The sequence below is a fragment of the Hipposideros armiger genome, unplaced genomic scaffold (genome assembly GCF_001890085.2).
Source record: "Hipposideros armiger isolate ML-2016 unplaced genomic scaffold, ASM189008v1 scaffold_1368, whole genome shotgun sequence".
Taxonomy (NCBI): domain Eukaryota; kingdom Metazoa; phylum Chordata; class Mammalia; order Chiroptera; family Hipposideridae; genus Hipposideros; species Hipposideros armiger.
In genome coordinates, this window is record NW_017732718.1 from 129,580 (window position 1) to 193,864 (window position 64,285).

The 64,285-nt window shown below is 54.1% G+C and overlaps 5 protein-coding genes across 14 annotated transcripts; 1 reads left to right on the plus strand and 4 right to left on the minus strand.

Moving 5' to 3' along the window:
- Positions 1-1,189: 1,189 nt before the first annotated feature.
- UBL4A (ubiquitin like 4A) lies at positions 1,190-4,035 on the minus strand. The gene is made up of 4 exons (XM_019633654.1): positions 3,885-4,035; positions 3,598-3,703; positions 3,178-3,392; positions 1,190-3,069 (listed from the first exon to the last, which is right to left on the minus strand). The coding sequence occupies exons 1-4, from the start codon at positions 3,930-3,932 to the stop codon at positions 2,959-2,961; spliced, it is 480 nt and encodes a 159-aa protein (XP_019489199.1). The 5' UTR covers positions 3,933-4,035; the 3' UTR covers positions 1,190-2,958.
- A 609-nt stretch (positions 4,036-4,644) lies between these two features.
- Positions 4,645-8,676, minus strand: SLC10A3 (solute carrier family 10 member 3). Of its 3 annotated transcripts, none has more exons than XM_019633659.1 (3): positions 8,658-8,676; positions 7,768-7,801; positions 4,645-6,442 (listed from the first exon to the last, which is right to left on the minus strand). In XM_019633659.1, exon 3 carries the CDS (start codon positions 6,302-6,304, stop codon positions 4,877-4,879), a length of 1,428 nt encoding a protein of 475 aa, XP_019489204.1. In that variant the 5' UTR covers positions 6,305-6,442; positions 7,768-7,801; positions 8,658-8,676; the 3' UTR covers positions 4,645-4,876. The 3 variants fall into 3 exon arrangements, with proteins under 3 accessions (XP_019489204.1, XP_019489203.1, XP_019489205.1); XM_019633658.1 differs by lacking the exon at positions 8,658-8,676 and adding an exon at positions 8,485-8,548; XM_019633660.1 differs by lacking the exons at positions 7,768-7,801; positions 8,658-8,676 and adding an exon at positions 8,485-8,522.
- A 4,247-nt stretch (positions 8,677-12,923) lies between these two features.
- On the minus strand, positions 12,924-21,109 carry FAM3A (FAM3 metabolism regulating signaling molecule A). 4 transcript variants are annotated; one of them, XM_019633684.1, is made up of 9 exons: positions 20,461-21,109; positions 18,770-18,883; positions 18,159-18,182; positions 15,730-15,853; positions 15,548-15,606; positions 15,015-15,065; positions 14,597-14,681; positions 14,394-14,520; positions 12,924-13,460 (listed from the first exon to the last, which is right to left on the minus strand). In XM_019633684.1, the coding sequence occupies exons 1-9, from the start codon at positions 20,471-20,473 to the stop codon at positions 13,365-13,367; spliced, it is 693 nt and encodes a 230-aa protein (XP_019489229.1). In that variant the 5' UTR covers positions 20,474-21,109; the 3' UTR covers positions 12,924-13,364. The 4 variants fall into 4 exon arrangements, with proteins under 4 accessions (XP_019489229.1, XP_019489228.1, XP_019489227.1 ...); XM_019633683.1 differs by having other exon boundaries at positions 14,597-14,699; XM_019633682.1 differs by having other exon boundaries at positions 15,015-15,089.
- A 7,367-nt stretch (positions 21,110-28,476) lies between these two features.
- G6PD (glucose-6-phosphate dehydrogenase) lies at positions 28,477-42,575 on the minus strand. Of its 2 annotated transcripts, none has more exons than XM_019633670.1 (13): positions 42,059-42,575; positions 41,117-41,244; positions 33,247-33,284; positions 33,053-33,161; positions 32,112-32,329; positions 31,303-31,461; positions 31,053-31,178; positions 30,634-30,727; positions 30,125-30,311; positions 29,591-29,826; positions 29,437-29,513; positions 29,219-29,311; positions 28,477-29,128 (listed from the first exon to the last, which is right to left on the minus strand). In XM_019633670.1, exons 1-13 carry the CDS (start codon positions 42,477-42,479, stop codon positions 29,038-29,040), a joined length of 1,977 nt encoding a protein of 658 aa, XP_019489215.1. In that variant the 5' UTR covers positions 42,480-42,575; the 3' UTR covers positions 28,477-29,037. The 2 variants fall into 2 exon arrangements, with proteins under 2 accessions (XP_019489215.1, XP_019489216.1); XM_019633671.1 differs by lacking the exon at positions 42,059-42,575 and adding an exon at positions 41,806-42,035 and having other exon boundaries at positions 28,917-29,128.
- Positions 42,576-42,615: 40 nt separating this feature from the next.
- IKBKG (inhibitor of nuclear factor kappa B kinase regulatory subunit gamma) lies at positions 42,616-60,246 on the plus strand. Of its 4 annotated transcripts, none has more exons than XM_019633674.1 (10): positions 42,616-42,759; positions 45,970-46,171; positions 49,251-49,462; positions 50,276-50,394; positions 52,938-53,090; positions 53,835-53,931; positions 55,049-55,192; positions 55,471-55,613; positions 55,819-55,880; positions 56,130-60,246. In XM_019633674.1, exons 2-10 carry the CDS (start codon positions 45,985-45,987, stop codon positions 56,270-56,272), a joined length of 1,260 nt encoding a protein of 419 aa, XP_019489219.1. In that variant the 5' UTR covers positions 42,616-42,759; positions 45,970-45,984; the 3' UTR covers positions 56,273-60,246. The 4 variants fall into 4 exon arrangements, with proteins under 4 accessions (XP_019489219.1, XP_019489220.1, XP_019489218.1 ...); XM_019633675.1 differs by having other exon boundaries at positions 42,635-42,759; positions 50,273-50,394; positions 53,835-53,910; XM_019633673.1 differs by having other exon boundaries at positions 42,636-42,759; positions 50,273-50,394.
- The last annotated feature ends 4,039 nt before the right edge of the window (positions 60,247-64,285 follow it).

Below are 64,285 nucleotides of genomic sequence, written 5' to 3' on the forward strand. Positions count from 1 at the left end.
TGGGGGTCGAGGACTGCTCAAGGCCCCTCCTCGAGGTGATGGGTCTCAGGGCCTCACAGTAGGCAGGGGACAGGGAGGCACCCACCTCCTGGGTGGACAGTTGGCTACGAGGGGCTTGCAGTAAAACATTCTGCTGCCTGTTGAAGGATGTCAGCATGTGGGGCCTGCAGGTGGACATGGGGCCATCCCCAGACTCCAGGGGCCAAGGCAGAGTGCAGCCTGTGGCTGCTCCATCCTCACGTGAAGTCGCTAGTCTTCAGGACACACAGGGCCTAGACCAGAGCCTCCTGGCCCCTAAACACCCGGGACTCATCCCATCTCTCACACCTGCTACATTTCCTCCCTCTCCCACCTTCTGTTCCCCACCTGCCTATCCCTGCTGTGCCATGCACAAGCTTCAGAATTGATGGTTCCCCGGTCACTATCACTGCCTCCTCCCCTCCCCCTTGCAACTGCTTCTTGCCCACAACATCACCGACAACCTTCTTGTTACTAACACAGAGGAGGCTCCATCCTGCTCTCTCACTTTGCCTCTCAGCAGCACTGGACAACCAACCTCCCCTGTGTGAAGGGCATTCTTGACTTCTGACTGAGCCCTCCCTGTGGCCTTTCATCTGGAGATGCTCCTGGCCTCTACATCTCCAGTTGATCCTCAAGACCTAGTCCTCCCTCCTTCATGCCGCACTCTCTGGGAAGCCACCTTATCTGCCGTCACAGTGTCTAGGATGTCCTGTCTACAGATAACTCCCAACCATCGTTGTAGAAGGCTGCAGATGGCTCTGGAATCAGACTGGGCCCGAGTCCCGGTCAGCACTTCCTTCAGCAGTGCTCCCATAATACACCCTGAAGACTCCACTTGTGTCTCCCTGCTGAGTTCCTGACCCCATTTCCAACTGCCCAGCAGATGGCTCCTAAATACCAGGTGACTCTGCTACCCCCAAGCTGGGAGTCACTGGCAACAAGAGACTCAACAATGACCACCTCTAGGGTCTGTCTGAAATATGCATGTGCCACTCCCCTGCAGTGGACAGCTGCTGTTTGGGGCCACCGTTCAGCCTTCCCTGAGGACCTGACTTTTGTTGAGACTGTCCCTCTCCCTCCCACAGCCCATGGGTATCCAGGGGGCTGGCGTCCCACCACCCAGCTCGCCCCACACCCGGCCAAAATGATTGGAGGCACGACCCAGTTCTGACCAATGAGAGGACAGCGTTTATTTGCTGGAGGTGGGAAAGAAGTGTGAGAAAGAAGCTACACTACAGGGTGTGAAGGTGCTCCTTGCTGGAAGGTGCTCCTTGCTGGCTGTGAATGAGGGATTCAGTGGGAGCAGCAGGCAGCCATCTTTTGATCCTGAGGCGGCGGCCTGGGATGAAGCAGACACTGCAGAGTGCAGAGGGGAGGTAGGAAGAAACTGGGTATTTGGTAAAAGTGTTCATCTGTTGCCAATACCCCTGGACTTCTCAGTTTTGTAAACCAGTAAGTTTCCTCTATTGTTTAAACCAATTTCCTTTATGGTTAAACCAATTATTGGAAACCGAAAGCAGCCTAGCTAGTATAGTCCTTTTTGGATCAAAGTCTCACATTCACCTTTAGTGCTATTTAGAATTTCAACATAAACTTCCTGACTCAAAATAAATGAGAGCACTGGCAAGTCTATCACGAGCTGTCAGACCACACAGGCTCCTAAGCTGGCCCTGCCATTTGCTCCCAGCTCTCAGGTGGGGCCAGGAGCTTCTGTCTGCTCTTCAAAGCCTTCGCCCATTGGGCCTCAGTCTGTCTTCCCAGCCCAGGGACCCATGAGGCCCAGGCAGGAGGGCCTCACGCAGCGAGGTTGGCGGGGCTGGAGTGTCCTCCTATGCACATGGCTTACTTCCAGCCTCGACTGCCCTGGGTACCCTCCTCCAAGGAGCAGGTGTCTGGATGACATCTAGGGCCCACACACCAGGCAGGGTGGAAGGACCAGTGTCACCAGCCTCTGCTTCTGCCCCCTCCCTGGTATCCCAAGGTTTCCTCTCAGGCAGTGAGGGGTGTGCAAGGTCAAAAGTTCCTGTGCACACGTGGCGGGGGAGGGTCCGCTTCCACACCAGAGGAGAGTGCATGGTGTAGGGGTCTGGCTCTGGCACTGCATTGATCAGTGACCTCAAGCCAGCCACCCATCATCCCTAAGGAGCAAGAACGGCCTGTGTCCAGAGGGACAGAAGCAGAGGGGGTGCCCAAAAAAGAGCTGTGACAGGAAGGGCCAGGGCACCCCATCTCTGGGCCACGGTGGCCATTGCTTGCCTTTTGGCCTCAGTTTGTTTATGGAACACAAAGGGGAGGACTGCTGCAGACCCCCTCCCCCCGGGGCTAGGGTAAGGATGAAGGAAATTGAATGAGGTTTAAGGAGTGGCCCTCAGTGGGCAGAGTCAATGGCTGGGGACCAACATGGCACAGGGACTTGCCTGAGGTCACACCACAGAGCTGGGCGACGTTCATCCCCGACTCCCCAACCTGCTTTTCCCACGTCGAGTGCACACTGGCTGCAGCAGCTGAGGGGCCCAGGGCTGGCTGTCACTTGGCTTCCTGCCAATGCTGGACCTGCCAGAGGTCTGGAAAGGAGTCACTTGAGGGTTTATTCTCAGTGGGCTAAACACGAAATGCCAAAGCCCATCCCTCGGAACCTTCCGAACAGCCCCTCTCTCCTTCTCATCCTGAGGCACTTCTAGAAGCTGGCTGGACTTGGATTCTGGCTCCCCCACTTGACTGCTAGGAGCCTCGGCTGTCTCACCTTTTGTGCGAGGTGCGGGAGCAAACCCAGGTTCAAGTGCTTTGAATGGTGCCTGGCACCTAGCAAGAGCTGGGTACAGGTACCTGGGTACCTGCCAGCTATTATTATTATGAGCCAAATTGCAACATGAGAACACATTTAATGCTACATGCAGCTTGCAGCCTGGCCGGGCTCATCCCCACACTCCATGAATCCTATTTGGAGAACCCCTTCTCCATAGCTTCAGTGACTTCGGGGTGCAGGAAGCGGCTAGCTAATCGTTCGATGTCATCCAGGGTCAGGCGGCTCAGGGACCTCTCATAATCCTGAGGAGAGAAAGCCAGGAGGACTCAGAGATTGCCAGTGGGGGCACACAAGGGCAGGGGCTGGGAGCAGCTGGGGCAGGAGGGGTCTGCCCAGGCTAGCCTTCTCACCCTCTGTAGCTGATCCAGGACTCTGCTGGCATCTGCAGCACTGAAGTGGCGGGCCAAAACTTTGGCAATCAGCTGCCAGGCCGGTGGACGTGGGGGTGGGGCCTCAGCCAGTCTGCGGGCGGCACTTTCTTCCAGTAACACCTTTTCCAGAGGTTTGACCACTAGGTTGAGCTTGGAATTGGGCCCAATGCTGTAATCGGAGAGTCTTTTCCCATCTGTCAAAAAGAGATGGATGTAGTCTACCCACAGCGGTGGGGGGTGGACTCAAAGAGCTCTGGCATCTGGCTCAGGAGGTTCTGCCACCGACCCGAGGGTCAAGTGGCTGCCACCCCATCCATCACACTGCTACCCTGGCTCGGCCTGGACACCCGGTCCCCCGACTTCCTGCGGGGCTACCTGGGCGTCTCCTGTCCCAGTTACCTGCCAGGGCCTTGCCCTTGAACAGCAGCCGCTGCTGGCGCACGGGGACGTTCAGCTTCTCCGAGACCACATGTTTCAGCGTGGACACCAGCTCGTCTTCCGACACCTGGCCGGGCCGAAGGTGGGAGCGAGGGTTGAGCCCGCGGTCCCTGCTGAGGGCAGCTCTCCGGGCCTCCCGGGTGCGGCTGGCCCGCCCGCCCATCCCCGCCCTCGGCCCTGCCCAGCGCCTGGTGGGGGGAGGGGGTTGTGCGCTAGCCGGCCCAGCGGCGGGGACCCGGCGACGCTACCTGCAGGCTGCACTCGCGGCCCTGGAGCGCCTTCACCGTTAGCTGCATGTCGGCCGCGGCGGCGTCTAGTCCCGCGGGCGTGCACCCCAACCGCCCCCGCCGCCGCCCCGGGCGCGCGCCGGAACCGCCCGCCGCCGCCGGAAGCAGTGAGAGGGGCGCGCCCAACGCCCTGGCCCCTCCTCCGGTCCGCCCCGTCCCTGTCACCCCCGCGGAGGAGGAGTCCCCTCGTGGTCCCGCCTCACACACGCACCGGGACAGCCCAGGCTAACAGGTCCCCCACGGCGACGGTGCAGAATGGGTAGGAGGACCGAGTTGGGCCAAGTGGGCTTGATCTGGGAGCTTGCTCGCCCGCCTATGGCCTCACCCACCCTGAGTTCCCTGCCGGTTGGTGGAGCAGGTCTGTGCAGTCGCCAACTCACTGTCTCTCTGGAGTCCACAAAGGGCCCCGCCCTGCCACGCTTGCCCCACTGCCAAGGGGCCTTCTGCCCCCTCCTTTCTAGTCTGGGGGTGGAAAGCCAACTTAGTTTAGGAGCAGGCAGGGGAGCCAGACCTCCGCCCTCATTCTGCCGCCGCTCATTCTCTGACACAGAGGCCCACCTCTCACAGAGAGGGGATGAAAGGGAAGGAGGGCTGAGAGAGAAAGTCTGTGCATAGGTCACCATGTCACCGAAGCCGGTCCTCCACCCTGGCCCGCATCTACCCAGTCACACCCTTCCTACCCCCACACCCAGGCCCCAAAGGGCAAAGATCGGAAGGGACCGAAGCTTGCTTCTCTTTTATTGAAATATATTTTCTGGGCAGTGCCCACCTACCTAACTCAGCATGGCCTCTTTGGCACTGAAAGCTGGAGAATAAAAAACCAGTAAAAAAAATAAGCCTGGATTTTCTGACTGCATAGTGCATGAGAACTAAAGGCCTTTGGTACACAAGAACTGTGGGGACAGTGGGTGGAGGGTGGGGGCTAAGGGTGGCAAAAGCTTGACCCAGGGGCCTCAGGGAACTGGGCACAGGCTGCTATAGATGAAGTGGCCAATGACCAAGGCCAGCATCTCTGAGGTGCCACTCAGTGCTACAATAAAGGGGGCCTGGGAGGCGTAGTCAGCTTGAAGGCGGCGGAGGGACAGCTGCAGCATGGCCAAGGCCAGTAGGCTGTTCTGCACCCCTACCTCAATGCTGACTGTCCGCCGTTGGGCCACTGGCAGCTTTAGGCATATGGCCAGGCAGTAGCCTACCAGGAGGCCAACCAGGGGCACGGTGAGGCCCACCAGCACGATGGGCAGCCTGACATCTGCCAGGATGAAGACCCCCATGCGGTAGGCGAGGAAGAGGCCGCCCAGGAGCAGCACGAAGCTGAAGGGCTTGATGACTTGCAGCAACAGCTGGGAGAGCTTGGGGAGCTTGGACTTGATCAGCACGCCTGCTGCGATGGGGATGGCGACAAACAGCAGGCTCCCCAGGATCTTGGAGATGGGCACGTGGAGTGTTTCGTGGATGCTCAGCAGGTGGCTGTAGACAGCTGAGGACAGTGGCAGTAAGCAAGTGGCAGCCACTGTGGAGATGAAAGTCATAGAGATGGCCAGGGTGACATCCCCTCCCAGGAGGAGGCTGAAGAGGTAGCTTCCCCCGCCGCCAGGCGACGAGCAGGTGATAATGAGGCCCAGAGCAAGGACCTTGGGCAGCATGAAGACTTTGGCCATCAGGAAAGCATAGAAGGGCATGACTAGAAACTGGCCCAGGAGGCCCAGCAGCATGGGCTGAGGTCTCTGCAGGAGCCCCTTTAGAACCTCAAGCTCCACTTTGCACCCGAACGAACACTTGTTGACAAAGATAAGAGGCAGGAGCAGGTACAGTATTGGGTTCTCTGAGAAGTGGACCTGGTCAGCGCCACGGGTGGCAGGGGCCTCTTCGGCCGGCAAGACCTTGATGCAGAAATCTCTCCGCTCCTCGATCAGCACAGGTGGGGTCTCATGAGGATCCATGAGCTGGATGTGGAGTGGGGCTTGCCCGGGCAGGCCTGAGTGGATGCTCACCACAAAGCCGCCCCTGTTGCCCCAGGTTATGGCACTCACATTCTTGATGGTCAGCACCTCTGTGTCCAGGGAGGTGACTCTCAGCATGGGGTTGGCCCCTGACCCATTGCTCTGGCCCGGGTACTGGCTTGAGATCACAATGATGCCCTCGCTCTTCTCTGGGAATTCGAACTCCACCACAGAACCGTCCCCAATGCTCAAGTAGCGGCCCCCTGGCAGTGGCCCACGATGGCCCAGGGCCATGCTGACGTTGGCACAGGCTGCTCCCTGGGCCCCCCACGGTAGGCTGACAAGCAGCACGGCAGCCCTGAGCATGCCTAGGGAGGCTGTATAACCACTGCCACCTCCCAGGCCAGGCCATGACTGGGAGCTGCCCCTCCTAAACACCATGGCTCTTCCCAGAGGATGGTGTTCCTAGGCCCTCTGCAGCTTAGGAGAGCAGCCCTGCTGGTGCTTTTGGGTTGTCTTGAGAGGGGTCCATGGATGTGGCCTGTCCCTGTGCCGCCCTCCTTGATGGCAGAGCTCTTCCTGAGGAGAGAAGGGACACAGAGAGGTGGCTGGTAAGGGTGAGCAGTGGTGAGCCCAGGACCGTGGGGACCTGAAAGCTCACTGCTGAGAGACTCAGCAGGGCCCCCTGCCCCAAGCCTGGAAACAAAAAGGCAATACCTAGTGCTGGCCCTTGAGCGCCATTTGGCTGTCCCCTCCCCCAGCACAGCTGCCGTAAGCTTGCCATCCCTCACCCACAGGGGCCACCCACCAATAGGAGTTCTTGGTCAGCCTGCTTATACCTGCTGACCTCCCTGGGCTTGCCCCCAGCATGGTGACCCTCTGGAGATGTCCTGACATCAAGGGATTTGGGAGAGTCACTCCCAATCTTGTCACCACTAGCCTGCTCCCCACCAGCTTCAAGACACACTACAGTGGAGCCACATCGAGCAGTGCCACAACCAGAATGAAATCTCTGAAAGGCTGCCCAGCGATGACAAGGAGACTAGCCCGAGGAGAGCAAAGGGCGCTGATGGGAAAGATGGGCTCAGGCCAGATTGAGAGGCCGTCAGAGAGCAGGTGAGGGTGTTTAAGTGTCATCCATCAGGCAGAAAACAACTGGCAAAGTGGCGTGGGCAGTGGGTGACCATCAGGCCAAAGGCTGTTGTCCACAACTGACAAGCAGTTGTGAACAGTGCAGCTGTGGCTACCTGGCCTACCCTACCTGCTGACAGCAGTGTTGATTGGGGTCCTGGGAAGGGGAGCAGGTCCCCTCTCCCCAGGGAAGTTGCTGGAAAGGGCAGCAGGAGGGGGTCTGATAGGGCCACATGTCTGCTGGGGGGGGGCTTCTCCTCCTTTTCTCAGAGCTCCCACACCTCTTGTAGTCTGGGAATTTGAGCTCCTACAGCCGCTGTGTCACATCTGAGAGGCTTTGCTTGGAGTCCAGGGACTCCGCCCCATGCCCACATGCAATCCTGCCAGAGCCTGGAACTCCCAGTGGGACCTGGAATGTTTCTAGGGGGGTGGGCAGCCTCAGGGTGGAAAGAGGAGGTTCACCTACTTCTCAATTTGGGCGGCTACCACCCTATTGTCACATCACCTGAGGTTACCAGGGCAACTAGGATGGGGTCACAGTGGTTTTTCATCACTACTGTTGGTTGCCTCATGTCCTGCAGTGTCCCAGTCCTGGAAGAGGCCCCTGTCTCTCTAGAGCCTATCAGTCTTTGGCCCTGGTCTCCCTCATCTGAAACGGGGGAGCAGGAGTAGTAGGTGGACAGGGTAAGCAAAAGGCTCATCTGTGGGAAAGTCTCCCCTCTACCCCCCTGGGATGCCATGGCCTCTGCTGGTTTGGAGTTTGGGTCACTTACCCTGGAGGCTTTGATCCAGCCTTGGGTCCCACCGCTGAAGAGGAAGGCAGGAAAACCAGAGGGAGTATGAGGAACAAAGTGGAGGGGAGTCACAGGGAAAAGACGAAGGCGCACGGGACTTAAGCCACCGGGGTGGCGTGAATCAGTTCAGAAGGGAGAGGAGACTAAAGGCCATTCACCCTGTCCTTCCAGTACAGCTGGTGGCTTTGAGTCACGGCAAGAGGGGTCTGGCCCAGATCCCACACCATTTCTGCTTGAAGGGTTGGAACAGTTTGAACAGATATACCCCAAGGCAGGGAAGAGAACCCTGGGCCGGCCGCTTTCTCCACACCAGCTGACTGTTCGGTGTTAGAGCAGGTGTCAGTGCTGACCCGGGGCTCCTCCCTACCTGGGAGTCGGGAAGTTCTCGGATTGGTCACTAGCAGAGCTCGCTGCGAACCCGGGAGGGAGGGAGGGAGGGAAGGGGAGGCGCGCCTCTGCCGGGCTCGCGCCGCTGCTGGGCTCGCGCTGCCGCCCCGCAACTGACAGACCAGAGACCCGCCTGGCGGTCCCGGACTTGCGGCGCGGGAGCCCTCACGTCATTCACAGGCCCCGCGGCCGCCCCAGGCCTCACCAACACCTTCCACACCGGGCCTCGCCGCCCGCCCGGGCGAGCACGGAGCCGGGCCGGGGCCAGAGGCCGCTTTCCGCCCGCCCTTTCCGGCCCGAGGCCCTCACCTGCCGCTACAGCCCCGGAGCTCGGCGCTGGCGCCAGCGCCTGCCGGGCCGGCGGACGCTTGCGAGCTCGGCCCGCCGGGGCCCCGCCCCACTAGCCTTCGGCCCCGCCTTCGGCTCCGCCTTCAGTCCCGCCTCACGCGCTCGCTCCACCTCCACCACCGCGGCCGGCTAACCTCTCGCGGCTGTGGCAGGTTTCAACCGGATGTGACGTATCCGGGAGCGAAAAGCCGGCGCAGGCGCGCGACACTGGCCAGCTTCCGGGTCGCAGTTGGTCGTCGCTGGGCGTGGCTCCCAGCGGTGATCGAGCTTTGGTTCGGAGTCGTCTGTGATCACCGCTGCTGGGGTGACCGGCTTCTGGTAGGGGCCCCAGTCATTCCCAAACATTCTGCGACCTCTGGGGGCAGTGGGACATAGGCTTAGCCGTTAGCAGAGCTGGGATGCCCGGACTCAGGGGACCCGAGGGCTGAGTCTGACCAACCCAGACTCTGGGTCCCAGGCTCGGTCTAGTTCCACTTTTCTTCGTTCAAGAATTGGCCGAGCGTCCGTTTGCACACTGTGGAACATCAGTGGACTTGTTCACCTTTCAAAACTATTTGGCGCCACCAGCAAGGTCCGGAGGCTTCACAGAAAAGGAGCGCAAATACCTGGCATCAGGATGGGCAAAAAGGTGGTGAGGGAAGACAGTGAGCAAGTGGAGAGTCGAAGGGCATTTGCATTCAGTCTGCCAGTGGGTCAGTGGCTACCCACTGCTCGGGAAGAACCTCCTACGGCTGTGATGGAGGCCACTGGTCCCTAAAGTTGCAGGTACTTGCCCCCGTGAGGTGCGCAAGACACATCGTTGAGAATGTTTTAAAAAAAAAATCCAAAACTCTACTTTTAACTTTTTAAATAAATAGTAATTTTAGTAATTTTAATAAAAATCTATTAACTTAAACTTATTTAAATACATTTTATTTTAAAATTTATATGTGTGTTTTATAAAGTTCAGATTAGTACATGCTTATGATACATAAGCAGATATACACATGGTGGCGATGCATACTCAAGAGGGTTTGATTTATGTCGGTGATCAAAAACCTTCAGAGGCCATAGCTCTAGGCTGTTCTTTAGCCTCAAACGACCAGTAAGGCATAAACCATTTGTGTTTGTGGACCTGGTGTCCTGGAACTTTGGCACTGTCCCTCTCAAATGGCGTTGAGGGGTCCTGATGGGAGCAGGCTGGCACAAATGAGACGGCTGGCCTTGGCACATGCTGCATTGAAGACTGCAGTCTGCAAAAGGGTGGTGGGGGTGGGGCTGTCCCAGGACAGGGTAAAGCTGGCCCGGGGGAGGAGGGGAATGTGTCCAGGGGAAGAACCAGGGAAGGGAAACCTAAAAGATGTGCCCCCTGGAGGAAACCTGCGTTTTTATATAACAGCTGAATGGGAATTGGTATCGGGGGTCAAGGAGAGCAAATGCAGTCAGAAGGCTGCTCCCCATTATCATCAATCACTACAGCCTTCCCTGAAAAGCCAGAGTGGGCTGCTGGGGTGTCTGACATGAGGGAATTTGGAGGCCTTCTTTGCAGGGAAAAGGGATAGCTAAATTAAAGGCAAGAGAATGTTCGTAGTTTATTTAAGGAATTAATAATTTACCCCAGAAGAGGAGGAAGGACTCAACAGAAAAGTCAAGGATACCTAGTTTCAAAAGAAAAGTCATCTAGATTGAGACAACAGACTGAACATGATAGTCACAGCCAAAACAACATAAATGCCCTTCATATGGGAGACCTGCCACCGTATTATGTAATAGGGTCACAGTGGTGAGCATGAGAGGAATGCTTACCCTCTGCTGTCCAGGCAGATGCCTCCAGGAATACTATGTGGTAAATAAGGAGGCAGGGAAGGCATATTCTATGCAAGCACAGGATGGGATGCATTTGGTATTTACAGGAAAGTATAGTGCCTGCCCAGCATCAGGTTACAGCACCTCTTTCCTTTGGAGAACCATCTCTCGTCCACTCTTGGTACACAAAGTTTGCACGTGGATGACCCCGAACTGTGGCCTCTGGGGAGGGCACATGCCCAGGTGTAGCCAGTCAGAGCCACACAGACTGATGCAAAGATAAACCCATAATCCAGTCTGGACCAATGGGAGTTAGTCCCCAGGGACTTGTACTGGCACTATTGGGAAGGTGGGACCTTTTTTTTGGCTGAGGGGACCTAAATTGGGATCTCTACTATTATTGCCCATACATGGGGGAGACAGCATATTTGAAAAGGAATCATACAGAGAAAAGCAGATCCAAGAGACGGAGAAAGCCCCTGTCCTAATGACATTATTGGAGCTAGAATCACTGGGAGCTTTGGGGTGCCTCACAGGAACAATAAGTCTCCCTCCTGTCATGACTTACTTATGTTTGCTTATGCTACTTTGAGTCGGGATTCTGGCACTTGTAACCGAGGAGTCGTAACACCTAAAGGGCAGGGTGGGGGTGGGGGTGTTGGGGGACATCCTGGCAGAGGACTGCAGGATAAAGCTTGACCTTCACTTTGGGACGTCAGGCAGACTGCTCCACGCCACCATCAGCTTCCGAACGTGTGTGAGGCCATGGGGGATAAATCTGGCTCGCTGTTTCCATCCGTGTGACTCTGGCGATCCCCAGTGAGGGCACAGCCTCGTGAGGAGTTAGGGGCCATCACTGGGGCTCACTCCCACATTGCCAGCACGTAACGGTGCCTGGCCCAGGGTGGGCACTTGGGGGTCAGGCAGTCACAGCAGTTGAGAGGTACAGTGGGGCCTACATGCCTCCCAGTCTTGTAATACAGACCTTCAATGAGGTTCTGTTGCATTTGATCACTGTGGTAGCCTAATGGATACACTGGGGTTCACTTATACTATTCTACTTTGAAGAATGCTTGAAATTTTCTATAAGAAAAGGTTTAAAAAACGAACATATGTATGATTCTATAATGGTAGATACACATCATTATACTACATTGGTCATACCCACAGACTGTCCGACACAAGAGGGAACCCTAATGTCAACTTTGGGCTTTGGGTGATATAAGTGGGGGTTGGGTATGTATGTGGGAACTCTCTGTACTTTCTGCTCACATGTAAAGTGCTTGGCACAGGGTCAGGCTGGGTGTCAGCTTCCATGATCACCATCTCCCGGGCAAGCAGCCTGGGCCCTCCTTGTGTCTCCGCTTCCCTGACCCTTCCCGGTCTTGGCATCACAACCAAAGCCTCTCCCTCCTGGGCTATCCCCAGGGCCTCCCATCCCTCTTCTGCCTGCTCCTTAAATCTTTTGTTTCTCGACACTGTGCTTCTACTCTGGCAGCACTGAACTCCTAGAAGGCAGAGGCTCAGGAAGCCCGCCTCCAGAGCAGGACTCGTACGTACGTCTATCATCACCCTGGCCACGGCCCTCTCGAGGCTGCCGGGCTGGCACCCCGATTCTTCACATCTAGGAAGTCCAAAATGCCTTCTCTCCTTTTTCTGACCCCAGACCACTTCTGCGCCCCCCGGATGTGGTATTCTAGCAAAACTCCTAACAGTTTCTTGCTGGTTCTTGATCAATGAAGGGAAGTATAACTGTTATCTGTGAGAAATGTCAAATAGCCCCTGTACTTGGCCCTTCACAGACCTGAGTTCAAAGGCATCCAAAGTTGAGTGCTGCAGAAAGACACACTAGCTCTCCAGGGAGGCTGGGTGTAGTGGGGAGGCACTCGGACTGGTTTTAATCCTCACCGGTGTCCTTACAGGCCTGTGCTGTATCCCAGGGAGTCGGTGGGTTTCCTGTGACCCCATTGAACAGGACTCTTCCAGGCAAGGGATCCGGCTGCCAGCTGGGGAGCTGCTCCACTCACCCATGAGTCACAGCTCAGCCCAGTGGCAGGAGCCCTGGAGACAAAGGCTGTCTGCTAAGGCCACAGCCTTAGGGGGACAGTTCGGCTGAGTCTCTGGGACATGTCCCCCTCCCCCCCAGGACAATGCTACCCCTGACTCCGCACTGAATGCACTTCATTCCACTGGGGGTACCAATTTATTAAGAATTCATCTAGGAGGCGGATCATCTGACAAACAGGACCACCACCCACTGCACTAGGGACCTTGATCATGCTTGCTACCTTACCGCCCAGGCCAGCCAGACTCCAAGGCCGTCCCTTCCTGCAGAGAGCAGGGCAGGAGGCCGCCAGGTCCCCTGCTTCAGCTGGCATGGGGACACCATGGCTTTCACAGGTGTGGCTCACCAAAAGGAATCACACTGGAAACAGGACTAGCCTGCAGAGCAGTAAGCAGCTCTGGGATGAAAAGGTTCTAGAACAGTGGTTCTCAACCTGTGGGTCGCGACTCCTTTGGGGGTTGAACGACCCTTTCCCAGGGGTCGCCGGGTACTCGTCTGTGGGCGTATCTGCATGTGGGCCTGGAGACGGATAGAGGAGCGGTGTCTCGGTTCCTAAGACCATCGAAAATATGTGTTTTCCGATGGTCTTAGGCGACCCCTGTGAAAGGTTGAGAACCACTGTTCTAGTAGGTGCCTCAACCAGCTGGCTATGCAGTGAGGGGGCGAGCACCCAGGGCCCTGTGGCTGGAGGTGCTTGGGAATTGTGTGGGGGGCTGACCAGGGAAGGAGGCTTTAGGAAAAGAAGATGGGCTCCTGGGCTCCCCTGACAGAGCACGATGGGGCTGGCCCTTGTAGCCACTCCCTCCCCCCCCTCCCCCACCAGTCACGCCCCAGTCACCAGTCACCACCTTGGAGCCCTGATGTGTTGGGGCAAGAGTGCACCCCTGGCCGGGTGTGGTGTCGGGCCTCGGCCCTGTGCTGGTGCCGCTGCCGCCACCTCCAGGGTCAGGCACACACAGCCTTCCTCAGCCTGGTCCTCATGCTCGGCCGGCTAGCTGGCCGTGGTCTTCCTCGGGATACAGCCTTCCATCTCCAGCGCCTCGGGCCAGCCTTCGTACTTATTGGTGTGCTTACTGTTCTTCACGTGCTGCGGGGTTGGGGGGGCAGGAAGTCACAGCTTCAGCCCTCAGGCACAGGGGACAGACAGAGCTTTCAGTTGCCTTGTGCTGGTCAACCAGCTGTGCACTCTCATGGCACTCGCCCCCTCTGTCTGTTCCAGCGCCTGGATTTTCTCATCTAAAAATGGCAATAGCTGCACTGGCCTGCCCCCCATCACAGGTGGAGTGTGTGTGTGTTGGGAGGTCAACTTCTCTGCACTTCTGTGGGCCTGGCACATACCAGGAAGGTAAGGAGGGAGTATGTGTGTGTCTCCGCCTTTACCCACCCAGCCCACACGGAGCTGCTGGAAGAGCAAGGTCAGAGGGAGTGCTTCTTCTTTGCGGGCTAAGCTGCTCTGTTGGTAGCCAGAGCCTTCTAGAAACCACTGTAACAGCCTGTTTGTCTTGTCCTGCAGTGCGAAGCAGGGCTTGGGGACACCATGGTTTTCACAGGGCTAGGAGCCTCCCAAAGATAAGGATGGCATCTGGGGCTTGCCAGCCTCTCCCACAGGGCCTGACACATGTGGCCCCAGAGGAGCAGCCAGCCAATGGCAGCTAGGGCTGGTGGGAGAAGGGCATGCAGTGTGAATTGGGGTGCTGGGTTATGGGAGGATGGGACAGGACCAAGCATCCTGAAGATGTCTGGGAGAAAAGTTTTTTAGTTGTGAGTCTTGCCAATGTGAAAGCTTTGCACTTTAAAGACACTTTAGGGTGAAATCCATACAGGACAGGGAAGGTCAAAGTTACTGCCTCGCCCTAGGCAGACCAGGAGGGGATGAGGGCTGCCCCTCCTGTAGGGGTGCCGGAGCAGGATTTAGGGAAGCTGCAGCATGAACAGAAGGGGATCTCACGGGATGCAGGCAGAAGGGGCAGGACAGCTGCCCTGGGCTGGGAAGCAGAGGTGCCAAGCTCTCCACCCATACCTGCTCAAAGGGGCTCTTGTTCTGCACACCCTTGGCCCCCACAAACACCCAGCTGTCCCGGAAGGCCAGTTCCTTGACGTTCTTGCTGCCCAGATCACTGAAAAGCTTCCTGGTCTCTTCATTCATCCTGCCGTACAGAAGGAAGAGATGTGAGCCATCACCATCAGAGAGCGAGGCTGAGGCTGGCCTTGGCAATCACTTACTTGGTGGCTGGGTCATCGTAGGATGCCACGAACACCAGGGTGCCTTCGTGCAGTGGCCGGATAAACTTCAGCAGCTCGTTGACATCTGGGGGTACAGGTCCCACTAAACACAGAGCATCAGGCACCACTGAGCACCCCCTACACCAACCCCTGTCCTCCAAACCAGGACACATAAAGTAGGGATCCGGCCAGGGACACACCTCACCAAGGGTCAGCAAGTGAGTACAGGGACAAACGGGTTTAAGAAGCCAGGGCCATCCCCATGACCTGTCCCTCCCCCTGCCTTTTCTAAACCCACCGAAGTGCTTGAGAAGCCCCCAGTGAATGGACAGAGAGAGAGAGAGAAGCCTTTCATAGGAAGGACACCCAGTTGCGATGCTGCACAGTCAAAAATTGGGAGGCCATGGCATCCACTCACCTCCTGCCCACATGTCGAAGGCCCGGGCCTCGATGAGCTCACCGCTGACCCCTAGGTCAAGTGGGAGATGGAATCCTGCTGGGCAAGTTGCCAGGGAGCTCCACCCTACCACCTGGGTTCCCCCAGACTAGGTTCACCACATGGCATGGTCACGGGGTGCAGCCCTTCTGGAAGCTTTTCAAAAAACCCCCCATATCCATGCCAACTGTGCCCCTTGTTTAGATAGCTGCATCCCACCCAAGGCTGCAGAGCTTCTGTCTTGCATTTGAGGCCCTGCAGGAACTCCCCACGAAGCACCCTTCAACTTCCAGGAGGCTTCTATTTCTTTACTGCTACCATGCTTTCGTTCATTCGGTCACTTATGTGGAGCCTTCAGCTAGCACAGACCCCTGACCCACCTTCCTGCGAATTTCTGAGGGGCGGGGAGAGCCAAACAAACACCCGAATGAGAAGCAGGTCACGGAGGAAGGCAGCAGGTCACAGCAGGGCTCTAGTTTCCTGGCCCGAACTGACCCCCCATCACCGGGACTCACCGTTCACCAGGGCAATGTTCAGTCCACGGCCCACGTTGTCCTTGACACTGCTCATGAGCCTGCAGGGGGACAAAGCCCTCAAGTGGCACATCTGCTCTGCTCTCCCTCCCTTGGCCCTTGCAGACCCAGCTTCCAACCCCCATTCCCTCCCCCACCTTCCCCTGTGCACCCCAGGGGCTCACATCTTGTCCTCAAGGCAGATCTTAGGTCCGATGACATTGGCAGCGCCGCTGACCATGCGGAAGGCCAGGTGCTCTTCAGGACATGGCTGGGGCAGGCCGCACTTGTACTTCCTGGCCCGTGGCTCTGGGCGGGGACAGCGGGGGTCACCCAAGGTCTGAGAGGGGAGGTCAGGACCAGCCCACAGGGAGGAATGAGTGACCACATAGCAGGGGACCAGTGTGGGGAGGGTCCATGGCTCAGGCCAAGGACAGGGACATTTGCACAGACACTCTATCTGCTGGGGCTGGCCTCAGGGCAAGATGACAGGGACCTCAGGGAGGCTTCTCTGCCACTGGTGGGAGAAGAGAAAGAAGGAGCAGCTGGGAGGGCAACTACATAGATTAGGGCACAGCCAGACAGATTGCTGAACTGAGCAACTGATTCTCACAGGGCGGAGGTGGGAGGACAGGAGGAGGATGGCCTCTGTCACAGGTTGAATTGTGTCCCCACAAAAGATTTGTTGAAGTTCTAAATCCCAGTACCTCATAATGTCACCCTATTTGGAAATAGGGTCATTGAAGATATAATTCGCTCAAATGAGATCATTCTGGGGTAGGGTAGCCATAAATTCAATGACAAGTATCCTTATAGAGAAGAGAAGACACAGACATGGAGAAGGACACGTGAAGACAGGGGCACAGACTGGAGTGATGTGGCCACGAGCCAAGGGACGCGTGGGCCCACCAGAAGATGGAAGAGGCAGGAAGGACCTTCCCCTAGAGCAGGGGTCGGCAAACTTTTGAGATGGAAGAGACGCCAGGGGTCGGCAAACTACGGCTCGCAAGCCACATGCGGCTTTTTGGGTATGTACATGTGGCTCTGCAGTAAAATTGAAAATGAAAATAAAACTATCATAGTTTCGTTTATAAAAATTTTAAAGGATATTCACATAATTGTGATTATGTAAAAATATATCTACAGCTCTCGAATAATTTTTAAATTGTTGTGAGGGACAGAATTGGCTCTTCCAGGGGTTGGCAAACTTTTGAGAAGGAACGTACCCAAAGAGCCGCATGTGGCTTGCGAGTGGCAATTTGCTGACCCCTGGTCTAGAGCCTTCGGAGGGCATGGCAGCCCCAGGAAATCGATACATTTTGATACCAGGAATTGGGGCGCTGCTGTAACAAATCCCTAAAAATGTGGATGGGGCTGTGGAACTGAGTAATGAGTAGAGGCTGATGAATTTTGAGGTGCATTTAAGAAAAGGCCCAGATTGCCTTGAAGAGACTACTGGTAGAAATATGGACGTTAAAGGTGATTGTGGTGAGGGCTCAGAAAAAAGAGAGCAGAGCACTAGAGAAAGCTTCTACCATCCTGGAGAATACATATGTATGATGACCAGAATGTTGCTGCAAATGTGCATGTGAAAGGCTGTTCTTGTGAGATCGCAGGTGGAAATGGGAAAGGCCATCCTTGTCATAAAGTGGCAAAGAGCTTGGCTGAATTGTGTTCTCTTGTTTTGGGGAAGGTAGAACTTGTAAATGCTGAACTGGGGTATTTCACTGAGGAGATTTCCAAGCAAAGTGTTGAGGGCACAGTCTGGTTTCCCTGGGACCATCTCACAGTAAGTTGTGAAAGGAGAGAACAGAGAGAAAGGAATTGTTAAATATAAAGGAACCAGAACATGAAGATTTGGAAAATTCTAAGCCTAATCATTTTACAAAAAGTGAGAAAGCATGCTCTGGAGAGAACCCAAGAGGGTGGCCAGACAATTGTTCACTAGAGAGCGGAGCTGTGTGACTTGTGGATGCACTCAACCATGTCAGTGGAAGCTGGGCCTAGAGATGGGGTTATCCAGGGAAGACCTGGAGGACCCTCTTGTCTCATAGCTTAGATAAACACTAATGAACTGCACAGGGGACCAACCAGGTTTTTGAGAATTTTATAACACCAGAAACACTGCCGGCCTGGACTGAAAGGATCAGAGAAAGGATGGAAGGAAGGGTGACTCTGAGCGAAGAATGGTGGCTGCACAGGCCCAGAGGGTAGGACCATCCCCTCCATTCCAAAAAGCACCATCCCCCTGAACCGGTAGGCCCAGAGGACAGAGTATTGGGCCACAGAATATTTTTCTCAGGCCTCAAAACCTAATGGAATTTGCCCCGCTGGGTTTCGGGCTTGTTTGGGACTGGTGACCCCTTTATTCCTTCCAGTATCTCCCTTTTGGAATGGGAATATCTATATATGCCTGTCCCACCAGTATATTCTGGAAGCAGGTTACTTGCTTTCTCTGTTCACACCATGTAACCACCTCTAGCAGGCTGTGATAGCTGGTTTGGGGAGGGATAAATGGAGAATAGAAACCCTGGGGGACTAGGGGCAGGCAGGGGTGTCACAAAAGTAGTATGAGGGGCCCAGGGGATGAGCAGGGAGGTGACGGGAGCCTTACCTGCCGTCACTGAGTTCTCTGGGCCTGTGGGTAGAGAATTGTTTCTGTTAGCAAGGAGGCCCCCTGGGGCCTGCAGCACGGCAGCCTGGCACTACACCATGAAGTCAAGGTGGTGGGGCACCAGGCTCAAGGGCCAAGGGCTAAGCCAGGCTGACCTTGGCATGTTTCTGCTCAAGTCTAAATGATGTTCAGATGCAAAGCTCCCTGCTCCAGGAAAAGGATAAACTGGAACTGGAACAGCACCTAGGTGACCCGTCACCAGTGATGGGTGTAGAGTCCCCTCCCCATCTCAGAGCTCAGTGGAAAGCCGGCAAGGAGCGACCAGGACATCAACCTCAATGTTTAGCAGATGTCCCCCTGCCCCTCACTTGGGCCCCACCGACTCCAACTGGGCGCAGAATTCTAATCAGTGGGGATTGGCTTTCCCGGCTGAATCCACTGGGTGGTAGGGGAAAGGCTGTGCTGGGTGCCAGGAGACAGACTGAGGGCAGCTAGACGTGGCCTGCCATGGAGAGACAGAAAGCCCACCCCCACCCTGAGCTTCAGCCCGCAGGCCCAGCTGGCCGCCCTGATGATCTCCACGGCGAGGCAAGGAAGAGTCCCACACTTACTGATGAAGAGTTGCTGGATGCGAGGAAAGCCATGGCCAGGCCCACCCAGGAGGATGCTCACTACGATCCAGGTGAGGCCCACAGTGACAACCAGGGCCACGATTCGGAGGGGGCCTGGAGGCAGGACAGACAAGGCAAGGCCACTCAGATGCTGGTGAGGTCCAAGTAACCCTCTCATGACCAGATCTCTCCGTCCACTTGGGAAGAAGTGACCAGAGGACAGGAAGGGGGAGACCTGTCGCCATCCACCAGGCCGGAGAGGGGGAATCTGAGTTCCAACTCCAAGGCTCTCGGCTTGGTTCTCCCTGGCAAGTGTGGAGGGGCCTTCCTGAACTCACTGCTCAAGAGGGCCCCAGCACTCCCTCGGGAGCCCCCTAACTTCCTGCCTCTGAGGCTGCCGATGTATTTGTGTCCCACCCACCCCGTCCTCTTTTTTTCCTGTTATGACATAGGAGGAGGACCCTACTCCTTTCGAGGCCAGTCACCTGCTGTGAGCTGGACCCCGAGCTCTCCTCCCTGCTCAGGTTTCTTGTAACAGCCATCATTCCATCTTAGTCTTTCTCTTCTATTTTCAACATGCCCCCTCGTAAGAAAGCACAGAAGGAAAAACCCTCCTTCAGAATCACATTCCATGCGCTGATCTCTCTCCCCTCCCTTCCTCTTTTCCGTCAGCGCCTCCAAAGTCACCTCCGCTGGCTCTTTCCATAATCTCACCTTCCACTCTCTCTCAACCTACTCCAACCTGGCACTGCCTCCATCACCCCACCAAAACAGCTTGTTGCCAAGGCCACCCTATGACCTTCTTGGTGTCAAGTCCCCGGGTCGCCTGTCAGCCCTGATCCTCCTTGACCTCTCCGTTACCTGCCCAGGCCCTCCTGTTGGAAACAATTGTCCGCTGGCTTCCAGGACAGCACACTCTGACCCTGTCTGGACACTCCTCGTCCTCCCTGCTTGGGTCGTCCTCCTGTACCCTCCCCTGCAAAGCTAGACTTTTCTGTCCCAGGCTGCCTTCTCTGCCTATACTCTACTCTCCTCCTTCTAACCTGCCTATAGGTGCTCTTATCTACTCCTGGCCTTGAATGAACTCTCAGGGAGCAGTGACTCTATTTTCTTGCCTCAGCCTTGAGGCTACACCCTCCCAGTCAGTTCCTTATTAGCCCGCTCCACTGGAATATATTTACAATGCTGCAATCTTAGCAGGTCTGAACTCCAATTTTTGAGTTCTGCTCTCCACCCCCAAGCTGTCCCTCCCCAAGCCATCTTCATCTTCGGTGTCCAGCTGCGGGGTTGGATATGAACCCGGGCTAGCACCGGGTTCATATCCAACCCCACAGCCACTTTAGTCAGTTTCTCCTCTAAGGCCACGGCTTCCGCACCCTGCCCCTCTCCATCCAGCCCCAATGCTCCCTGGAACCTCTCTCCCACAACTCATTTTCCAAACAGCGGACAGTTATCTGAGTTGGGAGAAACTGACTATCCCAATCCTCATCTCACAGCTTGGGGAGCTGAGATCTTCAGAAGTTAAAAGATTTGTTCAAGGTCATAGAAATAGTGCTTGTGCAGAGTCCTCCGTTTCCCAAAGCAAACCCAGTGGTCCACCTGGGACCCTCCAGGCACAGATCTCTGGACACCTGGGCCTCCAGCTGGGTCCGTTTTCCAAATCCCTCCGGTTCACTGTGGAAGCCACCCACCTGCCAACCTCATGTCCGCTTCTCCCGCTGGGTTCGGGCCGCCGGCAGGTGCACAGTTTGGGGACCGTGCGCTCTGGAGGCAGCAAAGCAGAAGAGCAGGTTTGGGTGGGGGTCAAGGATCAGCCAATGCTGGGCCGCTGCTGCGGGATGGGCGCGATCCGTGCACCAACTCGCTCGTCCAAACACCTGGCTAGGCTCTTCGGGAATGCGGAGAGAAGCCCTGTCCAGACAGCAGAAGCCTCAGAAACCCGTTCGCTCACGATCGATTGTGTCCACGGGAGCCTCTGGGGCTAGGAAATGGTTCTTTCGGACATGGGCCCCTCCAGTGTGAAGCTCTGAGCTCAGGACGTCCCTCCGTGCCCGGGGGACAGCGACGCGGGCTGGGCTGGACGGAGACTTGCCTGGCCGTAGGAGATACGAGCTCAGTCGGGGGCAGCCCTGTCAGGCCTGCCGCCCAGCTCTGCTCCACGAGGGGAGGAGAGAGCTACCGCAATTCAGCCCCACAGGCCCGGCAATGGCGGCCCGGGGCGGGGCCACAGCCTGCCAGCACCACCCCGGCTTTGGCCTAGGGCTGTGCCTCTCAGAACCCCAGGTTAGGGGGGACCAGCGAAGGCCCCGCCCCTGGCCCTGCAACCCCGCCTTCACTTTTTGCTCCAGCCGCTGAATGGGAGGGGCCGCGTCACCCCGCCTCTGACGTATGCTCAGGCGGATCTGGCCCCACCCCTGACCCCACGTATGTCCCGCCCCAGAAGTCTCCCATCAGAATCCTGTTTGGTGGGAGGTTCCAGCTTCCTAAACTTGGAGGGCTGGGGTTAGGTAGGTGCCCTATTATCAAATTTCTTTTTTTTTTGAAGTTTTTTTTCCCCAATTACAGTTGACATTCAATATTATTTTACATTAATTTCAGGCGTACAGCATAGTGGTTAGACATTTATATAATTTACAAAGTGATTCCTGAATTAGTTTAGTACCCACCTGTCACCATACATAGCTATTACAATATTATTGACTATATTCCCTACACAGTACTTTACATCCTTGTGGTGACTATTTTTAAAACTACCAATTTGGGGCCGGCCGAGGGGCGCGTTGGTTAAGAACTGGCTTGGGACGCCAGAGGGCCCCGGTTCGGATCCCACATATGAGGGCCAGTGACACTGCCCTCCACAGCTAAGATGCTGAACAACAGCTCAACCTGGAGCTGGGCTGCTGTGAGTCGCCAGCGACGGCGTAGTCTGCAGCCCCTGTGGCAGTGGGTTGCTATGGGCTACTGTGTGTAGCCAGCAGCTGCTGTGTGTAGCCAGCAGCTGCTGTGAGCGGCCGTCCAGAAGCCGGCGATTGAGCTGCCTCGCCCAGGAAGAGCGCAATGATGGTGCCAACTTGGGCCAGTGAAGCAACGTCCTCCACAACTAGACTGAAGAACAAAAAAAAACAACAGCAACTTGTCTGTTCCCCTTCCCCCAATTCTCCAGCACTGTTCCCCTTCCCCCAATTCTCCAGCACTGTTCCCATCCCCCAATTTCCCAATGAAAAAAAAATCTTAAAAAAAAACAACTACCAATTTGTATTTCTTTCTTTTTTTTTTTAAAAAAAGATTTTATTGGGGAATTGGGGGAGGAGAACAGTGTTGGGGAATTGGGGAGGGGACCAGTCAAGTTGTTGTTCTTCAGTCTTCGTTGTAGAGGGCGCCAGTCGCCATCTGGCTGCCTATCTGCAGCTCCTGGCCTCTAAGCTCAAGGTGCTGTGTTCAATCTTAGTTGCGGTTGGGCGTAGCCACCATCCCATGCGGGAGTCAAACCTGGCAGCCTTGTTGTTAAGAGCACACGCTCTATCCACTGAGCCATCTGGGAGGCAACTCAGCTCAAGGTGCCAAGTTCAGTCTTAGTTCCGGGTTGGGCATAGGTAGCCCACCATCGAACAGGCAATCTTGTTGTTACACCAGCTGAGCCATCCTGTCACCTGCTGGCAGCTCAGTGACAGCTCATCTCAGGCTCAGCGTCACTGGCCTATGTGGGAATCGAACTGGCACCCTGTTGCTCAGAGCTCGCGCTCTTAAGCCAATGCTTCACCAACTGAGCCGCTTGGCCGGCCCCAATTTGTACTTTTTTTTTTTTAAGATTTTTATTGGGATATTGGGGGGATGGGATCAGCACTGGGGAATTGGGGGAAGGAGAACAGACAAGTTGCTGTCGTTTTGTTCTTCAGTCTAGTTGTGCAGGACGTTGCTTCACTGGCCCAAGTTGGCACCATCATTGCGCTCTTCCCGGGAGAGGCAGATCAGTCACCAGCTTCTGGACGGCCGCTCACAGCGGCTGCTGGCTGCATACGGTAGCCCATGGCAACCCACTGCCACAGGGGCTGCAGCCTACGCCGTCACCGGCGACTCACGGCAGCCCAGCTCCAAGTTGAGCTGTTGTTCAGCATCTTAGCTGTAGAGGGCAGTGTCACTGGCCCTCATATGTCGGATCCGAACCGGGGCCCTCTGGTGTCCCAAACCAGTTCTTAACCATTGTGCCACTCGGCCGGCCCCAATTTGTACTTCTTGATCCCTTCAGCTCTTTCACCCCCTGCGGTCAGATTTCTGAAGCCTAGGAAGAGGTGGATGGATCTAGGGCATAATTAGAAATTGTTTTAAAGTTGCTGTATGTGCCTTTTAGAAACTTGGAGGTACAGATGAGCATACATGTGAAGACACCAGGATGTGATGAGCCAGAGACAATGAGATGGAGCCTCAGCCTTCTGACTGATGCCTTTCGAATCGTGTGATTTCTAGATGGAAGCCTGTTCACAGTATCCCATGTTGCTCTGATAATGGGAGGGGAAAATTCCTGCCTGCTTCTCTAGTCTCCCTCAGGAAGGCGTCCCTGACAGCGCCCAATGCACTGGGAGAGCTGGGGCCACACCTGTCAGCTGGACCCATCTTTCTGAAGGGCAGCAGCTGGATGACATGGGAACCACAGAAATACCTGTGCCCCTTGATCCGGCGACCCCATTTATGGAAACCTTCCTAAGGAAAGCATCCAAAATACAGAGAAACCTTATAGAGCCAAGCAGTGACCGGCTTTTGGTTAATATCCAGTAGCTTCTGCACTGGCATACACAACACTCTCATTCTCCTTAACAAGATCACAGCATTCAGTTTCAGGATACTGCTGCCGCAGCAGGGGTTGGTATTTGGGCTTTGTCATGGAATCTGGGATTAGAGATAATGCTGACCATTTGCCAAACTGTCTCATATTTGTGGGTACTGAACCTTGGGCACCATGTCCCCCTCAGGGGTCTTTCCTGCAATGCTGGTCTTTGTGGTGCCCACTAGAGGGAGCTCCCAGTAACTCACACTCGTGAGTTCCAGCCAGGCATGGGGTATCTGCCAGACTGGTAGTTCTTAAGCAGACAGTGTTTACATCTGATTCACAGCAGGCATTTTGGAAAGGTTGGTTTAATGAGTCCCCTTGATGGTCCAGAGGCACATCCACCATCCCTAGGTGACCACATGAGTGAGTGGCCAGAGGCCTGGAATTCTGTTCCAGGTCTGCCGTGCCTCGTGGGGCAGCCTCGTACAAGTTCCTTATTTTTTCTGGGATTGTTTTCCAATGGGAACATAGAGAGGATTAGACCCTCATGGCCCTGCCCCAGTGCAGGAAACCAGCGTGAGGTAGCAGAGAATGACTCCTCTGGGCCCTTCCGCCTGTGTCCCAGTGTGGCTCCCATAGCTGAGGTGCCAGTTGACTGGTTTTCCTTGGGTCCTCATGTCTCTGCCTCAGTGGAGGCACCCAGACCTGAGGTGACAGTTGATGCCATCAACCAATCCCTCATTCCCCTCTCTCAGTGTAGACACCAACTGTTGGGTTGTCAGTTGATGGTAATCATATGGGCCTGCGTGCTTCTGCCCCAGAGCAGGTACGTCCTTCGCAGAGTGGGCACCCAGAGCTGAGGTGACAGATGGTGGCCCTCAAATCTGTGTTCAGTGTAGGCACCCAGAGCTCAAGTGACAGCCGACTGTCTTCACCTGGAGCCTCTTGCCTCTACCCTAAATTAGGCAACCAAATTTCAGGTGACAATTGAATGCCCTCATCTGAGGCCATCTCTGCCGCAGTGTAGGGGTCTAGAGCTGAGGTGACAGTTGACTTCCCCCACTTAGTCCTTCATGCCCCTGTCTACATTTAATGACCCCTACTGAAGAGCTGAAGTGACGGCTGAATGTCTCAATGGCTTTTCATTCCCCTTTCTCGTGTAGGCACTAAGATCTGGCTTTCACAGTTGACTGTCCTCACCTGGGCTGGGCTTTCATGTCTGCCCCTGTGCAGGCACCCAGTGTGAAGTGATAGTTGATGGTCTCCAATTGGGTCCTTATGTCTCTGCCTGGTCCCTCACTCTCCTTTCTGGTGTAGAGATCAGTATCGGGGCTTTCAGTTGATGCTGTCACCTGGGCCCTAATGTCTCTGACTTGTGCGGCTACACAGAGCTGAGGTGGCATTTGCGTGCCCTCGTGTCTCTGCCCCAGTATAGCTCCCATCACTGAAGTGTTACTTGTGTGTGTCTTGGGTCCTCATGCTCTGCCTCAGGGTAGGGACCCAGATCTGAGGTAACAGTTGAATACTCTCATCTGTCCCTCATGTCCCTACTCGAGGTTAGGCATCAATAGCTGATGTGAAAGGTGACTCTCCACTCCTGGGCCCTTAAGCCTCGCCCTAGTCTGGGCATCCAGAAGTTAAATGTTAGTTGCAAGTCAAAGCCTGGACCCAGTGCCTCTACGCTGGTGTAGGCACCAGAGCTGAGGAGACTGTTGGCTGTCCTCACATGGCCCTCCTTCTCTGTCCCAGTGTAGAGATTTCATACCAGTTGAAAGCCCTTATATATACCTCAGCACCAATGCCACCACCCAGAGCTGAGGTGACAGGTGTCTTTCCTCACCTGGGACCTGCTGCACCTGCCCCAGTGTAAGCACACAGATAGGAGGTGACAGATGTCTTTCTTCACCAGGTTTGTCATCCTTGTTCCCCATTGTAGGGCCCCAGAGCTGAGGTGGCACCTGTCTCGATTCAGCGAGGCCCTAAGGTCTGTGTCACAATGTATTCACCCAGAGATAAGGTGACAAGTGACTGTCTTCACCTGGTCCCTCAAGCTTGTGCCTCATTGTAGGTACCCAGAGTGGAGGTAACAGCTGAATGTGCCTACCGGGATCTCATGCCTCTTCTCCATGGCAGGCTCCTAGAGCTGGCATGACAGTTGACTGTCCTCATCCGGGCTTTCACCTCTTTGTTCTTCATAGGCACCCAGAGGTCAGGTGACAGTTCCATGTCCTCACCAGTGCCCCAGTGTAGCACTCAGGTCTGAGGTGTCAGGTGACTGCCCTCATGCCTCTGTCACAGTGGAGACCCTCAGAGCAAGGTCACTTCGGGAGGTCCCTACAGTGCCCCCTCCCTGCTCACACATGGCCATCATGTGCTGAGGGCCCAGGAGCTGGGTCCCTCTTCCACTTCAGGCTCCCATTGTGGCCCCTACCTGGATCCTCCCACACTTCTTGGAGTGTCCCCCTAGGTGACGCCATGCTAGCAGGTTTCCCTGGGGGACCTGGGCATCTGGGAGGACTAATTCCAGTACACAGCTCTACTAGGTACCCTGAAGTCTGTAAACGTCTGGGGCAGGGGCGCTGGGCACGAAGACCCCCACGGGGTCAGGAAGGGTCCCTGCATCTTCTTTATTAGCTTTTACCCCTGAGGGTTTGATGTCCTTCCCAGGTCCGTATTTTGAGGATTTGAGATTATATGACTGAGCCAAGGCGGATGGGGCTTTAAGTGTCTTCCCCCGGAGCACAGAGGACGGCACCCTCTGGTGGTTAGCAGGGGAAGGTGCAACCGCGACTTCAGGGACCTGCTCTGCCTTCTTCTAGTCACCATCTCTGGGCCTGTTGCTCTTGCCATCCCGGGCCTTTTGCAAAGCCCCATCGCAGCCATGTAGCTGCACCTCAGAGTCAAGGACAAGACCCTTTGTAGCCACACCGGAGCCAAAGGGTTACAGGGAGCCTCGGAATCCCTAGGCTGGCTCCACTGCCTCTTCTCGGGGCCACAGGCACCAGGAGTGAGGACCAAGGCCACGGCCTCCCATCCTGTCCACATGGAGCCTTCTCAGGCGCTGTGTGGACCTGGACTAGGAGGGATCATGAGGTCCACATTCCAGCCTTGGAAAGTTACCTTGCTTCAGGGTCTGTGACCTATCCCTATCCTATAAAGCTCCTTTCCCTATTCAGCCGGGTCCAGGTGAACTTGATCTCACTCCTCCCACACAACCCAGAATTGACACCTCCTTTGGTTACAGATCCGGAGTCCAGGAATGAGGCCCAGGGGTAGTCTGTATATGGTTTGTGTGCAGGGCTGGTGACTTGCCATCCTAGCACATGGGACGGAAACAGGCCAGCCCGCAGCATGAGTTTCTCCTCCATCTATGTCTTGCTTCTGCAGAGGCCTGGGCAGGAATCTCAGCTCACCCCTCCAACCTGGCACTCCACTTGTCAAGCCACACCAGGCCCCCAACTGTTGCCATCCCAGCCCAGGGGGACCGTGCAGGAATAAGAACAGTTGGCTCGCAGTGGCAGGCCACGGATTGTGGGAGGAAAAAGCTCTGGGAAATCACCTTCCCAAACAGTGGTGGGGGACAGAGGGACCAGAGGCCAAGCTGGAGGAAGGGGCCATGGTGGCCAAACTCTTGCTAACAGCCCGAGGGCCTTCTCGATCCTGGAACACTGACCCCTGCCAGCCAAAGGGCCCCAGTGTGTCACCTCCCTGGGAGTAGAGCTTTTCCTTCCCTGGTCATTTGCTGGGTTGCTCCCTCCATAGAATATACCTCCATCTGATCATTTTGTCTGATTATTTTGTTTCTGGTCGGTTGCATCTACCAGAACCCAGGCCCATGAGTGCGGGGACCAGTGCTGGTTCTTGCCATCTCCCCGGCATTCAGCTGAGAGGAGCCGGGGAGGGGGCAGGACAGATGCTCCGGGGGTTCTGCCTTTGTTGGGAATATACTGGGTTGAAGAGTATACCCCCAAATCTGAGGCTACCAGGAACTTAAAATATGGTCTTATTCGGAAATAGGGTCTGTGTAGAGATAATCAAGGTAAGTTAGGCTGAGGTCACGCTGGAGTATCATGGGGCCCTAATCCAATGACTGGCTGTCCTTGTAAGAAAGCAGGGAGACAGAAACACATGCAGAGGGCTGCATGCAGACAGAGGCAGAGACTTATGTGTACAAGCCAAGGCTTGCTGGCCACCACCGGAAGCTGCAAGAGGCAAGGAAGGTCCCTGCCCCAGAGCCCTGGAGGGAGCGTGGGCCTGCCCACTTCTCCATTTCAGCCTTCTAGTCTGGCCTCCAGGGCTGTGATAGATCAATTTGTTGTGTCAAGCCCCCCCAGTGCTTGGTGCTTGTTTCAGTGGCCCTGGGGAGCAAAAACAAGCAGAGACTCCATGACCTGAGAACCCCAGCAGTCTGTCTCGAGTGGCCAGGCTGTGGTGCCTCCCTGGACTATCCCCTCCCACCTGGCATCCAGCGTTAGTCACAAAATCCCACTTTCTCCTTCCTAAATACTTCTCGCCTCCCTGGACTGGCAGTGTGTGTGAACGGCCCACAGCAATGCCCTGAAATGACCTGGCTGGGGCAGGGACGCTGTTGCGGTGGAGGCCTGTGTGGGAAGTACACACAGTGAAGCATTCGTGTGAAAATAACGTTGACTTCTGTTTGTATCCTGTGGAGTGGGGCAGAACGATGGCAGAGGAGTGAGGGGCACTCTGGAGGTGATGGGGCGCAGGGCTGGGTCTCAACAGGACACAGGGTCAGGGGCGAAAGACATGCAGGTTTCTGGCACAGCCAGTGGAAGGAAGTGGGTAACAGGGAGGGGGTGAGGTATGGGTCTCCAGAAAGGCAGGTGGTCACAGGTCCTCCACCAGGTGGGCTGGCCTTAGGTGCAGGCACCCTCCTTCATGGTTACAGGTGGCAGGAAGGAAACGACCAGGAGACAGGTGGGTCTGATTGTGGATTTAATGGCAGGGGGCTGAGGTGGAGTGTCCCACCTGCTGCTTCTGTTTTTCTAACAGCGAGGGTGGCACCTGTTGTTGGAGTGGACTATGGAATGCAGAGTAGGGCTGGTGGGGCAGAGGGACATTCAGGGGGCCCAAGACATGGGGATTGCAAGGTAGCACAGGAGTCCCCTCCAGTGAGTGACCAGGAATGTAGAGTGAACGCGCTTACGCCCTTTCCCTGGGTTCTGAGGAGCTTGCCCACCCCTCCATCTCTCCCCTCATCCCTAACTCCTGTCCTAGGCTGAGGAGCCTGGGAGACATGGAAGAGCCACTCTTCTACTTTCTGCTGGGGTTCAGTCTGTGGACAGAAGCTGGCTCAGGCAGGGCCAGTGACGGATGGGGATGTCACAGCGCGAGTGTCAAGTGCTTGAGGAATGTAGTTGGGCCCGGGGCCAGGAATGTGAGGCTGAGGCCTATGGTCCCGAAGTCCTCCCGATGTGGGGTCAGGTGGTGGGAGGGCGGGGAGGGCAGAGATAGGCAGGGGGGTGGGCAGGAGTGCCAGGGCTTAGAGCTTGTGTGGGTTCACCCACTTGTAGGTGCCCTCATACTGGAAGCCCACTCTCTTCATCAACTCGTCTGCCTCTGCTGGGCCTCGGCTAGAGAGAGACAGGCAGAGGGGAGATGTGAGGGAGCCACTGGCCCCAGCGCCCGGTCCCCCATCCCTGCAGCCCGCCCCACCCCCTCACCTGCCATAAACGTAGGGGATGGGCTGGGGCTTCTCGCGCTCAATCTGGTGCAGCAGGGGTGTGAAGATGCGCCAGGCCTCCCGGAGCTCGTCACTGAAGGACACACGGTGACTTGGGGGGTGGGGTGGGGACATGGTGCGGGGGAGGGAGCGGGCTGCCTGCACAGCCTGCATCCCAGCCTGGCCCCCGCAGCGCACAGGCACAGAAGTGCTCCTCACCTGCGCACGAAGTGCATCTGGCTCCCACAGAAGACGTCCAGGATGAGGCGCTCATATGCATCGGGGAGCTTTACGTTCTGCAAGAGGGGGTATTGGTGAGGCTGCCAGCGCACGCAGAGCCCCCCAGCACCCACCCCTCAGGCCGGGTGCCCACCTTGTATCTGTTGCCGTAGGTCAGGTCCAGCTCCGACTCCTCGGGGTTGAAGAACATGCCGGGCTTCTTGGTCATCATCTTGGTGTACACAGCCTCATTGGGCTGCACGCGGATCACCAGCTCATTGCGTTTGCACTGCTGCTGGAAGATGTCACCAGCCACATCTCGGAACTGCAGACGCACCTCAGCCTTGCGCTCGTTCAGAGCTTTGCCACAGCGGAGAATGAAGGGCACGCCTGGTGGGGGCAAGGCTGGCCTCAAGACTGGCTCTGCCAGTGGTCCGGGCCACATGCACATGTGCGCACGCATGTGTGAGGAAGTGACGGAGTGTGAGTGTGACAGGCTGCGTGCGTGTGAGCAAAGGTGTGTGTGCATGCACGTGTGGCAAGCTGGCCATGTCCCACCCTGTTGGCCTGCTCCCCTCCAATGTGATATGTGGGCCAGTCGCTGCTCCTGAGCGGGTCAGACCCCTGGGAAGAAGAGTTCCATGAGGGCACTCCAGCCCTGCCTGTCAGGCCCAGAGGTGTCACCTACCTTCCCACCTCTCATTCTCCACATAGAGGACGACAGCTGCGAAGGTGGCGGTGGTGGACCCGCGGGGCACTGTGGGGTCATCCAGATACCCTTTGGTGGCCTCGCCCTCTCCATTGGGGTTCCCCACATACTGGCCCAAGACCACGTTGTTCGCCTTTACCTCTGAGATATTTTTCAACACCTTGACCTGGGAGAGAGGCAGGGAAGAGAGTGGTCCCTTGGGTAATGAGGTGGAGCAGCTCATACATGGGTCAGAGCATGCGGAAGCCACGTGACCCAGGTTGGGGGGGCGGGGTCGCCCGTCTAGCTTTGCTTGCCTGGCCGAAGGAACAGCCATGGCCCTACTGCCGAGCCAAGGGCCCTCCAGGAACACTCTCACTTTTTCTGAAGGAGAAGCTGAGGCCTACAGAGGCAATGGGCCTGCTGCCCTTGGTCACATAGCAGTGACTGTTAGTGCTGCAACATGGCACCTTGGCCTTCTGACTCCTATCCCGGTAATGGCCACCCACCTTCTCATCTCGGACATCGTCCGAGTCAGTGGAGGTGGGCTTCTCCATGGCCACCAGACACAACATCTGCAGGAGGTGGTTTTGCATCACATCCCTGGTGAAGAAGCAGGCAGAAGTTGGGTCAGGGGTTTCCAGGCTGGGAGGAAGGCACGACAAGTGAGCCCGCCTCAGCCCCTCCCTGTTGGCCAGGTTCGGGGGCTCAGGGACTGAAATGGGGCTTTCAAGCAACAAGATAGAAGGCTTGCTTCCTGATCCTGAGTGTCTGCCAGGTCACTCAAGGCAAGGAAGGAGACGGTGACCCTCCCTTCACAGCCACGACTGACCACCCAGACACTCCCGCTGCAGAAGCTGAACCTTAGGGTGGGGAAGGAGCCCCCTAGGACAGAGAGGGGCGACACTGCAGGGAGGTGGGCTCTCACCGGATGATCCCAAATTCATCGAAGTAGCCCCCACGGCCCTCAGTACCGAAGGGCTCCTTGAAGGTTAGGATGACACAGGCGACATTGTCTCGGTTCCAGATGGGGCCAAAGATCCTATTGGCAAACCTGTGTGTGGGGGGGACAGGGCAGAGGCTAGCATGACATCTGACAGGGCAGCAGCAGACAAGGTGGTACCCCCATGCCACCTGACCCGGTGCCCCTGTGCCCTGTGGCCCACACCCAGTGGCACCTGAGCACCATGAGGTTCTGCACCATCTCCTTGCCCAGGTAGTGGTCGATGCGATAGATCTGGTCCTCACGGAACAGGGAGGAGATGTGGTTGGACAGCCGGTCGGAGCTCTGCAGGTCCCTCCCAAAGGGCTTCTCCACAATGATGCGGTTCCAGCCTCTGCAGGAGCCCAGAACCTTGTCACCCCCAATACCCCCTCCTCAAGGAGCTAGTGGGGGAGCTGGTAGAGGGGACCTCAAGGGCACAACTATCTCCATGGGTTTTAAAATGGGAAAAGGTCCCTTTCTTTGTTATCCCCGTTGAGAGTGAACGTGGCCTGCATTCAAAACCAGGACAAGGTGAAACAGAGATGGCTCTGGTGCATAAGCTGCTGTGCAACAGGCAACAGGATTATTGTGGAGCAACACCGCCATCTCGTGGGCATAGGGGGCACCTTGGGGAATGCGAAAAAGCCAGAGAAGCAACCGGCAGCATTCCGTGGAGCCACACTTCCACCTCGTGGTGCTAGCGGGGACTGCTGCCAGGGACAGCTGGATTTCTAGTGAGATGGACTGTGAGAGCCCTCAATGGCATGTGGAATGTAAATACGTATGGTAGCACTTTCAGTACAGCTGTCAGAAAGCTACCGTATTTTAGCCTATTCCCTTCTTTGTAGAGCTAGTTTACGTAGAGAACACACAAGGGGCATCCATCTTTTCACACTCCCTAGACCAGTTTGCCCCAGGGGCTCTGGACAGCTGCCAGGGCAGGCCAGACTAAGGGAGGGCACACCTAGGAGGCAGGAAAAGGGGCAAAAAGACAAGCCTTACGTCTGGCTCATGCAGGTCTCTCGGATGTTCTTGGTGACAGCCTCATAGACAGTGGGGGGCAAGGCCAGGTAGAAGAGGCGGTTGGCCTGTGTCCCCTGGTGGAGTGAGTTTATGTGGCTATTGAGACGCTCATAGGAGGCTGTGTCGTCGTACTGGCCAGACACATAGGAGTTGCGGGCAAAGAACTCCTCCAGCTTGGGCTTCTCCTCTGGAGTGGCCTGGGAAAGTCGGACACAGGGATGTCGGGCCCTCCTCGGTCCACCCTCACTCATCCAACAGCCAATCCTAGCTCTACACTGGGTTCACCTCCATCTAGTCAGCTTTGCACACCAACAGGGGGAGGCCAAGGCTGTATGGAGACTATAGGAGATGGGCCCCAGCAGTCCCAGGCTGGGCCCAGGATCCACATAGTCACCCCTGGGGACCTTGTGCCCTAAGACAGAAGTCAGACTTCAGGAAAGCTCGACCTGGGAGAAGCGCATTGCAGAAAGCTCTCTCTCCAAAGTCATTATACCAAACTATGGCGTGTAGGAAAAACGCAAGTCTATAGGATTTCCATGGCCCTGGGACACAGCTGGGAGGAACTATTGAGTTCAGGTGAGGGGGAGCTGGGAAACAGGGGTCTCAGGCTGGCAGGGTCCCTGCCTCCACCCTGCGCCCAGTGCTCCTCCTGTCATCAAGGAAATGCCAGGAGCAGGTAGGCAGAGTTTCTGCACCAGTTTGGCAGGGCAGTGTAGGTGGCACTGAGGAGGGCAAGGATGAGAAGTACTAGGGTGTGAGTGGCCCCAGGCAGCTGTCCTAACATGGCTGTGCCTTCTGCCAGGACAGGAGAGAAGGGCCAGCCCTGGGGGGAGGAGCAGAGAGTGGGAGCAGGAGAAGGGAAGGGCTTTCTGGGATGGGATGGGGGGATGCCCCCCTCAGAGATCCCAGAAGCCACTCACTTTGAAGAAGGGCTCGCTCTGCTTGCGGATGTCCGCCACTGTGAGGCGGGAGCGGGCATAGCCCACAATGAAGGTGAATTCTGGCAGAAGGCCATCGCGGAACAGCCACCTGAGGGCAGAGCACAGCTGTGGTCAGGGCAGGAAGGAGGGCATGGAAGGCAAGGGGGGCAAGGGGCAGTGGGGGTGGTGCTTACCAGATGGTGGGGTAGATCTTCTTCTTGGCCAGGTCACCCTGTGGCAGAGGGAATAGGCATGGTTACGAGAAGCTGGGGACACGACCTAGATCGTCTCCCCACTTGGAGACCTGGGTACTTGCTCAGAGTCACCACTCAGACACAAGCATACCTATTTTGCCCCTGTATGTAGCCAGAGGACCTTGAATTAGAGCCTGCTAGCCCTTTACCCTGACCCTGAGCTGATAGAGCCTGCATGCCACAGGAGCCACTTTGAGGTGGATGGATCTCGTTGAGGCTGGCTGGGAGGCACCGTGACCAACCTGGCTGCCCTGCAATCACAGCGACCACCTCTGGTCTCAGTGCATGCAAGCAAACCTAAACCCAAACCAAAAGCCCACTTCTGAACAACTCAGGGGCTAAAGAGGGAAGCCTGAAAACTCCATTCACTAGAAATATGGAAATAGCACATATCAAAACTTGTGAAATGTGACCTTAAATGCTTGTTAGCAAAAAAAAAAAAAGGAATGGCTCAAAACAAATGAGCTAAGTATTCAATTTAAAAAGTTAGGAAAAGGACAGAAGAGTTAAGCCGAACAAATTACAAGGTGGGAAATAATGAAAACTAAAAATTAATAAAATGGGAAACAAACCAAAAGAAAAGATGAACAAAGCCAAAAGCCGGTGTTTGAAAAACACTAATAAAAACAGACAACTCTCTGGCAAGATTGCTTTTTAAAATGCACCAAGAATTAGGAGTGCAATGGGATAAAATTATAGTGCACCAAGACAGAAGAGGGTTTTATGAACAAACTTATTCCATGTTTGACAACTTCGATGAAATGGACAAACTTCTAGATAATCCAACATACCAAAATGGAGCGAGGGACCTGAGTGGGCAAGAGTCATTAAGGAAATAGGATTGCGGATACCAACCTTCCCAACCAATACAACCCCAACTCTGACCTTGGCACAGGAAGCTCTGCCAGTGGGTTCTACCAAAGTGCCAGGAAGAGAGAGTTCCAGTCTGAGGCAAACTGCTGCAAACAGAATGGGAACACTCACCAAGCCACTTTATGGGGCTTGCAAAACCTTGGGACTGAGACCTATGAGAAAGGCAAATGGGGACCCCCAGCCCGTCTCATTCGCATCCACAGATGCAAAATCCTGCAGGAAGCATTAAATCCAATTGTGCAATGTTAACAATGTAATGTGTCAGAACTCGATTGGGGGGTGGGGCACCCTCGAAAGAACAGGTTGGTTTGATACTGAAAAGCAAAAAATCATTGAAATCCACATTAACAGATTAAAAGGAACAAACTATAAACAAATCTTCATCTACTCCTATCGATTTTTTAAAAATCTAGCAACCTTGCTAAACTCACCAGATGTAGATAAAGTATGCTAGAGAATAAACATCTATCACAATAAGGAATTAGGAATTCCTTATTAGGAATTAGGAATAAAAGGGAACTTCCTTACATAACTTCATAAAGTACACCTATAAAAACACCACAAACACCATATGTAGTGGGCAAATATTAAGATAATCCAATTTAAACAACCAGAAGCAAGAAGTGCCTACTATTGGCTTTTGGTCAATGCCCAGCTAGAGGCCCTAGCCAGCGCAGCAAGGTGGAAGAATGAAATGGCATAAGGGTCAGAAAGAAGGTGACACAACTGGTGCTATTGGTAGCTGACGGTCTTTCTATTGAAGCAAAACCACCTCAACCTAACCTATAGGTAAATTATCGTAATGAGAGTTTAGCAAGTTTGCTAGATCAAATAAGTCAACAGATGGGAGTAAGCAAAGTTTTCTTAAATAGGATACAGACAGCAATAACCAGAAAAAAACTGATAAACTAAGGCTTCATCAAAATTAAAAACTCCTGTTCACAAGGCTGTATTAAGAACAGGAAATAGACATGGGTCGATGCCCGGCCCAAGCTGAGCTGCCAACACGTGGCAGAATGGCTCAGCTAAAAAAAAAAAGAAGAGGAATAGACAAGCCACAGACTGGGATAAAACATTCACCCAATTTATCTGTATCCAGAATTTATAAGCCACCCCTACAACAAAATAAGAAAACCCGATTAAAAATGGGTAAAACACTTGATCAGATGCTTCATAAGGAAGGGAAATGAATGGCTAATAAGCACTTGAGAAAGTCTCGATCATCAGTTGTCAGAAAAATGCAAATTAAACCACAGTGAGATACCGCTTCACATCCACGAGAATTGGCTGTACTCAGAAAGACTGACACCACCCAGTGCTGGAGAGGGTGTGGAGCAACCGCCTGCCCAGCAGCCTTAATTTACAATACCCCCAAGCTGGAAAGAAGCCAAGTGCTCAAAACAGTCAACAGGTGGATGGACAAGCTGTACAGTCATACTATGGGGTACTACTCAGTGAGAACAGGCCATGAGCTAGTGGTCCGCCCACCCAGCGGCGAGTCTGAAAAACATTAAGCTCACCCAAAAACTCAAGACACAAGACGAAGTGAACTCTCTGAGTTCACTTAAATGAAGCTCCAGATTAGGCAAAAATTAATCTATTGTGATAGAAATGACATCAGCGGCTGCCTGGAACAGGGGGTAGCTTGACAGGGAAGGCCATCTGAGAATTCTCTGGGGAGATGGAAACGCCCTATATTGTGGTAAAGGTGTGCAATCAATTGTACAGTTAAGATTTGTGCATTTCAATGTGTACCCATTTTGCCTAAAAAAAAAAAAAAAGAACAAGACTGAAAACAAATTATCGAGTAGAGGCTGGAGAGTGGGCGACGCAGGATGGAAGAACATTGTGGGAGCTGGGTGACAGACAGTGGCCGTTAATCATGTTGTTCTATCGACTTTGTGCACATGTGAAATTGTCCACAATAAAAGTCAGTGTGTGACACATGGCAACCGTGAGCAACAATATGGTGAATCCCACAAATATGGCAGAAGACTCTCTAGAAAGAAATAGTTCAGTGGCTGCAGCCATTCCAACATGCTTTAATTTTGTAACCTGACAAACGAACTCTCCCCTCCTGGTGGAAGAGGAAGAGGCAAGGATGGTCACAGGCTCCTGGAGCAAAACAGAGCAGGGGGCCCTTTCATCTGCCTGCCCTGTAATTGGAACATGGGATGGGCCTGGGAACAACCCACGCTCCAGAGCCTTGCCAATTAGCGGGCGGGGGGTGGGGTGGGAAACATGCCAGGCCAAGGTGGATCGGTGCTCACCCCAGGCAGAAAAACCAGCCCCCAAGACAAAGACCTGAGTATTCAGTGCAAAATTACATTTTAGAAGCACCATAATCATTGGATGAGTTCATTTATATGAATGATTGCAAAACGGAGGCCGTGTGACCAGAACCAAAGCAATCCCGACCTGGTTAAAATTCCCCTGGGGACAGGCAGCTAGGAAGGCACTGGGGGGCTGAGGAGGGGAGGGCTCCTGGGTGGGAAAACCCTACTATGGGTGAGAGTGGGTGCAGGGTATTTCTGAGACTGAAGGCTCTGTGGTAGCTCTGGGATGCCTGGCGCCTCGAATGTTCATGTTCCTCCTGTTCTTGGCTTCACCTCCCAATCTCCTTGGGTGACCTGAATGAACTCTCTACCCAGGGCTTCAGGTGAGGACCTGCATACGGACAACTCCAAGTGTGTGCCAGCCCAGACTTTGCCAAGCACCAAGCCCACACAGGCAAGTGTCTGCTGGCCATCTCCAGGCTCGACTAGGATGCCAAACTTCCAAAGTAGGTGGTTCCCAAACCAGGGTTCCCTGGGTCAGTGTCCCTGCCCAAACCTGCCAACTGCTCACAATGGAACTCCCAAATGCTCCAGACTGGGTCCCTATCGTAACTGCCACCTTCCATGTGAACCACTGCCACAGCCGCATCAGATGGATGCCCTCACTGGCCCTTCAAGGTCCAGGTCTGACCCCGGCCTGGGCTTCAAGCTTCCCCTCCAAGTACGTCAGTGCCCAGTAGCCCCAATTGCAACACTCTTTATAGCAAATTGTCAGTGCCCACCTCTGGCTTCTCCCATCAGTGGGCTGGAGGGGTACTCTGCTCATGTCAGCTTGGCTCAGTGTTGGCCCTGCCCAGTCCAGAGAACTGGCTTACTGGGGACCAGCCCTCAGGAGAAATAAATCAGAGCCATGGCCTGCATACGTCTCCTAGCCTTCCCTGTGCCAGGTAATGTTTGCTGACCATCAAATTCCAGCAGGCTGTGAGGAATCAGGGCAGACCACAGGCAATGGATTGGTGGCAGGGTACTCAGCTCCTATCTGCTGAGTCATGGTGTCCCACACCCCAACCTGTTTGTTCTTGCGGCTCCTTTTGGGATTAATTAGCGATAGAACCTGCTTGCCTTGTTCAGCTCAGCCCCTGCAATCAGCAGTCTGCTGGGCTCCAAGTCACCCAAGGGAGAGGCGATGTAGGACCCAGGAAGTGGGGGGTTGGGGTCTGGCAGCTGCTCTCCTTGGGCTGGGGACAGCCTGCCCTACCTGCTGGCCTGGGCTGGACTCCATGCAGGAAGGAATGTAAGAAGACATTGACCAAATCTAAGCAGTCCACGTGTGGGGAAAGGGCAACAACGGGGGCTCCTGTGAGATGTGGCAATCGTTCCCAGCTCCCTCATTTTGCCTGGGGACACGGTGACTTAGTTGGAGAAACAGGACCTGATTAGAATCTCCAGCCGCCAGGATGTGGCCTGGCTGGGGCAAAGGAACCTGGGCCTCCACCTGCCTGTTGCTGTCCAGGTTTGACTTCGGTCTCATTTTTAAGCCCAAACCACTGCCGATATCTGTCTTTGAGAATTTTAGGCGTGGCAGAGAGCTCCAGAGGCTGACTGCCAGTTGGAGGGCCTGCAGGGGTGGGCCATCCTGTCCCCTTAGGGTCAGGCAGGTCAGGGATTTGCCAGGTCTCCTAGGGTGGGGCCTGGGCTCGGGCACTGGCTGGGGCCCAGCTGGCTCCTGGCCACCGGAGTGAGAGCAATGGGGTAGGCTCGGCTGTAAAACCAGCAAAAGAGCCTCCCTCCTCCACTGTGGGGCCCATGAATCACCAGGACTTGGGGGGGCGGTGCCAACATCATCATGACACAGCAAGAATCTTACCAGCCCAAGGGGGAAAGCAGCCCAGAAAGATCCTGAGGAGAGGGAGGGGCTAGGGCTGCCAGGTCATTCCTTGCACAGGCCTGTCATTGGGATGGGTCCTGAGCACACATTGAACCCATGGCCCTTGTGATCCAGGCGGAGAGACTGAGGCCCCGAGAGGTGAGGGGCTCGCTGAGGACCCTGCAGTGAGCCAACGCTGCCCAGGCAGACTCCCAGTCCTATCTCTTTCTCTTTTTCTCACCCCCATTTCTCTCTACATTCCCTGGAGGAAAGAATCACTCCAGCCTAGCCGAGGCCCTATCAGATGGGGGAGGACACGATCTACCAGGCCCAAGGTTCCTCCCCTCACGCTAGTCTGTAAGGACAAACTGGCTGCTTTCATTCCAGAGTTTCTGGAATGGGACAGTAAGTACCTCCACTTCCTCTTTGTTCGAGGGTAGAAATCCTGAGACGGGGGGAAGTGGCTACATAGTGGGGGGAACAGAGAGCGGCTCCAAGCGTATTGGGTAATTCCATGAACCAGCACTGTGATGCCCCCAGGAAGGAAGCTGGGCATTCAGGAGAGGGTTGGCTAAGTGAGTGAGGGAGGAAGGGGCAGAAGATGGCCACATGGGCTCAGCCTGTCCCGGGGTGCCCATCAGCCACTGGGCACTGTGTCTGCTCTTTCCTTTGTGTAGAATGCTCCCTGGGCCCTGGCTCTGCAGGCCTTGCTCTGAAGGCCCTCCTCAGGAGATCTGTGTGCTGGGGGGAGGGGGGACTGGGGACACAAGGGCCCGTTTGTGTCTTCTGTCACATGCGCCACTCTGAAATCTTACTGGGTTGCTAACTCACCTTGGGTCCCAGTCCCCCAGCACACAGGTCCCATGAGGAGGGCAGGGCCTGTGTCACTGTACTGCAGGAGGTACTCAATCGCCACTTGATGGATGAATAAGCAGAAAACTAACTGGTTTCCCAGAATACCACCCACCCTACCTACCTTCTATATGGAGGGAGCAGGCATGGGAGGCCTGATTCTGGGAGCTGTTCTAGGTGCTGCCTGAGCATGGGAGGCCCGCCTACCCCACTCCAGCCCCCTTGAGCTGCACGATGGAGAAACAAACAAGGAGGCTCTTCTTCGGAGGATTCCCCCCAGCCCCCATCCTCTTCTACTCTGCCCTGCTGGAGTGGTATTTCCCGCTTCTGTTCTGAAAGACTGTCGCTCCTAGAGAAGAGGAGAGCAAAGGGGAACCCCACAGATTGCAGAAAAACAAAGTTGCCCAACCCCAAGCTGGTTACAGATGAAGGCAATGAGGAGCCACAGAATCAGCTCGGCAGAGCCCAAGGACCCTTGGCACTTGTTTCCAAAGCCCCCATTTGCTAGATGGAAACACTGATGTTCAGAGAGGGGAAGACACTTGCCCCAGGTCACACAGCAAGCTTGGATGATCTCAGTGAAAGGCCTGAGAGTTGAGGGTCTGGAGTATTAAAGCCATTTATTGTGGCCTGGGGCGCTCTGTTGGAGCATCCTGTGACTGGAGGGAAGGAAGAGGACTAACCCTGAGTTACTTTCTCCTCCAAATTATTTCTTGGACAAAGGGCCTAATGGTCAGAGTCCTCGGTGTTAAGGTTTGTGGCAAACACAGGTATGGCTTCTCTAAGGGGACCAGGCTGGGGCCAAGGTGGAGGTCACACCTGCCCCTGTGTACTCCTCCTGTGTGCACCCCAGCCATGGGCTTACGGGGAGTGAGAGCACAGTGCTTATTGTGGCCCTCCCTTCCCTCCCACCGGCGGAGCCTTTCTCCCCTATTCTGCCTCCCGCCCTGGCTTCTGGCTTTCCTTTTCCAAGTTCTAATCAGAATCCCAAAGTTGGCAGGGAGCAGCCTCTGCAAAGGACAGTGGAACGTTGATACATGAACAAAGAACCAAGTTCCTCCAGAGTGAGGGGACCATGACGTGGAAGGCACAGAGAGACAATGCCTACCCTGTCAAGAGCTAACTAGTTTGGGAAGAACGCTTGCTCCAGATTATATAGTTAAGTTACGGGTGAAAATGATCATGCGATGCTTAGCAGATTCTTGGTCATGTTCAGAGTTAAAAGTGAAAAGAGGGGGCTGCTTTTACTTTGAGATGAAGCCCTGGCAACTCATCTCACCAGCCCCTGTACACATCTTGCCGACTGGCAGAGACCTCATTTCCACATGGTACACTGGGAGGGGGCTTTAGTGTGGCGGCCATGGCCTTTCCTATCAGAGCAAAATGGCAGTGCCACTGGCTAGACAATGGGGCAGGTCACAGCTCCGCAGCAGGCCTTGGAAGTTGGTGCAAAGGGACAGTGTTCAAAGAAAGGTTGAGTGTTTGTCCCCAGGGAACCTGACGTGGTAGAGTGACAAGGTGGAGATTGGGCCTCAGATCCTACCTCTGGAACTAATTGACTGTGTGACATTTGTCAAGTCACAAACAGGTTTGAAAAAGATACACACAGAATGAATAGCCTCCCTTGTTTGCATCTCCGTTTTCCCCATGGAGGAAGAAGTCCAAGCAGACTGTCCCTAAGGACCTTCCAGCTCCAGGACATGGGTCTACATTCAACATCTATGCAGATTTCAAAAATGCCTCACAGTGTGTGTATACCAAGTGGTGCTGGGGTGATAATGGCACACGGGCAGGAGTAAGAGGGCGAGCCAACTGAGCAGAGCCTGTGTGGCCCCACGGCAATGAGTTGGGAAAGCTCAGGCACCCGGCAGGAAGGGACCTTAAGCAATGTCACTCACACGCCAAATTTGGCTTTTAAGATGCGGGGCCTGGGGAGACTCACCGATGCACCCATGATGATGAAGATATGTGTATCGGACTGATGGAAGGCGTCACCCTGGTACAGCTCTTCCCGCAGGATCCCACACACTTGGGTCCGGCTCAGGGCCACCTGCTGTGCCATGATGCTCTCTGGTGAAAGAAAGACTTGTTGACAAGGCATGAAAACAGAAGAGCTCTGAGAAGTCGGTCCCTTTCTTCAGGGGTCTTTTGGGCTCTCACCCAGCTGAAGTTGGATTACTTGAAACCACTGGCTGTGCATCGGGGGATTGTTGGGGCGTTAGAAACTGTTGGCTCTGGGTTCTGGCCATACTCCCCAGGCAGCCTTCTTTCACTGTGTACATTACAAAATTACCCTAAGCACTAGTGGATTCCAACGAGGGCCTCAATTCTGAGGGACTGAGTAAAACCCTGAGGAAGCATCGCACGATGCTAAGTTCATCTAACCCTGAAATCAGGAGGAAACCCCACAACAAGCTGGATCATGTTAAGACTCTGCAGCTCCAGCCCTTCTCCTACCAAGCTGTGACATCCTGGCAAGTCCCTGCCCCTCTCAGGATCTCAGTCTTCTTAGGGGTCCAATGGAATGCGTTAAGACACTTTGATTTTGCCTGGCTCCCTAGCATGGCAAATCGAAAGGCCTCGCGGCGCAGCATGCCCCAACGCCGGCGTGGTGCCCGCCCACTTTGTTACCTGAGTTTCGCCTCCGCCGTAGCCCGTTGATCTCTCAGCCCCGGAGCTCCTGGCCGTTTCCGGGGGCTGCGACCCGCGGGTCCATTTAACCAGCGGGGGCGGGCGCCTGAGCTGAGCTGACCGCCTCAGGCGAGGCGCGCGGGCAGGGCCTCCATGGGCCCCTCCCTCGCGAGGGCAGGGCAGGTGCGCGCGCATCTCAGATTGGCCTCCCACACGAGGGCCCCTCCCTTGGCCCGCCCCACCCCTTGGGCACCTGCGCCGGCCGCTGGGCCGCGGGCAGCCTGCTGTTCCCGCCGCCGCTGTGTCGCGTCCCCGATGCCTCGCGGGTCCGCGTGCAGCTCTGCGCCGTTCGGCCGCGTCTCCATAGCCGGGCCTGCCCCGCCCCTACACTCTGATTTTCCTCCTCCGCCCCCGGTGGCCCTGCGCCCTCGCGGAGGGCTCACTTCCCCCGGCACTGTGGTCACGCCTCCTCGACCCCCATTTGTGGGCGGGACCGTCTTCAGCCCCGCCCCCGCCCCGGAACGGTAGACTGCTTGGGTCAAACCTGCCCTACTAGGTAGCCTCGTCGTGGCTCCTCCCCTAGCAGCGCCCGAGAGCCCAGAGGCAGGATGCCACCGCCCGAGATAGAAGGGGGAGTGTGGGTTTGATGCCCCCGAAAGTAGCGGGTGGGGCATATCACTGGGGAGCGTCCAGCGGGCCGGCGGAGGCTGGCAGGCTCAGGCTTCCCTCTGGAACAGCCTCCCTCACATTTCTTCTGGCCTCCTAGGAGGGGCGGGGCTTGCATATTTTACTTCCGGATCCCACAGTTACGACAACGGAAGCCGGAAGTGAATTTCTGTGGAGAGACGGGAAGAGCGACCGCGGAACTGGGACTTTCTCGGAGCGACGGGGCCCGAGGAGCGCTCGTGGCCCGCTGCTCCCGCCCTTCTCACATCGGACCGATTCTGCTGAAAGGTGTGGTGCTCTTCCCCGAAGGCAGGGTGCCATCGGTGGGCGCTCCGCCGCCTCCTAGATTTTCCCCGGACGTCCAGGCTTGCCCCTCCTGTTGGGCCCCGGTCCATTTCTGCCACCCGCTGTTAGAGTACTGGCCCAGGCGGGCCGATGCAGGACCCAGGTTACTTTGGAGGAGAGCGGGACTATTTTCGCCTGTCCCTCCTCCGCTGCCACGGAGTCTGACCACACCCATAGTTCGTGGATGACTCTTATAGTTCGGAGACATTTTCTGTTCAAACTTGATTGCATTTGAGGTTGTTTAATTGTTAAAGAAGGCCTCAAATAGAGTTTGGCAGCTAAGTATCTTATCTCATGTGTCTCCGTTTGCTCACTTTTCAAAAACGATTAATGTCTACCCGACCTCATACCGTTTGTGTGACTTGAGGATGAATGGGCCATCCTGGCATGTTGGAAGAACAGCAAGGAAGCCATTATAGCTGGAGCAGAGTGAGTGAGGTACTTGGAGAAGCAGCAGTAGGGGATCAGATAGTACAGGGTCTTGTCGGCCGTTGTAGGCACTTGGGCTTTTACACGGAGGGCAGTGAGGAGCCATGGTAGAGATCTGATTAGAGGAGGAACGTGATTGGAATTACCTTTTAGGCCGATTGCTCTGGCCGAGGTGGGGAGAACAGACTGTAAGGGGCAAGGGTAGGAACAGGGGTGACCTGTTTGGAGATTATTTCAGTAATCCAAGTGAGAGACGATGGTGCTTTGAGCATTTTATTATGAAAAATTACAAAGATGTACAAAAAAAAGTAGGAAGAATCGTGTAGGAAATTCCATGTACCCACCTCCCAGCTTCAAAAATTATCAACTTGTGGCCAATTTTGTTTAATTTATACCTCTTACAATCCTCTCCTGTTACTCTTTTTAATAACAGCTTTATTGAGATATAATTCACATACACAGTTCACCCATTTAAAGTGTACAGTTCAACTGGTTTTTAATATATTCACAGAGTTGTACAACCATAACCACTAATTCCAGAACATTTTTATCACTCCAGAAAGAACCCCTGTACCCTTTAGCTATCACCCCCATCACCCCATTTTCCCCACCTCTAAGCATCCACATTCACGAATCCTTCTGTCTCTATATTTGCCTATTCTGGACCTTTCATATAAATGGAATCATACACTATGTGGTCTTTTGTGAGTTGTTTCTTTTTCTTAACATAATGTTTGCAGGATTCATCCATTTTGTAGCGTGTGAGTGTACCACATTTTGTTTATTCATCAGTTGGTGGACATTTGGGTTGTTTCAACTCTTTAGCTGTTATGAGTAAAGTTGCTATGAGCTTTTGTGTATAGACAGGTATTTTCATTTCTTTTGGGTATATACCTAGGAGTTCCCCCCTTATTTTGAAGTGAATTTCAGACATCATCTGTAAATATTTCAGTATGTATCTATAAGAAAGGACTGAAAAAAACATAGCTACAATACTACTATCACACCTAAAATAGTTAACATTAATTGCTTAGCGCCATCAAATTGATTCTGGGATACATTTTGATAGAATTTCCTGATGGATTAGATGTGAACTGTGAGACAGGAGTCAAGACGGACTCCAAGGTATTTGTCCTGATAACTGGAGGATGGATTTGCCTCAACTGACAAGAAAGAAGGCTGTGGGAACTGGCTTTTGGTGACTGTCAGGAGTGCAGCTTTAGAGAGATTAGTTTTGAGAGTATTCCTAGATTCCAAGTGGAGATGTTGACTTGGATACGTAAGTGTGGAGTTTAGCAAAGAGGTCTAATTTGGGGCATCATCAGCATTAGGGTGGGGGTTAAAGCCATGAGGCTGGATGGACTTAGTACTGGAGGGACTAGACAGAGAAGAGAAGAGAGCCTAGAACAGAGCCCTGGGGCACCACAACATGAAAGGCTGGGTTACTGAGGAGGTTTCCAGTGAGGTCGGAGGAAAACCAGGAGAGTGGGATGTCTTGGAAGCTTAGGGAGGAACCCGTGGTTGGTCAGATGCTGCTGATGAGTTAGTGGTGTGTTCAGTGTGATAGTCAAACGTCCAAGTTTATCTGGTGTTAAAGCCTCCCTCAGCTCAGGCCTCAAAACCTGTATTGAGATTGGCCTCCTACTCCAGGTAGCAAGTCTTCTTGGGCAGGATTAAAGAGGGCTCCAGGCATGGCCTACCTCTCCTCTGGTTCACAAGAGAATGGGGACAGCTCAGTTTGTGTCTCTGCCCCGCTGTCTTAGGCTGTCAGCCAAGCTCCCACTTGCAGATTCTAAAGCAAAAAGTCACATACTAGATGTCCCTTTTGGCCCCTCAGTTCCAGGGAACATTCATCAATTTCTGAGTGGTCTCCTTGAAGCCCCTCTTAGTAGGTGCATTAATTTTCTACGGCTGCTGCAAGAGATTTATTCTTTCCCAGTTCTGGAGGCTGTAAGTATGAAATCAAGTGTGGGCAGGGCCATGCTCCCTCCAGAATCTGTACAGGAGGGTCCTTCCTGCCTCTTCCAGCTTCTGGTGGCTCTCGGCATTCCTTGGACTGTGGCCACATCACTCCAGTCTCTGTCTCCACCTTCATATGCCTTCTCCTCTGTCTGTGTCTCTGCTCTTTTATCTCTTGTAAGGACACTGTCATTGGATTTAGGTCTCGTCCTACTCCAGAAGATCTCTAAAGATCTTTCACCTAATTATATCTGCAAAGACCACTTTTCCAAATAAGGTGACATTCCTAGGTTCTTGGGGTCAGGACATGGACATATCTTGTTGGGGGGCCACCATTCAACCCACTACACTAGGTGAGGGGCCAACACCCTCCACTCCTGCTTGCAGGTGTGTGTGTGGGGTAGGATAGCCAGCGCACTGACACCTCCCTCCAAAAATAATCCTCTCTCTAATTTTCCCCCTTGGCAAAATTCTTAACTTCAGTTTACAGCCCGGAGATAGTTGCTAGGCAGGGTTTATAACTGGTGCTGAACCATGGCCTTTCCAAGTCCCACATGTGGGCCTGCACCTCCCTTTGGAATGGGAGTATGTGTCACTTTGTAGACCAAAAAGCCCATTTTAGCATACTATTACACTCGACAAAGTGCTTAGCATTCTGTGTAAAGCTTGGCCCCAGAATTGCTGCTCACACTACCCCTGTTGTCCTGCAAGTAAACGAATTCTGCACAGGTCTCGTGTGATGCCTGTGTTGCCTTTCTCTCCCAGACCTTGACTTGTTGGATGAGCGGGCCCCCCTGGAAGAGTCAGCCGTGTGAGATGGTGCAGCCCAGCGGTGGCCCGGCCGGGGACCAGGACGTGCTGGGCGAAGAGCCTTCTCTGGGGAAGGCGGCCATGCTCCACCTGCCTTCGGAGCAGGGTGCTCCTGAGACCTTCCAGCGCTGTCTAGAGGAGAATCAAGAGCTCCGAGGTAAGGAGGACAATGGGTGTGTGGGGTAAGAAATCAGGGGACCCAGCCCTGCTGGGGGAAGGCTTATCTTACTCACCTATGCCTAAGTGTTTACTGGGTCTGGGTGTGGGTGTACATCCGAGAGCCAGCTAGTGATTGAAGCTCACCTACCCTCCCTCTTTGTTTCAGGTGGGGTTTCCCTGAAGCACATTGTGAGATGGAGATTAATTTGTAGGAAGTTTATTCACAGTGCTCTGAGGACCAACACTGGGGGAGGGTAGGGGAGGGAAGGACAGGGAGAAAGCAGGGGTGGTTAGAGGGAGAAGCTGGCCTGCAGTGCAGGCCGACCCTACGGGGAGCTCTGGAGCTGGAATGACACTCTAAGTTGTCCCAAGTTTGGCCAACATGGCCAGGCCTTCATATGTCTGCACTGATGAGTCAAGTGCTGGCCAGCCTGGGAAGGGGCATAGCATGGGTCTTCTGGGGAGGGGGTGTGGCCTGCTCTGGGGAAGGCCCACGGGCTGCTTTGGGAAAGGGAGGGGTCCTTGGGTTTTGGCCCTAGGCCAGGGTCGGTGAAGAGACCTCAGCTGAAGGCCACCCTCCAGCAGCCCCTTCCCCTCCTGGTGGCTGGGGGTCCAGTTCTTTCCTGGCCATCCCATCCCTTTCTCCATCACAGCCCCCACTCACCCACCCTCCATGTCCTCACCTGTATCTGGGGCAGCTTCTCCAGGTCCCAGTGGCTGTTGCACTGTGCCCCTCAGGTGGCATAGCTGCCCTTGGGTGTGGCACACTCATGCCTGTCCCTCCCTGCCATGTGACGGTGCCCCACCCTTGTGATCATGCAGGGGGGTGGAGGTGGGGGGTGGGAGGGGGGCTCCAGTTTTGGCCCGCTTGTCCTTTGTATGTACGAATGGCCCTGGGTGCCCAGGTGGCACCCCTAGCTTCTAATTCAGTGAAGCTCTGTTTCTGCTATGGGGACCTTCTAGACTGCTGAGCCCAGAGCCACAGGGAAGGGTGGCACAGACTCCCCAGATGGGTCCCGGGAAGTGATGGGGCACACGTCCCCATTTGCTTTATCCCTTGGTGCCTGTTGGGAACTTAGGGCTTAGAAAGGTCACAGTCCCCGTGTGCACCACACCCTGGAGGACAAAGCCTCGTCCTTGCAGAAATGACCCCCAAGCCAGCATCTTAGTTGTTTTCATTCAGCCGTCCACTACCCTAGTGGACTGGTGGGTTGGCATGGGACACAACTAGTGGAGGCCACAGTCACAAGGCCACTCCCCCACTTCCTTTGCTAGATAGTGTGTCCCCTGGTGTGACAGGCTTTTAAATGGGGCCCAGTGCTGACAAGTCACGTGCTCTGTAAACCTCCGAGAGGTGCTGGCTGAGGCCCTGCAGTCAGGAACCAAACCCATGCCTGGAGTGTGTGTCTCTTCTTCCTGTCAAGCTGAATCAACTTCCCTTCCAGGATGGAAGGGGCCCAGTGCAGCCAACTTGCCCCCGAGGGGCGGTGTGGTGTCCTGGGGGCCTCACCTGCTTTGGAGACAGCCCTGCTTCGAGCACTCAGAGCTGACAAGACCTGCCCGCCTCTAGGGCAGAGTCTTCCACCCCAGCACTCAGACATGTAGGGGCTGTCCTGAGCACTGCAGGGTATGAAGCAGCATCTCGGGCCTCTATCCACCAGACGCCAGCAGCACCCCTCCTGTTATGACTACCAGCAGTGACTCCAGAGGTTGTCAAGTATCTGGCTGTGTTGGGGCCACATGGAGCTGGCAGCCTAGTTGGGGGTAGGGAGACAGCTCACCCTCCACAGCCATGTGTATGCCGTCTGCTCATTCCCAGGAGAGCACTCTGGCAAGGGGGATGGGGGTGAGGGAGTGGCAGGCCATCAGTGCAGGGAACAGAGTACCCCTAGTTCCCCACCCCTGGCCCCGGGAGCTCAGGCTCCAGTGGCAAGTAGGGTCCTCGAGGCCACATGGCTTCCACCTCTACTGCCTGACCTGCACTCCTGCAACAGGTTGGCTTCACACATTTCTGCTAAACAAGTGCTGTATGTGAGGCCCTGGGCCAAACCCCTGGGGTCCTGAAGGTGTCTGCTCCCCTCGATGCTCATGATTGTATCTATGGAGGAGGGAGTGGAAGGGGGGGACATAGACTTTGCTTGGAATAGTTTGGGGGGATCTATGGAAGAAGTTGCATGTACTGAGTGTAGGAGTCCTTTTATGTGACATGTGTAGGAGAGGAGAGTCCAGAGAGAGAAACAGATGAATGGTGGCCAGGGGCTGGGGACAGTGGGGGAGTGACTGCCAGTGGGTATGGGGTTTCTTTTGGGGGTGATGGCAATGTTCTGGAACTAGATTGAGGTGATGGGTACACAGCTTTGTGATTGCATTAAAAGTGCTGAATGACTATATACAGTTAACCCTTGAACAACACAGGGGTTAGGGGTGCTGACCCCCTGCCCACCACCATGCAGTTGAAAATCTGTGAATAACTTGACTCACCAAATCTTGAACTACAGTCTTCCCTCGATATCCGCGGTAATTGAGTCCAGGACTCCTCCCACCCTCATGTTAAAATCTGCGGATGCTCGTCTCTCATATAAAATGACAGAACAACGCATACAGTCTGCCCTCTGCATCCTCAGATTCCCAACCATGGATCAAAAATATCATTTTCAGTCTGAGGGTGGTTGTATCTACGATGCAAAACCCAGGGCCTACTGTACATTTATTGAAAAAAATCCACGTGTAAGTGGACCTGAGCAGTTCAAACCCATGTTGGTCAAGGGTCAACTGTACTGCAAAATAGTTAAAACAATGAATTTGATGTTATATGAATTTTAGCTCAACCAAAAAAAGGAGTTGTACGTGAGCTTTAAGTGACGCTGATGTGTTCAGTATTTTGTTGGAGAAATGTCGGGCCTGTGATTAGCATCACTGATTTTGAAGTGTTTCACGACATAAAAGTGAGTAATGCAAAGCCACCTCGCTGCGTGAGAGGCTGCATGGTATTATGGGAGAGCACTGTGGCGGGCCCAAGGAGGAGCTGGCAGGCTGGCGGCCAGGGCTCATGTCCCCTCTGCTGTGTCTTCTGCCAGATGCCATCCGGCAGAGCAACCAGATGCTGCGGGAGTGCTGTGAGGAGCTGCAGCGTTTCCAAGGCAGCCAGAGGGAGGAGAAGGAATTCCTCATGCAGAGGTTCCAGGAGGCCAGGAGACTGGTAGAGAGACTGAGTCTGGAGAAGCTCGACCTGAGGAGGCAGAGGGAGCAGGCCCTGCAGGAGGTGGAGCACCTGAAGAGATGCCAGCAGGTAGGCAAGGGGGCGGGGAAGGCCCTTTCCCAGCAGCAGGTGAGCTGCGGGGTCTGGCCACCTGTGCCACTAGCCACCTGTGCCACTAGCCACCTGTGCCCTGAAACCCCACAGGGATGTCAGTGCTACGAGAGGGAACCTGTGGTCGGGGGTCCCCTAGAGCTCCGTCACAAGTGGTGGTTACTGTGGAGGGGTTACTGCCAAGGGGTCGGGGATTCAGGGAACTGAGTCTCAACCTTGGGCTGGAGCAGCCCGAGGTCAGGGGGAACCTGAGTCCATATGGTTTGAGGCTGGAGACCAGGCAGTGCAGATTTGGACAACTCTTGAATGTTGCCCGTGGTGGAGGTCTTCTAGAAACAGTGGCAGTCCATCTCACCTTGTAGTGGCCCAGGGCCTGTGGAACGGAGCATGTACTTTTGTCGCTGTCTCTTCATGTCGCATCCCTTGGCATCTAGTGTCAGAGAGGCTGAAAGTCCTGCAGGGCTCACCCTCACGGCCTGGCCGTCAGCCTAATGAGACTTGAGGCCACTCTGTGCTCTTGTGTCCCCGGGTTTTATCGTGCCCTGTCTGCAGAGATGAGGAGGGGCTTGGGAGTATGGGCTCATGGGACTCGATCCCTTTCCACTGCCTTACTTGCCTTGCTGGGGTCGGGAAACTTCTGGAGGTGAGGTGAATAGGGGTGCCAGGAGCAGGAGAGCAGCCTTTAAGCTGACACGTCTCAGCACTTGCAGGGTGCCCCAGGGTTGGGGGTCACCGGGGGTGAGCAGCTGGTGAGAAAGCATTGCTGACAGGAAGTGGCTTTTTTTCAAGCAGCAGATGGCCGAGGACAAGGCCTCAGTGAAAGCCCAGGTGACGTCCTTGCTAGGGGAGCTCCAGGAAAGCCAGAGTCGCTTGGAGGCTGCCACCAAGGAGCGGCAGGCTTTGGAGGGCAGGTGAGTGGCGGGGGAATGCCCACCCTGGAGGCCACTGTCACGATGCCTGAGAAAATGAGGCTGTTTAGGAGCCTCCAGGGGTTCCTCTGTGAGGATGGACTGGAGGATGCAGTGTGTGACACACGGGGCCTTGGGACAGGTGTTTGGAGGAGCTTTGGGCCAGGCGTCTGGGACCTGGGTTGGAGCAGCACTTCTGGGCTCTCTGACCTTTTGCTAGAGTTCGGATTATTTCCTTGGGGAGTATTTGTGAGGGGCAAGAGCACGCCCGTGGTCCACAGTGAGTCTCTGGAAGCACTCCCACTGCCCTCAGGGCTGAGGTTGAATACAGGGACAGGGCACACACCAGGACCCGCGAGGACAGAGGACACAGGTCAGGGGTGGAGAACCCCAGGCCTTAGCTTCCATCTCTCCCTCCCTCCCTCCTTTGAGGGGACCGCAGAGCACTCTCCCCTCTTCAGCAGTGAAAAATGCACCACTGCACACCCAGGGAACCCATTCGGCACCCAGTGCACCCCAGCTTTTATTGGGGGCTGGTCACGGTGGGCCCCCTGTGCCAGGCACACACCAAATTTCCCACCTCCCAGAAGAAAGCAGGAGCTCCACAGAAACTGCCCGGTGCTACCTGAGGGCCAACCCTGCAAGTGGCCCTTCCGAAGCTGGCTGCCTCAGGCCTGCCAATCGCTCTTTTCTGCAAAGGGGGTTCCTGTAAGTGGCGTCATTGGGTTAGAGGGCACGGGTATTTGTGGGGTTCCTGTGCTGTCCAGCTGCTGCCATCCAGAAAGACAGGTCCAGCTGCCACGAGTGGCCCCTGCTCTCCCAGCGCAGGTGATCAGGGTACATTGGGCGCTGTCAGGGACGCCTTCCTGAGGGAGACCAGAGAAGCAGGCAGGAGTTTTCCCCTCCCATTATCAGAGCAATGTGGGAGACTGAACACGCTTCCATCTAGAAATCACACAAGATGAAAGGCATTGGTCGGAAGGCTGAGCCTCGTTGCCTCTGGATCGTCACATTCTCGTGTCCTCCCCTATATGCTCTTCTGTATCTCCAGGTTTCTAAAACCACATGTGTTATTTTTGGGACAGTTTGGTGTCTTTCCTGCCTGTCTGTTTTCTGTGCACATAAAAAGAAGCTGCTGGAGGCATTATGCTGTCAGTGCAGTCTGGCAGCTGACTGGGGTCAGTGAACCACGCTGCAGGGGTGTTTACTCTGGTAACTGTAGGCCCTGGGACAGCTCTTTTCCTGTTCCTCTCCATTGTGGTCAAGCATAGAAATGCTGAGCTGGACAGCTCAGGGCACGAAGCCTTGCTTGCATCTCAGGTCATTTGGTGTGGCCATCTAAACAGCTTTAAACTTCATACACATGGCTGCCCTCTGAGCCCCTCCTCTTGTGCCAGGGTCCCTGGCAGGCAGCAGTTCCACCTGGTAATGACTATGACTGTGCCTACCTTTGGTCTGATCACAGATGGAAATGCATGTTCAATAGATTGGGCAGATGTAGAGAAACAGACCAGTGAAAACCCCCTGGAACCTCCCCCCCACTCAGAAACACCCACCGTTGCCCTCGCAGTGGGCACCAGGGAAGGCCTCGGGACAGGATGACATGGCTGGAGCCTGGAACTGGAGATATAGGGAGCTGTGTGGAGATGGGAGACTGGGGCCCCGGGGGCAATACAGGGCCGGGATCAGAAGATGGGCTGTGGGGGGATCCAGGGGAGAAGAGATGAGCTGTTACAGCAGGAGCGTAGAGAGAAAGAGGGATTCTCTGCCAAGACCATTGCTGTCTCCCAGGCAGGCAGGTGGGAGGCTCTCCTTACAGGTATGAACATTTGGGACTCCAGATGAGACATGGAGGTGGGCTGCCATCGCCTTGCCACTTCTAGAACAGTGCCTGGGAGGGGAAGTTGCCTGAGCACACTGACCCTGCTTCCCCTTCTAGTTGCCCCACCCCACCTGTCACCTTACTCCCCCCACACCTTCTGGAAAGGCTTATCTTTGCTGGCTGCCTCTATTTCTTCTCCTCCCAGTCTCTCCTGATACCTCCACTGAGATTTCTCTGGCGGGGGAGGAGGACAGCACTCACTGGTGGGAACCCAATGGGCGGTTCCTGGGGATCCCTGTCCCCTGGCTCCAGTAGTGCTCTCTTCTGAGATCGCCACCTTCACCTTTGAAGGGGTTTCCGGAGCAGGTGTCATGGGCCAGAAACCAAGTCCCAGGTCTCCTGGCCACCCGGCACATGGTTGTCTGCCTGGCCCCTGCATTGACATAAACATGTCGCTCCAACCTGTCACCATGCAGTTGTCCCTGTCTCCAGTGATGGAACTGCCCCCTTCCTCCCTGTGTGGGCTCTGCATTGACAGGCTGTGCTAAAGCATGCCCCCTACTGCGCCCTGTTCCCAGAGCTCATCTCCTCCCTGCAGACTGTAGGTCTTCTAGTGCTCTCTGGGCTTCCACCTTCTGCCGGCAGTCCTTGTCAGCACAGCAGGGATCCTGTGAGCACCGTGCTCCTGTGCTCCTGACCGTGACCTCCCCCTTCCCTGTGCCAGGGCCCGGGCAGCCAGTGAGCAGGCCCGGCAGCTGGAGAGCGAGCGGGAGGCGCTGCAGCAACAGCACAACGTGCAGGTGGACCAGCTGCGCATGCAGACCCAGAGCATGGAGGCTGCCCTGCGCATGGAACGCCAGGCTGCCTCGGAGGAGAAGTGAGTGGGTGCAGGCTTGGGATGGGCAGGACCAGAGGGTCGTCACCAGCTTTCTGTCTTCGGAAGAGCCCTGTTCGGGATTGGCAGTGGCCGAGGGCCGGGTTTGGTCCCTTACCAATGGCAGCCCCAGGTGATCCATCTTTGATAGTATCACTTGCTCCCTTCTCCAGTCCACGTTCAGACTCCCCCGTCAGGCCCCCGTGTTAATAGCACCCAGCCCAGGATCTTGCCTTCCTTTTGTTGGTGTGTCTTTTGCGTCTCCATGAACCTAGAATGGTCCTGCCACTCTGTTTTCCATGAAGTTGACTTTTTTGAAGAGTGCAGGGCAGTTACATTTTATTACAAACATTTCTTTTCATATTCAAAACAATGTTAGCTTTAAGGAAAGCAATACGGAGGCCGGCCGAGTGGCTCAGTTGGTTAAGAGCTCGCTCAAGAGTTTGAGCTCTGAGCAACAGTGGTTCGAGTCCAGCCCGAGCTGAGCAGCCGCTGAGCTGCCAACAGGTAGCAGGATGGCTCAGCTAAAAAACAAAAAAAAAACAAAACAAAACAAAGGAAAGCAATACTTACCTAGTTAGCCAAGCGTGCCTCGGAGCTGATGTCCTTCAAGGCACAAATGCTCCCTGAAAGCCCCATTCAGTTGGGTGGATGTGACAAAAAGGAAGAGAGAGGAGTTGGATGCAGGACAAGTTGTGGCTGGTCCAGGACAAGGTGGTGTCCCCAGCAAAAGCTCCTTTTTCTTAGGCGGAAGCTGGCCCAGCTACAGGTGGCCTATCACCAGCTCTTCCAAGAGTATGACAATCACATCAAGAGCAGTATGGTGAGCAGTGAGCGAAACCGAGTGAGTATGGCGGGGAGGTCCCCGGGACTGCCTACGGGACTGCCTTGGTTCCTCTCCCATGGGGCCTGCTCTCCCAAATTCGGGGACATTGGAATTCAACGCCCTACGTAAAGATTAGACAGAATTGGCTTTTGGAAGGGAGACTTAACTTGTCCTAGAGTTTCATTAAGGCTGCAGTGTGATGGCTTAGGGCAGGCAGATAGGGATACTTGGGCTGTTGCTTGCTGCCTATGGTGGACTGGGCTGGGCCTCTGGATGCCCCCTCCACAGGCTGGCTCCTCTGGCCAGCCATCACCAACCACTTCGGCTCCTGGCTCGGATTTCCCCAGGAACCTTTCCATCCCAGTGTTGAAATCGGCTGAGAGCCCTTTTCTAGTTCATCCTCATCAGACCTGTCTGTAGTGGGTTCAGTTTCTAGTGCTCACATTTTAAGAAGGATGTTGTCAAACATGAAGGTATCTAGAGGTGACTTCTAAGAGTAAAGCCTGAAACTGGGTTACACAGGAAGAGTTAATCACAAAACTGTGGCCCTTTGATCTCTAGAGGGAAGGCTTGGTGGTGGTGGTGGTGGTGTGTGTGTGTAATGTCTGTGTATGCATCTGTGTGTGTGCCTATGTATTTGTAATGTGTCTGAGTGCATCTGTGTGTGTGTGTGTGTGTGTGTGTGTGTGTGTGTGTGTGGTATCTGTGAGGGACCAGCAGACCTATGACCAGGTGGCAGAGTAGAAGGATCAGTGGGTCTCGGCTTCATGGGCACATGATGGAGGGTTAGTTCGGGAGACCAGCTCAGCATGAGTGGGCGGCCTCTGGAGGGAGTGAGGCCCTGTCCTTCGAAGAACTGGAGGAGGGTGGTCCAGCTGGGGATTTTGGGACAGGAATATCGATCTGGGTGGGTGGTGTGCCAGATGACCTCAGAGGTCCTGTCCAGCCTCCACCTTTCCTATGCCCTGCACACACTGACATCCTGTGGTTGGCATCGCCCCGGCACGGCCCAGCTTGGGCTGATCTTTTGTTCCTGTTGGTTCTGCTTGCCTGAAGCAGCAGCCGGCCTGGGGGTGCCATGACCCCTGCTCTGGGCGGGCTTGGGCTCCATCAGCTCCCTGTTGCCCATCTCTAGGGAATGCAGTTGGAAGATCTCAAGCAGCAACTTCAGCAGGCCGAGGAGGCCCTGGTGGCCAAACAGGAAGTGATTGACAAGCTGAAGGAAGAGGCTGAGCAGCACAAGATTGTGATGGAGACCGTTCCGGTGCTGAAGGCCCAGGTGAGGGCTCTCCTCTGTGGCTTGCGTGCAGCTGAGCAGACCAGGCCCTCTAGCCTGGGATCTGGCTTGACTCTGGAGTCATTTTGCAGTGGCATCTCAGGAGCTCTTGGAGCCCCTCACAACTGTTCCTTGACCACTCAGTCCCCTTGTGGTGACTCTGTGCCATGGGCTGTGGGAGGGCAGGACGGGCTCTGCCTTGCCCCCCTGGTGCTAGGCATGGAGTATCCAATGAGTGGCTGATGGGTGGCGGGCACGTCTCCCTCTCTTGGCTTTGCCAGGCGGATATCTACAAGACGGACTTCCAGGCTGAGAGGGAGGCCCGGGAGAAGTTGGCCGAGAAGAAGGAGCTCCTGCAGGAACAGCTGGAGCAGCTGCAGCGGGACTATAGCAGGCTGAAGGCCAGCTGTCAGGAGTCAGCCAGGTGGGCCTTGGAGCGCATGCCCCACGTGGAGGGGCGCTGGGTGCTGGGGGGGTCCAGGAGTACGTGCAGGACACTAGGTGCTCCTGACTTGTCAGGGTAGGGTGAGCTGGCCCTGCATCTCCCCTCCTGGCGCCTACATCCTTCTTTGTATGCCCTCCCGGAGCTTGGCTCCCATGTACTGATTGGATAGTTTTTCTTTTCAAAGGATTGAAGACATGAGGAAGCGGCACGTAGAGGTCTCCCAACCCCCCTTGGCCCCTGCCTCAGGTGAGCGAGCTGCAGGAGGAGGGGCAGGGGAGGGCAGGGTGCTGGCACCGAGTGAATGGAGCCTGGGCCATGGGAGCTCACATTGGCATCCCCTCGTTGGTACTCCCCTCCCCCCGACCAGGGGCTGAGGGAAGGAACTAGCAGTGCTGACCCTGGTAGTTGGATCTGATGGTCTCGAGTCTCGCTACTTTCTGTCCCCTCCCCTCCCTGCAGGTGGTGCCATAACCAGAGCCTGTTCTCTTTCCCCAGCTCACCACTCTTTTCACCTGGCCCTGCCTAGCCAGAGGAGAAGCCCCCCCGAGGAGCCGCCTGACTTCTGTTGCCCCAAGTGCCAGTACCAGGCTCCTGATATGGACACCCTGCAGATTCACGTTATGGAGTGCATCGAGTAGGGCCACCTGCCGATGACCAGCCTAGGACAGTGCGATCTGCTTTCCTCTCCCATCTGCCCAGTCCTGGATTACGGGCTAGGTGACAAAGAGCGGGCTACTTATCTGAGCCCTAAGAGCTAGCTGTAGGGCCTTACGCTTCAGCTCCCCCGTCTGCTGGTTCGCCTCTTTTAGGGTACACAGAGCCCCAGCTAGGCCTTGTGCTGTGCTCTTTTCATTCGTTCTGTGTGTTTGAACTACTTGCCTCTGGGGGTCCCGCTTCTTCCACCTCCACTGGGGAAGTCAGGAATCAGGGCCAGGTCTCTTCAGAGAGAACGGCTTCCCAGGCTGAGAAGGGAGGGGCCCTTCCTTCCAGCCCAGCTCCAGCACACCATGGCATCGTCATGCTCTTGGGACACTGGGAGGCTGCACCACGGCATGTGGCTTTATTGCCCATCTTCTTGTCATAAGTAATGCCGCAGTGAAAACCCACGTGCGTCACTCATGTGTGTCTTTGGGTTGGATTCTTAGAAGCGGCAGCACTGAGCATCCGCAAACAGGGTAGATGGTGCTGATGCCCCCCCAGTGCGGTTTCCTGCTGTCCCCTCATTCCCCACAGCCTTGCCCCGGTGAGGGTTGTCCAACCTGTGGGCTCTTGCTATCTGCCAGGCATGCAGGTCTCTGTTAAGAGTGGGCTTGAGCATCTCTCAGCGCTTCAGGGGGCCTTTTCAATTGTGGCGTGAATGGCTTGTTTGTATTTTTGCCCACTTACCTCTTGGGCAGGTAGTCTTTTGTTCCTTGCTTTGCAGGAGCTCTTTGGTCAGTAGTGAAATCAGCCCTTTTGTGTGAGGGAAGTTGCGACGATCTTTTCCTGCGGTGACTGTACTAGCATGTTCTGGACTTCGAGTTGGCTACCTTTGTGTAGTCGCATTTCCCCACCTTCCCTCCACTGCTTTGGGTGTGGACTTGTGACTACCTAGTGGTCTGATGGGAGGATGCTTCTCACAAGTATGCTGCTGCTTTCTTTTCCCCAATGCCACAGCCTGCCCTTCTCCTCCCCAGGAGCATTGCCGCCCAGTGTGAGTGGTGGTGGCTGTTTCATCACATTCCAGAAGTCTGTGATGCTGTGCCCTGCACCAGCCCCCAATGCTCTGGCCTTGTGAAAGGAAACCACTTGGCAATGACTGGCAGATTAGGAGCACCAGAGGACTCTTCCTGGCTGTTTTGCAAGATTGTGAATATTTTCTGGGATGTCAAAGCCACAGGCATTAACCCTGTGATGTTGTAAAGAAAAGACGTTAGAAGTAGAGGAAGAATACGCATCATTTCCTCCTTGGTGCCCTGGCTCTTGCCCCTGCCCTCTTCCAAGCTGCCTGGGCTAGGAATGGGATGTTGGGAATCCACCCCTGGGCTTTTCTGCTACTTGGCAGTGAGAGGAAGCCTAGTGCAGGTAGACAGCCAGCAGCCCATTATGCAAATAAGCCTGGATTTGAGCGTTCCTTGGCATCTGCAGGGCTGGGAGAGACTTTTCCGATTCCTGAAGCCCAGGTGTCTAATCTCAGGTGGTACTTGGGGGAAGCGTCAGAGGCCCAGTCGGGTTCCCCACCCCTGGGTGCTGCATGTTGATCCTAATCTTGCAGTTTTTCTCAAGAGCACTTTTAGTTTTGGGGGGGATGTGTTGGTTTCCCCTGGCTGCTGTCAGAGAGTACCACAAACTTGGTGGCTTAGAATACCAGGGATTCATTGTTTCCAAGTTCTGGAGGCCAGCTGTGTGAAATCGAGCTGTGGGCAGGGTTGGTTCTCTTTGGCGGCTCTGAGGGAGAGTCAGTTCCAGGCCACCATCCCAGCTTCTGGTGGTGGCCCTTGGTGTCTCTTGGCTGGTAGACACATCACTCCACTCTCTGCCTCCATGGTTACATGGCCTCTTCATCTGACCATGTCTTCCATTCTGTCTCTTCTAAGGACAGCAGTCATTGGATCACCTGTGCTATCCATGATGATCTCATCTTGAGATCCTTACCCTCATTACCTCCACAAAGACCCTTCTTCCAGATAAGGTCCCATTCACAAGTCCTAGGGATAGGGATGTGTTCATATCTTTTGGGAGCACCGTTCAACCCAGTATGGGGCATCTTCTGGAGGCCACAGATTGGGACAGATACAGTCACAGACAGGTGTCTCTAGGACCTGCAGCTTTGTTAGAGGGCATGTTCTCCAGGGTGATGGTGGCTGCTGGGCTGCAGAGGCCTATGGTACTCTGTGGTGAGGAAAGCTGGAGTTTGTTGTGGGGCAGGTCCTTGCAGGTACAGGGACTGTTGTTCCTTAGAACATCTCGTCTCCAGCTGGACACCACTGCTGGGTTCAGTGGATGTGGGCGGGAGAAGGGGGTAGGCTGCAGTAGGATGGCACTTTTAGGCCACCTGCACCCTGGGTGTTGGCTGCTGGCTGGGTAGGGACAGGCCTCACCTTTCTAAGAGGGTGAACAAAGGCACATAGGAGCCCTTCTCTGACCAGCTCCCTCTTCTGAAATGAGATTGAAAGAAGGTGAGACCTAGCTGCAGTGAGAGAGGTGGACATTCTCTTCCTCGGGAACTTCCGTCGGGCTCTGGCGGTGGCCCCAGGCAAGCCACACAGCAGTGGCAGCAGCTGGGAGCTTTGCAGACATTCCTGCCTGGGACCTGGACCAAGGTCTGGTCTGGGCAGTAGCTGGGTACTGCTGCTCTTTTGGACCTTCCCTTCTGCCTCCTTCCTTCTGTAGGGCCGACTGTGCATTTGACACCAAGGATTTTAAACCAGGCCGTTTGCCCGGAAGTGAGGGATTCTGCTTTCTTCCGTTCTGGCTTTACTTAGGTTGGGCTTCTGGAACAAGTGGTTGGATTCCTCCTGTAAGGGAAGCGGCCTGCCTCCCTTATTAGCTGTTGCCCTTTGATGTTCACGACCCTGGGTCTGGGATGTAGAGAGAGACAGCTGGAAGCATACCCTGCCAGAACCTTTGTTCTGTGTTGCTCACACACACACACCCTATGTTACTGCTGCTCGATGCTCAAGAGAAATCCAGATGGCCAGTAATATAAGCACAATAAGAAAGCCTTTCTCCTTTAAAAGTGACTAAAACAATACAGACTCAACCTAAACAGAAAGTGATTTCAAATTGTAACAAATGAAGACTTCTGATGCCCTGCTAGCAAGGTGCAGGGGACAGGCCGTGATGCCACCTCTCCTGTGTGGACCGGTTGGTGCAATGGAACAAGCACTTAGGAAGCGTCCTCAGCCTGTTTAACAGACATTCGGGACACATGATGACTTTGCCCTTGTAGAGGCGCGTGCTCCACCATCATTTGTAGCTGCTCAAGGTCACAGTGAAAGAAGAGACTGCACTTCCAGACAGCGTGGGCTTGTGCAGCCAGCACTGTGAACATGTCACTCGGAACATGCTCTATAGCATGTTGGTGTGAAAAAACCAGTAGACAAAATTATGTATCAAGTGTGACTCCAAGAAAAAAGTAAAAGCTGCAGGTGCACAACCTGCTACCATTTGGGTGGGAAAATGGTATTGTCATTGTACTTTGCAAAAGAAAAAGGCCCTTTCTCTTAGAGATACAAACTGCAGTATTTATGGATGAAATTATATGATGCTTTATTAAGTGAGTTGTGAGAGCCTTCGCAATTCTTATATTCTCTGTAAAAGTTGGTAGAACATTAGGAATATCTGCTCTTTGAATGCTTGGTAAAACTGCTTAGACCGAATGTATTCCATGTGGGTGAGGGTAGATTTTAAAGCACTGTTTCAATTTCCTTAAAGTATACAGTTGTGCTCAGGTTTTTTAATTTCTTGAGTAAGTTATATTTTCCTAGCACAATGTCCAGTTAATCACTTCAAATTTACTGCAGTGATTTTATCTTATCATTTAAAAAATCTCTTGCTACATGTGTATGATTCATTTTTCCACTTCTAACATTTCTACTCATATAACTTTTTAAAATCAATCTTTCCCGAAGTTTGCCTAGTTTTTCTCTATTCAAACATGTGTGGGAAATCCTTTTAAAAATATTCCTTAATTTCTTTTTAAAGATTTTATTGGGGAATTGGGGGAGGGGAACAGCGTTGGGAAATCTGGGAAGGGGAACAGACAGCTTGCTGTCCTTTTGTTCTTCAGTCTAGTTGTGGAGGACGTTGCTTCACTGACCCATGTTGGTTTATTATTGCACTCTTCCCAGGTGAGGCAGATCGGCCGCCGGCCATTGGACACTCACGGTGGCTCTTGGCAGCTCAAATGGTCTGCGGCCGCTCACGCTGGCTGTCAGCCACTCAACGGTAGCTTATTGCAGCCCCACTGCAGCCTATGCTGTCGCCGGCGACTCAAGGCAGCCCAGCTCCAGGTTGAACTGTTGTTCACCATCTTAGCTGTAGAGGGCAGAGCATCACTGGCCCTAATGTGGAATCTGAACTGGGGCCCTGCTGCTCAGAGCTGGTGTCCCAAGCCAATTCTTAACCAACACGCCACTCGGCCAGCCCCTTAATTTCTTAATTCAAACATTAATTTTCTTAATTCTCATATTTTCATCTCTCTTCCATCTAATTTATCTGGCTTTACTCAGCTCTTTTTTGATGATGTATAGACTTGGAGGCTTAGCTCATTGCTTTTTACTCACTGTTTGTTTGCTTATTTACTCTAAGCCTTCAAAACTTTAAATTCACCTCCCAGAACCACTTAAGCCACATTTAACAAGTTTTCGTAGTTCTTTCTATGGGCAAAACTTGAAGTGCATCTTATTGTTCATTCTGCCTGGAAGGAGGGGGATAAAAGTGTTTATCTACTTTGGCTAATGAGAGAATTTCTGCTTCATAAATGGAGTCAGCGAAAAGTATCTTAGAGGCCCACAGAATTTTGGAGGTCCCCTGCTAGTGCTGCTGTATACAGTGGAAAACGAACAGAACACGGCAGCTACCCCTTATGGACAGGACCGGGAAGGGCTCAGCCCCCTCAAGAATGAAGGCTTAGGTTACCCCATCTGATAAAGAAGCATAATCAGCACAAACATGGGCTGAGGACAAACCATTTGTGGATTGGATAATAGAGGAGGGAAATGAAAAATATCAACTATGGTGTATCACAAATTTTAAAAACCTCATATTTCCTGCTGCCTCAACAACCCACAAACAGCACGTGAGCACCTCACTGAGGTAACCAGGTGTGCTAGTGGGATGAGGTTGGCTCGTGCCACAAGTTCCCCTTCCTATACTCCCATTACCTTAGGTGACCACCTAGTAACATTCAAACACACCAATGAAACCCCCTTGCGCCTTTTGTTGTGAACTCCACCCTGACTCCCCAAAAGAGCACTTGCCCACAGGTCCTCACTTCCTCTTTGTTCCCCACTACCTTGGATCTCCCACCCATGTGACCCCTCTTGGCGTGCAGTGCAGTGACTCTCTCTAGAAACAGTGTAACCATTTTTTTTGCCTGTGCCTCTCCTGTGTCCCCTCGTGTGGCCTTACCTGACCAACCATCAGTTAAAAGGGCACCAAAGAGACACTTGTATGTGTAATTGCAGAAATGAGGACCACAGTAAGGCATGCCTACTTTACTTCATTGTTACTTGGTGCATATTTTTATTTGTATTAGCCCAATTTTCTCCTTTTCCCACAAAGAATTTTGAGGATGCACTGTAACAATATTTGTAAGGCAGACCATAAATCTTTGTTTCTGTTTTATGAAATGGTTTTCCCTCACAAATACACACAGGGTGCCAAAAAAATGTACACACATTTTAAGAAAGGAAAACCATTAAAATTGTAATATTCAAGGGGCGGCCGGTTAGCTTAGGTGGTTAGAATACAGTGCTCATAACACCAAGGTTGCAGGTTCAATACCCACAAATGAGACTGAGTTGCACCCTCCACAACTACTTGACTTGGAGCTGATGGGTCCTGGAAAAACACACTGTTCCCCAATACATTTTTTATATACCGATAACAAAAGATGAATACAAGTCACGTTTGACTTCTGCAATTACAAGAGGTGCTCAAAGTGGTTACCATCAGCGTCCAGACACTTCTGATTATGGTGAACTTCTTGAGTAACGCTGACCAAAGTGTCCACTTGTATACATTTTTTGGCACCCCCAGTATAAACCTTTCACAATTTACCTGAATGGCATTGCCTGAAATTTAGTCCCGGACCCAGTATTGTGAAATCGATGGATTTGGTGGCATTCAGTCAGTTTCTGTGTGACTCGGATGTCATAAAATATACCAGATGTTTTTCCATCTGTTTTGATGGTAAAAGTTCAGCTTTCAAGTCACCTGGCCTTTTTTTGATTCTTTCTATAATGTGTTTATCAGGTAAGTGATGAGCCCTGAGAATCATGAACCACAAATAAACATGTTTTATTTTGTACAGTATGTGGTGCTCTCTCAAGGAGAGGTTTCACGTAAATTGACATGTAAATTATAAAGATAAAGCTTCGATAGAAACTCATGCAGAATCTATTCTAACAAAGTTAGATAGATATACATAAGCACACATCTATATCCATTGCTTAATCTATTCCAGATGCTACCAATGAGTTCTTAGGCCTTGCATACATCTCTTCACGTTTTTCTACACCTCTTTCTTGAGGTACAAAATGGGGATTGTAACACCTATGACCAATGAGAATAGCAAAATAAATGAGCTCCTTACACACATTTATTAATACAATATGGTTAGAGAGAATGACATCAGCATCATGGCAGAGTGAGAAGACCCTTTGTATTCCCCTTAAATTTACAAGTCAGACAACTATAGTTCAACAAAGGTTCCTCTGCTCAACCCACAAACACACCCATGAGATCAACGCATTGGTACATCTGAAGGTGGGGTTATTGGAACAAGTAGTGGAGGTGGGATGGGGGAAAGGACAGGGATAGTGTCCACAGACGCAGTTTAGCACCCGCGGCGGCCTCAGCTAAGGTGGTGGTGGTGGAGGAGTTGGGCTGCAGCCCTCACACTATAGTCTGGATGGTAAGGTAAGAGGGGCAGAACCATCAACCCTGTCTGACAAGCTGGTTCCCTCCCCCATTGGGAATCGAACCGGCAGCCCTGCTGCTCAGAGCTCGAGCTCTTACCAACTGAGCTATCCGTCTAGCCCTGGGCCAAAGCTTTTAAATCTATTAACCAAAATCTATCTCTCCTCATGTAGGGGCCATCGAGATACGAATGACATCCCCGCAAGGTATCCAGGACACCCCGACAAAGGAGGCAAATGCGATCTTCGAGCCAGATCTCGAGGTCCCTTCCTCTCATTTAAGATCAGATACGACAAGACTTCCATGAATCCCCAATAGGCAGGGACAATGGCCACATTCAGTAGGAAGCAGATACAGAAGAAGATGCCTCCTGTCCTGCAACTTCCCAGAGATTTGTGGGAATCAGGCCTGTCAGAGGAAAATGAGGCCGGCAGTTAGTGATAGGAATGGGGTCTCCAAACATTCCCTCACGTTCACATGACTTATGCAACATGACCACCCAGAGACCTCCCGTCTACGCCCCAATTCTTCCCTTATCTACCATAACCATTAACCATCATGAAGACACTAGAAGCACAAACTACCTAACTAGATTAGACTGGTCACTCCCACCGGCATAGTACAGGCTACAATGACCTTCATCTAACCTTAGCTTCATTATACTATCATTATAATATCATGCACATGTCTGGAAGTTCATTAGTATCATCACAACAGAATGAATTCTGGGATGGAATATGCACAGCCTGGGAAGATAGAGAAATAGCCTCTTGTGAATCACAGGTGCCAATCAAATGGCCCCACATCTAGAGAAGAGTAGCCCATTCTAGGGAAAAGAAAAGAAAGTCACCAAGCTATTGGTAGCCAAAGCCCTTGAGCCACTCTGTTGCTCGGGCCCGCTACTATCTCTTAGGCGTGTACTTTGGCTACCAATAAACTGCTCTTTCACCACTGCCTTTTGTTGTCCTCTTCAATTCTTTGCTCGAGATACCAGGAGCTTGGACACCACACCAAGAAGGGTCTGT

Excerpts from the sequence above, each read along its gene's own strand:
- SLC10A3 (XM_019633659.1), bottom strand. The coding sequence starts at position 6,304 with ATGGTGTTTAGGAGGGGCAGCTCCCAGTCATGGCCTGGCCTGGGAGGT.
- UBL4A (XM_019633654.1), bottom strand. The coding sequence starts at position 3,932 with ATGCAGCTAACGGTGAAGGCGCTCCAGGGCCGCGAGTGCAGCCTGCAG. Across the intron at positions 3,704-3,884 it reads GCCGCGAGTGCAGCCTGCAG|GTGTCGGAAGACGAGCTGGT; the intron begins GTAGCGTCGCCG and ends CGGCCCGGCCAG. Across the intron at positions 3,070-3,177 it reads TCCTGGATCAGCTACAGAGG|GATTATGAGAGGTCCCTGAG; the intron begins GTGAGAAGGCTA and ends TTCTCTCCTCAG.
- FAM3A (XM_019633681.1), bottom strand. Across the intron at positions 15,854-18,158 it reads AGAGAACTCAGTGACGGCAG|AGCCACGGGCCAGGAAGTAC; the intron begins GTAAGGCTCCCG and ends GTCCCCGCCCAG. Across the intron at positions 14,521-14,596 it reads TACGATGACCCAGCCACCAA|GATGAATGAAGAGACCAGGA; the intron begins GTAAGTGATTGC and ends TCTGTACGGCAG.
- IKBKG (XM_019633673.1), top strand. The coding sequence starts at position 45,985 with ATGAGCGGGCCCCCCTGGAAGAGTCAGCCGTGTGAGATGGTGCAGCCC. Across the intron at positions 49,463-50,272 it reads ACCTGAAGAGATGCCAGCAG|CAGCAGATGGCCGAGGACAA; the intron begins GTAGGCAAGGGG and ends CTTTTTTTCAAG. Across the intron at positions 55,614-55,818 it reads AGCTGTCAGGAGTCAGCCAG|GATTGAAGACATGAGGAAGC; the intron begins GTGGGCCTTGGA and ends TTCTTTTCAAAG.
- G6PD (XM_019633670.1), bottom strand. The coding sequence starts at position 42,479 with ATGCCCCACCCGCTACTTTCGGGGGCATCAAACCCACACTCCCCCTTC. Across the intron at positions 33,285-41,116 it reads TCATCATCATGGGTGCATCG|GGTGACCTGGCCAAGAAGAA; the intron begins GTGAGTCTCCCC and ends CCTCTGCCACAG. Across the intron at positions 31,179-31,302 it reads CAGAACCTCATGGTGCTCAG|GTTTGCCAATAGGATCTTTG; the intron begins GTGCCACTGGGT and ends CCCCACACACAG.